The sequence below is a fragment of the Castanea sativa genome, chromosome 1 (genome assembly GCF_040712315.1).
Source record: "Castanea sativa cultivar Marrone di Chiusa Pesio chromosome 1, ASM4071231v1".
NCBI lineage: Eukaryota > Viridiplantae > Streptophyta > Magnoliopsida > Fagales > Fagaceae > Castanea > Castanea sativa.
The window spans coordinates 38,540,547-38,612,635 of NC_134013.1; the positions used below are offsets into that span (position 1 = coordinate 38,540,547).

Genomic DNA, 72,089 nt, shown 5'->3' on the forward strand with positions numbered 1-72,089 from the left:
ATAATGGTCACGATGATAAGTTGTTAATAATAAATATTAATGTGGTATCAATAAATGTTATAAAAAAAAATGGCGTCAAACGAGCCAAATTTTTTTTTTTTTAGTGTAACTTAATAATTGCAAGAAATGTTATGAAAAATTGTTGTGCTTGTAACCTTACTCTAAGATTGTTGAGAGAGAGAGAGAGAGAGAGAGAGAGAGAGAGAGAGAGAGAGAGATATCAGACAAAGAAGCAATCATGGCCATCTATCTGTTGTGTAAACATCATTTCCGAACCCTTCATAATTCTACTCTTGACTGCTCAAAAGAATGTTATAAACGTGAATGCTAACCATCATCTGATGAAGGTACTTTAAGGGCAGAAGATTTACCAGCTGGGCCCACATAGTGGTGGGTCTACAATATTATTCATTGCGTAAACATGAACCGTGTGAGTGGCACGCACCTTAGATTTTTCCCCCCTAGAATTAACATAAAAAGCCAAAAGGAGACAGGAAAATATATTCATACTATAGTACACACAGAATTAGCATTGTTTCTTATTGTTATTCTCATGGTAAAATGTTTGGTGCTTCAACCGGAAGTTTCGTAGAATTTTTTTTATTATATGATTTTATATAATTCTAATTAGAAGGGGTGGTGGTGGTCCATCAAGTATACTGCTCATTTGCCTTGCTTATCAAGCAACCTTCTAATATCTCTCTCTCTCTCTCTCTCTCTCTGCAACATTCATGGCAAAAGCATAATCATCAGCACTCCAGCTCAAAACCCATGTGAGTTCCTATCATCCTTTCTTTTTCTCTCCCATTTCTATTTTTCGCAACCTCTCTCTCATTTCCTATCCTTCTAACATCCCCATGAAGAAATTTTCTTTTTTTTGGCCTATATTGTACTCTTAAGTCCTAACTATAATCTGTTATGTAAAATTATGAAACTGAAAACCCTTGGTTTCGTGTTTATCACTCAAAAGTTTTACTGTCGGTGTGATGTAAATTACTAAGTCTTTTTTTTTTTTAACACAGATTAAGTTATATTAACTTTGTCGATTTCACCATTTTACCATGAAAATGGTAACCAATGCTTATCTATAATGTTTTTTTTTTCTTCTTTCTATACTATATATTATTATTATTATTATTATAATTTCAATAAATATATGTAAAAATTCAGATGGGTTGCTCTAGCTTTTGAATGGCTTAGAAAACAGCTGTGAAGGCCGTTTCTTGCCTTTTGCTTTTGTAGTCAAGGCTCAAACAAAGGTGAAGGAGAGTCCCCTTGAGCTTTAGAAAAACAAATACCAACCAGGTTTTCTTTCTATCCTGTTCTCTTCCTTTCTCTTTCTCTCTATTCTTTCTTTGTTTCTTTTTCTCTCTTCTCTTCTCTCTCTCTCTCTCTCTCATAAACCGCCTACATGCGCTTCTTAATTTGGCAAAGGCTTAAAGGTGGTATGTAGGTTTGAGGGTACCTTTTCCTTTTTTTCCTCTCTTACACAGAAATACACACAAAGACAGACACTTGCTTCAGTTAAAGTAGCCAGAGAGGGAATTCCGGTGTTTTTCATGGTTAAAGCAGGTTTATAGTTCAATCCCACTGTGACAGTTTCCTTTTTTCCTCTTCTTCTTCTTCTTCTTCTTCTCTTTACAAGTTTTTCCCTAGGAAATATTTGTATTTCCTATCCTGGGCATATATTTTCTCATCTGATTTCCTGAATTTTTTTATTTAGACTGAATTGGTTGATTGGCGTATTCTAAGAGCATGTAATCAATCAGTTTTTTTTTTAATTACTATTTATATCCAACACTTCTTTTTTCTTAATTGTTTTTTATTGAACCAGACTTTGGTTGAGCTTGTTCTTGTTTTTTTTATATATATATATATATACACCTTTTGAAAAAACAGTCCAAGTTCATATTTTACAAAACTGTTGTAGAAGTAGAATACCCAGAAATTTTATTTCCTTGTACTCTTAACCTTTACTTCTGAAGCATCAGATCTCAATCAAAGTTATGATTTCTATCAATATAGAGAGCAAAGCTGGGCTATGAGATTTCAAGTCAAGGGAAAAAAGATAGCTGCTATATATTCAGTACGTGAAAAGAGCAATGAATAAGAGTAGTTTGGGCTCCATCAGCAGCTCTGATCTCATCGATGCCAAGCTTGAAGAGCATCAAATGTGTGGATCCAAGCACTGTCCCGGTTGTGGACACAAGCTTGAGGGAAAGCCGGTACGGAAAATCTCATAATATTCTTGGCTTCAAACATAAAGTTTTTTTTATTTTTTTATTTTTTAACATATGAGAAATCACGAAAGAAAGAAATATGCTTGCTGTTTTAATCAAATCAAAATTTAATTAAAGGGACCCTCTTTTTCTTTTCTCTCTCTCTCTCTCTCTCTCTCTCTTTTGCTTTGATTTTTTACTTGAGTTTGAATTGAGTTTACAGGATTGGTTAGGTCTACCTGCAGGAGTGAAATTTGATCCCACAGACCAAGAATTGATCGAACACCTTGAAGCAAAGGTAGAGGCCAAAGACATGAAATCTCACCCTTTGATAGATGAGTTTATCCCTACTATTGAAGGAGAAGATGGGATTTGCTATACCCATCCAGAAAAACTTCCAGGTCAGAAACTGGAATATTATCTGTGTTTGTGCTGGATATGTTAACAGTAGCATTATTTAATATTGTTAGGTTTTACTAAAACATTAGGTCTCAAACCAAGTGAAACTTCATGCATTGGGTATGTTATAAGTACACCATGCTAGCTGTTCCTATATTTGTTACGACTTTGAAGAACCCCACTTGTCTGCAAGTTTGTTGCACCTAAGTCAACCTAACTTTGATTTTTGCTGATGCTGCATTCACATTAATTCCAGGAGTCACAAGAGATGGTTTGAGCAGGCATTTCTTCCATAGACCATCGAAAGCTTACACAACCGGGACAAGAAAGAGAAGAAAAATTCAAACCGAATGCGACTTGCAAGGTGGTGAAACAAGGTGGCACAAGACTGGCAAAACTAGGCCTGTAATGGTGAATGGCAAGCAAAAAGGGTGCAAGAAAATACTAGTCCTTTACACAAATTTTGGCAAAAACAGAAAACCCGAAAAGACCAACTGGGTCATGCATCAATACCACCTTGGTCAACATGAAGAAGAGAAAGAAGGGGAGCTTGTGGTTTCAAAAATATTCTATCAGACACAGCCAAGACAATGCAATTGGTCTGATAGGAGTGCAACCACTGGCGAAGGAAACAGCGACCTCAATAGCAGGAGAGATAGTGGTAGTGGAAGTTCTTCTTCCAAGGAAGTAGTTCCTCATAGAGATGAAATGTCTGCAGCTGGGGTTGCTCCAATATCAGGTTACAGTGCCATTGACATTCAACAGTTAAAATCTGACCATTTCAGCTTTGCCCCACTCAGGAAAAGCTTTGATGAGGTATATTTATTTGTTAATTAATTCATTCAATGTTTTTTTCCAACATCTGAAACTTCCATGCTTCTTCTTTATCAATCAAACACTAATCAATGATAAACATATATAATATATGGGTGTTTAAGTCAGGATATTGCTTGAAATTTTTGTCTTTTTCTGCTAAATAAAATTTAGATGAATTAAATCACATCACTATTAGCATGTTGAATTGTTGATCTTCAGTAATTAGATTTTGACATCAAACTAGTCATATACTTCTCAAATATTTTTATTTTTATTTTAAAAAAAAAAGAACTCAAAAAGTTTTAGGGTTGCTTTTCTTATACCCATTGCTTGCATATGCAGCATGAAAACTCTATGGACCTCTCTTGATTAGCATTGTCAGCTAACTAAAGCTTGTTTACCCACCAAAAGGGCTACATTAAATTGAAATAAATGTCCAAGCTGACAAATAGAAAAACAATAAAGAGAGAAAAGAGAACTAAAGCGAAATGAAGGGAAGCTGAAAATGGACTAGCTAGCAAACTGCTTCATAAGGGTGTTGTCTGTTGCAGGTAGGGATGGCAGAGGCTTCAACAGCAAGGGAAGCACCGGCATCAGGCACGTGCGAAGAGTTGCGAGATCATCAGAGGCCACATCCTATGGCCCATGAGCACCATCACCAACAGCAACAACATCACCATGCACACCATCAGCTCGCAACGACAGCCTTCCACATCAGCAGACCTTCACATCCCATTTCAACCATCATTTCACCACCTCCACTCCATCACACCTCCATTATTCTCGATCAAGACCCGTACAATGTACCCAGAATAATGCTCCAAAATGAGAATTTCCAGGTAATCAAGCTATGGTCTGAATTAAATTTTATTAATAAATAAATAAATATAAATCATATTCAGGTCACAAAGGTCCAACTTTTACTGGGAGATGTGTTTCCTAAATACGTACTTCATTAGTCGGTGTAGTTTTCTCCTTTGTTTTCTGATACTATTTTCTAGTACTAAAGTGAGGTATATAAGATAAAAGAAAATGTAAAAAAGTGAGGGAGCCGCAAGAGTCGAAAACTAAGACGGAGTTACACCGGTAAAGACTAATGATACAATTTATTTGAATGTACATAAACGAAAAGTTGCAATTTGGTAATATTTCTGAGTTTTTAACTGAAATCCAGTTGAGTCTGAGTCGTGGTTTTCATGTGGCAGACTCTGTGAGTCAAGCTGCTTTTGATGTTTGCTAAATTACAAACATGAAATTGTCTTTATACTTTTAAATCCTTGTTGAAGACATGATGATTAAGATGTGTTTTTCTTTTGTTCTTTGTCCTTGTCTTTTGAATGCATAAATACAGCAGCAACAACAACAGCAGCAGCAGCAACAGCATCATAAACTTGGAGGAAGGTCTGCATCAGGTTTAGAGGAACTCATAATGGGTTGCACATCAACTAATATCAAAGAAGTGAGTATGAGCTTTTTGACCCTGAAATCCATAAGCCCTTATTTTTTTCATAATTGCAACTAGGGAGAGAAGAAAGAAAAGGTAAACATGGATTAAAAAGGACAAAAAGAAAGATAAATAAATTCCTTTATTAATATAATTTAAATTAAAGAGAGAAACCAGAAGAACCTTTTTTTTTTCTTCCTTTACACTTTATCTCCTTTCTCCACCACCCCCCCCCCCCCCCCCCTCCCCAATGCAGATGCAAGCACCTAACCTAGCTTCTCAGGACTCTATAGACAATCTTTTCTACCTAAATGCATTGAAAGAGCTAGTTATGTTGAAGAATTTCATGGGAAAATTAAAAGCACGAACTGAAGCTACTTTTGTACATTCTTTTTGCTTCTTTTGTACTTATTTTATTTTTAACAGCTAGATATAACAGTTTTTTTTTTCTTTTTCAATTTCTGGGTTGATCTGTTTTTTATTAGATCAAAAAAATAGGAAACCTAAGCATATAGTAATAAGAAAATGTGAAACCAGAAGAGACTAAAGAACCTCTCCTTATTCTTCTTTTGAAAAACTTAAACTACAAACTACTTTTCCCAGGGCTTTTTCTTTTCAATAATTTGCCTGTTAACATGCTATTCAAATGACAATAAATAGCACTAAAAGGGTCATAATTAGGTATATAATTTAAGGAATTGTCTTTCTTTTTCCCACTTTTGAAAGGAGAGGAATGATAGTGACTTGTATCTTTTGTGATGTGTGGCCTTACAAGAAAGACACAACACCAGACATTTTGATTGCTAGGGAAAAGGATTAAAGAGGCAGCTTCTTATTGTTTCTTATGTAACTGTATATATATATTGTATTTTATTCAATCTCTAATGCTAATCTTCACATGCCTGGCTTGCATTTAATTTGTTGCAGGAATCATCCATCACAAATCCTCAAGAGGCAGAATGGTTGAAGTATTCTTCATTCTGGCCTGACCCTGACAACCCGGATCATCATGGGTAGGAGCAAAATATAATAGAGAATAAAAAAAAACCTTACAGACAACATCATTATCGTCATCATTAGTATTTGAAACCTTCCTCAAGTTCTTTTCAACATGAGTCCTTGAAACCATCTATAGTTGGCTCTTTTTCTTTTCTTTTTACTGGGGGAGCCTGGCTAAGCTTTGATGGCTCTCAACCGAACTAACTGTGCAACAGTCCATGTTGGAAAGAAAGAGAGAAAGAAGAAAAGGAAAAAGAAAGAAAGAAAAAACAAAGAAAAAGAAAAGAAACCAAGAAAGGCTGCAATCTATTCTGACAAATAGAAGAAGAACCAAAGACCCAAAGCAAAATCCATCCTGCATGAAAATCATCACCATTATGATTACAATATCATCTTTATGGTTATTCTTATTATTTTATTATTTTAAGATGTTTGTATAATTTCTCTTTCTTGTTCTTTACAGAGAAAATACCAAAGAGTTTGTGCAAATTGCAACAAATACTTTGTTAATTGTGCTGTGATTAATCACTTTGTTAGTAAAATATGAATATATAGGGCTTCATATGATTTCCCTTTATAGAAATGAAGATGCCCTAAGGAATTGTTTAATTTAATTCATTGATGCTTCACTTTTCCACATCTTTTCATAATTTGGGAAATTTTCAATGAGACGTATTGGTTCTTCTCACTCTTTTTAAATTATAGGTTTATATATGTGACATGGATTTTAGAAGTCCATAGCCTTTGTAAAATTCCAGGTATTATATAGCTGGTCTAATTAACAGATCAAATCAACTGGGTTGGTCATAGATTATTGAAATCTATCTCTTTTTCTTTCTTTTTTTCCTTATTAAAAATCACATACATAAAGATACTTATTTTAATTTCCTAAAGAAGAAGAGTTGGTTTTCCGGTGGAAAAGAATATATGCCTAATCATATGCCTTTATGTTGTTCTTATTGATGATATGGTAGTAGTGTCAAGTGTGCATTACTTGAATTTAAGTAGGGAAAAATCTTTCTAGAGTTCAATTAGGTCTTGTTACTGGATTCTAGGTTATGGTTTACCTGAATTTATACGTTTTCTTCCGGAAGATAGAGTAAAATTTAAAGTAAGTTTTTTATTGAAATTAACAAATATATATTGGAACTTGAGTTATTCTACTACATATAAATTGAAATGTTTCATCTCATCCACAAACTTGATTCACCTTTTGTAATGACGAATACACTCTGATGGTATATATGGCATAATTTTTATATTACCATGATACATTTTATGCATTATTCAGAGTACACATAGTGCTAAATACCAATTATCCTAGTGGAAACTGACTGAACTGCTTTCCTCTCCCAGATAAGACCTTCATGGGAGCTTTTATTGGTACCAGTGTCTGCTTAATAAAAAGTATGGTAAAAGGAAATTTTTAGGTCCTCTTGGTTTTTTAATATATATACCCTTATGTTTGATAACTTTGTCTAACCAGTGCCAATCCATTATTTAAAGTGAAAAATTGGTACGGTACTGCTACATAAATGGAATGAACTTCCTTAATTATTTTGATTAAACTATCATATCATGCTTGAATTTTTATTTTTTTTTAAGTGGCTGTCATTCTATTAAAAGGCGTATAATGAGTTCTTTGGGTCTACTATCAGAAAGGGGGGAACGAAGCTAAAATTTCTTATTGGAAGTATGGAATCTTTACATGGTAGCAACAGAATTCACATTTTAAGTCGGTCTTTGTTTTTTGTTATTTGAGTAATGACTTCTTTATTGCTTTATTCTATTCTAGATTCGAGCTTTTTTCCTGCAGTATTATAGAGTAGAGATGTGCTTATCCTATGAGGGAGAGAGAGAGAGAGAGAGTGCGTAACGTGCATGCTATCTTTTCTTTCATGGGACGTGCATGAAAAAAGTTAAAATCAACATTGGAGGCAAGGCAGCTTCATCGTAGTTTCTGAAAGGAATAAAGAATGAGAGGACAAGAATAAACTTTACGTTTTGAAATGACAATTAAGCATCTCCAGCCCTGATTGAAATTAAATTGTCCTATCATCAAAATATTTTTACTGACCATGACCATAAGCAGAGAACGTAAAGGGGGGGGGGGGGGGGGGGGGAAAATGAGTTATTTTATAAGGTGTGGGAGAATCCAAACACAGTGGTATACACTGATGCTTCATTTGGGATAATATTTTGGTAAATAAACAAGAAAAATAAAGGAAGATCCTATAAGGGATGGTGCAGGGAAAATAGGAGTGAGTGTGTCTGTGTCTCTTTCCACATGCAATAGAAAAATAAAGGAATGACATGTCTAGCTCAACATAAAAAAGGTGATATTCATTTCTCTCACTTTATGGAAGATTTTGAAAGGGGGAAGAGTACCCATTAATTAGACCATATAGGTAGAGTATAAGGTTTTTCTCCTGGTGTGCTGATTTTGGTCCCATAAAGAAGTTGCAGGAAGAATTGTTGTAGTGCAAGGAGGAATATCACAACATGGCCATACCCAACTTTTTGGGATTCTTCCACAAGCTTGCTTTTCAGATACAAAGCTCACACTGCACCTTTCACTGCTTGTTGCAAATTAGAAGCTTATATTTACATATAAATATATATGGGGGGGAGGTGTCTTGATCATGAAATGCTAGACTAGTGCACTTCATGACTCGTAAGTCGTAACTAGCTTCTTTGGGTATGTCTTAATCACCTACAGTAAGGAGTGGCTAGTTGTGTCTTTCTTGCAAAACTGTGGAAGAACTGAATTCATATTTTTAATATATATATTGTGGCATGGCCCATTAATTGTAATTAGTCAATTGTACAAATCACACGGTAGTTAGCGCCTAGCAGCAGAGGATGGTTTGTTGAGCATGCACATCCTTGAATAAGTGGTTGAAAGTTAGGATGGTTTGTTGAGCAGACTCTGCATGAGTAGAGATATCGGCAACTTGGATTTTATATTAGTGATATACGAATTAATTAATCACCACAGCAAAACGATTGGTTTATATTAAGGAATTATTCTACATGATCCGACTCTCTAATTCAACTAATATCACAAGGGAATTTTCTTTGAGAAAGCTACTGCAATATCAGAAGGAATTGGCGATTGTTCCCATTGAGCCGGAAGGAATATCATTTTATTTTTAACGTACGGAATAATGGGCCAATTGGTACCCCACATATGCGGTTAAAATTGCATGCTATGCAGATGTTGGAAACAAAGTTTTAATAATATATACTCTCCTTTCCTACCAAAAACAAAGTTTTAATATTACTTAAAACCAGTGAAGATAAGGTTGGATAAGAATGTGAGATATATTGTATAAAATATGCTACTGTGGGTATTCAAAAGATTTTATATAATTTACAAGCACAGGACAAGAATTCATACACACACACAAAAAAAGCTTTAAAATTTGTACACCAAAACCCTAAATGTAAATTTATATTGAGAAGAGTTTATCACAAGCTACTGAATTATGAAATTTTGATTAAAAAAAGAACAAATTAAAGTTCTAGCTACTCATACATGAATGCATTTTTTTTTTAAAGAAAATTTACTCACGAAAACATCTCAAACCCCATTTACCATCTCATATTTATGTATGTAGAAGTAATATATGGTCTATAGGAAAATAATTAGATACTCTTGAAACATTGTAACATAGTGTTTCTTTCTTTTATATTTATTTTAGACCTCATTATAAATTTAATTAGTAGAATTCATCATAAATATAAAAAGAAGAACACCATGTTACTGTATTCTAAGAGTATCTAATAATTAGTCATGGTCCATAAAATAACCCAATGAGAGCATTAGCAATGGACTGGCATTGGACTAATTCGGCTAAAATTAGGCTAACCCATAAGCAAAACAAAATATTAGCAATAGTGCATGGCCAAATATGAATAGTGCTGTAACTTAACAAAGTGAGTTATCTATCTTTTCTGAAGTTCTCTCCACCCTGCCATGATTGAAGCTCCCACCTCCATGCTTTCTCTCTTACCCAACAATGGTCAAAGCTCTTTGAACTCAGCTGTGGTCGAGCCTCCCTTCTCTTCTTACTCCTCTGCATTCTCTCTCTGTCATCTCTAGACCATGGAATTGTGAGCTTGGGCATATGGGGAATGTGATCCATAGATTGATTTGGTTGTGTCTAGGTCTTTGATGGCTTCATGATGGACTGGTTGTAGTTGTTCAGGTTTCAAGGTGAGGCATGGATTGGGTTTGTACGCTTGGTTAAGAGGGGTTTTGGGTGGGGGATGAATCAGGTTTATTGGGGATTCAGCCACTGTGTACGGTGGTCAAGGGTGGCAGTGGTGCCTTCGGATTTCAGGGTTTGCTTAGGTGGTGGCACTAACAGATGGTGTTGCCTTTAGGGTTGTATGATTGCTGCCAATGGCAGCATCGGTCAAAGAAGTAGAGCGGGAGAGGCAAGAAAAGTAAATATTAATAATAAAAATAACTTGTTTAATGAGAAATAGATTGAAAAAATGGAGTTTTGATGCAAAACCATGTGGCCATGTGAAAAATAAGCAAAGCTAAAATAATAAAATTAGCTTTTTTTATTAAGTTTGGATAAAATTTTGCAATGTCCATTGTGAACGTTCTAAGCTCCCACAATCCAATAAGGAAAACTTCAATAATTAGCCTTTGTACCAAATATCAATTGAAAACTGCATTTAGATCCTCTCCATTTCAAAGTAAATGGAGAGTGTCTAAGAGTAGGCTTCACACATGAAATTGGTCCAACGGCTCAGATAGGCTCTAGATAGATCATAGATGTCTCTCTCTCTCTGAATAAGAGATCTCATTTTCATAATTTCATCTATGTGAGAAGCTTTACTCTTCACAAAATGCTCTCTACGTGTTTGAAAATTGTACTGAAAGTCCTTCGTAAACTGTAAAAGATCCCTTCTTTTTTCTTTGCGAGTACCATGCAACTGGTCCCAGGGCATAGAAAAACATGTAGTCACCAAACTCCAAAGGCGCCCGAATTAGCAGGGCTGAAAATTAGGTACTAGTCTACAGGTACTAATACCGATGATGGTCCCAAGAGACTTTATAGGAGTTTCTGTCCGCAACGACCTGCAGTTATTTACTCAAATCAAAATGGGAAAAATAAGTTTCAACCTTTAATTACCAAATTCAAGCATTAACAAGTAAAGACAATATTGTGAAATTGTCCCTAGACTTCTCTTACTTAACTACCTTGCTAAATTGAAGGCCGAGTTTCGTGTGGAGATGATAGACGGTATCTACCTCCCATCAACAAGAGTTCTAGTTCTAGCTTAGCCTGTGATATTAACAAGTAAAGAAGACTAACCTGCTCAATCTTTGCAGCCTTTCCGTTGTCAACATGAGCTGTGAAAAAAACTCCTTTTGACCACACCATCAATTCAAATCTCGTTATCTTTCTGAGGCAATGAATCATTTATTCCATTGGCACAAACCAGGACGTACATAAGCAAAATGATTATGGAAATGAGAAAAATTGATCCAACAGTTTATGTACAAGTGAAACTGCGAGTCACGCCTCAACATGAATACAGTGTTACACACAATCTTGAAATCTGCCGTACTCTCTCTCTCTCTCTCTCTCTCTCTCTCTCTCTTAAAGACAAAGCTACCTCAACATGAATACAGTGTTACACACAATCTTGAAATCTGCCGTACTCTCTCTCTCTCTCTCTCTTAAAGACAAAGCTACCGCAAACCTGGGAAATCAATAAAATTTCTATACTTATTTCCATAATGCTCCGGTACAAGTAACTAGCCCCTTACATATTTGTGATGTACAAGGGCTTAGCAAGCACGTGCCTCTGCAACCGGCAGCCGCCTAGAGACTGGTAAACAACCACCAGAAACTTTCAAGGATGCAAAAAGACAAGATAGCCTTGCTATCATTGGCCGAGCCTTTGCTGCTTTGGGGACCATGGCCAGCTGCTTACCAGTATCACCATCATAATTGCCGTGATACCCTTCAAGATCAGCTTTTGTTATCAGAACTGCATCCCCTGAAGGAGAGCATGCAATTGTAGATGATTCGCGCTTGCTGTACTCTTGAACAGCCTGCTTATGATAATGATTAACATAGAAACAAGAAGCAAAATGTTATTTTGTATCAAAAAAAAAATATAGATATATATATATACACACACAAATTTGTACAGACTGGACAAGAAGAACACATCTCAACCCCACAATGCAAGGCAACATAAAAGAGGCGACAACAACATTCTCCATATTCCAGTGCCATCAAACTAATTTTTCCCTAAAGAAGAAAAGGGAAGGGGAATGGGGCCTGAAATTTTTCAGAACTTATGGACATTCTCCATCACATTGAAATTTTTAGGCCACCTTATTACTTACCTTCCACTGTGAGGGCGCTAGCAGCACCCGAGGTCTTCTAGACCGCACATATTCCAGGGCATCAATAGGTGTCATGTGCTTGTACCTCACCTGCAAAAAGTAAATAAATCAACTCTATAACATTCACATTATCCAACATTAAGGGGTAGCAATTGATTGAGAACCACGCTACATGAAGTAGAGCTCACTAGTTTGAATCTCCCTTTCCCTCACCCCTTTGGGATAAAACTTTAAAATATATATATATATATATATATATATATATATATATATATATATATATATATATATATGACGTCCAAAAGGAGCACTTAAAAAAAATTAAAAAAAAAACAATGGTCCAAAAGGCATATGTAGATATAGATATTCAGATCCCAATATGCACATTTTCAAAACCAAATCAACATGCAGCCTATGCAGGGGAATAAAATATTACCAAATAGCAAAGAACAATGGTTGTACTCCTTCCTCGCCCAGCTTTACAGTGAACATATGTAGTTCGACCAGAAGATGCATTCTCTGCATCCATAAAGCAAACAGAAAATAAAATTAACTTTCATCAACACACCACAGAGCCAAGGAATTATGACAAAAGCAGAGAGATAAATTCACTCACGGTGAATGAAGTCCACAGCTTGGCTAATATCCACAAATGAAGGAGCAAAGAGATAATCTCTTGTGGGAATTACTAGGTGGTCAATCTCATGAGCCTGAGAACCATTAATCAATTAGGAAGAACAAGTGTATGTGTATCTCCAGCAGTGAAATAGAAATTCTGGTTATTTAAAATGCTAAGTAATCAACATTCTGTTATTCACATAGATGCCTACAATTCAATAAATTCATAAAATGTTCCATGAAACCAGAACGGGAAATAAAATTATACTTTTAAGCCATAAACCAAGAATGTACAATTTTTTTTATAAAAAAAAAAGGGGGGAAATTTCTTACATCTAATCATAAAATCATATGACAATAGTGATTTTATTAGTTCATAAGATCCAAATAAAAGTGAATAAAGAAACAAATGGAAGAGAGTAGAGAGAGTATACAAGATACAAGGATGTGGGAACCAAAGTTTCATAAGGTTCATTCAAAGTAATGACACCACCCACACCAAGCTGCTTCAACCGTGGAACATCTTTGGGAAATGGAACCGCACCCAGCAGCAAGAACTGAAAAAAACCACAACAAATGAGATTAGCGAATTAAACAAATTTTCAACTCAATGCATACCATCTTCTACAAACAAAACACACTAATCACCTAAGCCCACAAGCAGCCACAATTATTTGGCTATTGATAAAAACTAAAAAAAGAAAGAAAAAGAAAAGAAGAAGCATAAACCCTTGTTTGGTCGGTGAGAAATCAGAGCAACAATTTAATTCAAATTCAAATTCAAATTTAAAGTCAACTAATTCCCAATGCAAAACCTTAATTTCTTTTCTTTTCTTTTATTTTGGGGGTAAAATCGATCAATCAAATAAATAAATAAATAAAATTGGGAAACATTTGAGAGCAAGAGGCAGAGGCAAAGGCAGCGATGAATGACCTGGTCAACTTGGTCCCACCATCGGAACTCGGACTCGATCTTGTTGCGAAGCACATTATACAAAAGGGTAGGGTAAAAGAGGATCCGAGCACCGGCTCCGACGATGGCTCTCTTGGCGTCAACGCTCCTCACAATATCAATCTGCCTCCCCGAAACGCCGTCGTCTGCTCCATTTTCACACTCGTCTAATTCCTCGATCTTCATCAGATAAACCCACCACTGCCACTTTCTTGCGCTACTACTAATAATAATTTTTCTTTTTTGTTGCTTATCCGTCGGAATTTGGAGACAAAGAGGAGTCGGAGGGATTTTGTTTTTTTGAATTTTGTAAATAATGCAAACTTGGGGGACTGCTTTCTAATTTTGAAGAGTAGAGAGAGATGTGAATTGTGATGTGTACGTGAGAGCCCGAGAGAGGGAATCGGATATTGTAGGGAACCGAATATATGTGGAAACTCAAGAAATACTCAAAACTGGCCTGCTTGTTGAATAATATGTGAGTGTCACTGTCTCTCACGTGTCACCTTCCACACAATGCTAAATTCTTTACTTAGCCATTAAGCTTATTATTATTATTATTATTATTATATAAAGATTTGAGCAATCGTACCGACATAAAATAAATAAATAAATAACAATTTCAAATTTTTAACTAATTTTTATTAATTCTTATTTAGATTCAATATTATTAATATTATTTTTTTATTTACTATTAACCATTTACCACATTACTAGTTATCAAATTATTTTTGTCTTTAACTTTCTCCTAAAGTTTGGTTCAATAACAGGGGCAGATTCACGGCCAAAATTAGAAATTAATATCGTTTTTCAAACAATATAATTAGTAGGCACTGTTTTCAACTATATTTTTTTACTAGCATCTCGAGTTTAAAAGACTCAATTTTTGGCCTATAAATCGAGTTTGTAAGACTCGATTTTCATGGTCTGATCACGTCTGATGTGGCATTTTTTCCACGTGGTGACCACTTGAAAATCAAGTCTCTAAGACTCGATTTATAAGCCCACCCTTTAACCCTACGTATTCAGCCTCCTTACACTACAAACCATTTACCCCACCCCACCTTCTCATCAGACTAGAAACCAAAGAACCCACAGCCGCCCGATCCAGCCAGACCACGCCACCACCGCACCACCACGCTAGACCCAAGCCGCCCAACGACCCAGGCCGCACAACCCAAGCCACGCGACCCAGGCATCAACCCGGCGAGGTGAGGTGAGCTCTCTCTCCTTAGATTCTTTCTCTCTCTGATCTGATTTGGGTTTTCAAGTTCAGTTTTTAGTCAAAATAGAAAAACCAAGAAAAATTGTTTCATTGTTGAATAAATAGCGAATGTGTTTCATTGTGCTGGGATTGTTGTGTTTTTTGGATTTCTTAAATTTTTTTTTGGTATTTCTGGGAATGGCTTGTACATGAGAGACTTGAGACTTAAAAATTTTTTGGTTTATAAATCAAATCTTAGAAACTCACTTTCTAGGTGGATGCCACGTAGACAAAACGCCACATCAGATGTGATCAAACCATGGAAACCGAGTCTTTGAGACTCGATTTATAGGCCAAAATCGAGTCTTTGAGACTCGAGATGTTAGTAAAATATATACTTTTGAAACCATGCCTACTAACTATATAGTTGGGAAAATGGGCTTAATTCCCAATTTTGGCCGCAGAATTCACATTGAAAGTAGGGCAGTCACAGGACCACCCTAACCTAAAAGAAATATTATTATTACTATTATTATTATTATTATTATTATTATTATTATTATACCCTTAAAAAAATTATGACTACTCTAAATTTTTTTTAGGCCCAACACAATTAAACTATGAACAAAATTTGGTAACAAACTTTTTTTTTTTAGAGGGGGGGGGGGTAACAAACTTAGTTGGAGACTAAAGTTACAACTCCATTTAATATTTGTTTGGCTAAAATGCAAAAACTGACCCTCTAACTTTCTTTAAATTTTATTTCAATCATCTAACTTTACTTTCGTTCATTTCAGTCCTCTAAGTTTCAGAATTATTCAATTAAGGCATTTCCATTAACTTTTGTTAAAATTTTTTGAAAAAAAAATCTGGAAAATATTTTTCAACCATTAATTGAATTTTTTTAATGTAAAAAATTTATAAAATTGAAAAATTAACCAAAACATATAACAAAAGTTGATAGAAAATCCTTAATTGAATAAACTTGAAAGTTAAAAAATTGAAATGAACAAAAGCAAAATTAGAGGACTGAAATGAAATTTGAAGAAACTTAGAGGGTCAGTTTTTTATTTTATCCTATTTGTTTTTATTGGATATGAATTTTTTAACAAATTCGCCATTAGATTACATAATCTTTTTATATCCTCCATACTTGCAAACTTTGAATAAAATCAAAGATCAATAACTATGTCATCAATAAAATATTTAAATTTTGAGTTTTTGTAGTCTAAAATTATATTAAAAAACTTGGGATAATTACAATAAACCCACCTGTGATTTGGCTTGAAATCACTTTACTTACCCGTAGTTTGAAAAATATCATTTTACCCACCGGTGGTAAACTCCATTTGTTTTCCGTAACCCAGCTCTGTTAAAAACAGGGGGTAAACATGTATTTTACTTTTCTTTTATGTCTCTCTCCTCCCAACACATAAAAAATAAAAGAAAAGAATCTCTAAAAGGATTTTGTAGAATTTAAGAACAAATTCTCCATTAGATTACATAATATTTTTATATCCTCCATACTTGCAAATTTTGAATAAAATCAAAGATCAATAGCTATGTCATCAATAAAATATTTAAATTTTGAGTTTTTGTAATCTAAAATTATATTAAAAAACTTGGGGTAATTACAGTAAACCCACCTGTGATTTGGCCTGAAATCACTTTACTTACCCGTAGTTTGAAAAATATCATTTTACCCACCGGTGGTAAACTCCATTTGTTTTCCTTAACCCAGCTCTGTTAAAAATAGGGGGTAAACATGTATTTTACTTTTCTTTTATGTCTCTCTCCTCCCAACACATAAAAAATAAAAGAAAAGAATCTCTAAAAGGATTTTGTAGAATTTAAGAACAAATTCGCCATTAGATTACATAATATTTTTATATCCTCCATACTTGCAAACTTTGAATAAAATCAAAGATCAATAGCTATGTCATCAATAAAATATTTAAATTTTGAGTTTTTGTAATCTAAAATTATATTAAAAAACTTGGGGTAATTACAGTAAACACACCTGTGATTTGGCCTGAAATCACTTTACTTACCCGTAGTTTGAAAAATATCATTTTACCCACCGGTGGTAAACTCCATTTGTTTTCCGTAACCCAGCTCTGTTAAAAACAGGGGGTAAACATGTATTTTACTTTTCTTTTATGTCTCTCTCCTCCCAACACATAAAAAATAAAAGAAAAGAATCTCTAAAAGGATTTTGTAGAATTTAAGAACAAACATAATTTTGCTCAAGAACCCTAAATGTCTATGTAACGCTAAGAAGAAAATATCATTAAAGGTAACAATCACTTACTACTCTTTCCATTACTTCTTATTTGATTTTATTTCTTTCTCACACACACACACACACACACTGTGTGTGTGTGTGTGTGTGTGTTCAGTCTATGTCTCTCTCTCATCTCCCAAACTCTGGTTTAGATAGGCGGTAGCTTTGGGTCACGATTGCGACAATGGAGGAGCCGAGGGTGGCTATATGGGTTTGGGTTTTGATTTGTGAAGGAGGAGCATGACTGATTTAGGTCTGGGTTTTGAGGAGCATGATGTGTAGTTTGCAATTTGGGTTTTGGAGGTGGTCGATCTGAGATTTTGGGTTGTTACGATGGACGTGGCTTGGTTGCGGTGTCATCATGGGTGTGGTAGATCATCAGTGTTGCTAGTCGTGTCTCCATTCCTTTACTCAAACCCAAATCCATGATAAGCATATCATTTTCTTAGGAATGAAGTGAGCATCACCCATAAACCCATTCAACAGATCAACCATTGAAGATCATGTCTTCTTACATCCAGTTTTCACGTTGCTAGGAACAAAATTTGATGTCATTGGCCATCATTTAGGGTTTGTCTGTATGTATTAAATATCAATGAGTCAATGATAGTAAAAGTTTCTATGTGTCTAGAAGTTGGATTTTCTCTCTAATTTCTCCTACACAGTAGAATTAGGTTGTTGGGTTATTTTTTTGGGGTTTGGGAAACAGGTTGAGCGAGCGTGAGGATGGAGGATTTGGCTCAATCGTGGACTCGGCTTACTCTTTCAGATAGAAAGGGGCCAGGTTGTTGTCTGCTTGATGAAGATAGAATCAAGGACTTCTCCATAGCCGCGAAGTTTTTTACTAAGCGAGTCATCAATATAGAGGTCATTGCCAAGACCTACCTTTACCACGTTATGGAGAACCAGAAACGGTTTCAAGATTCAACATTTCGGAGACCATAAAATCCTTTTCACCTTTGACAATAGTGAGGATGTGGATAGGATTTTAAAAGGCGAACCATGAAGTTTTGACAAACACCTGGTGGTAATGAGTCGATATGAGAATGAGTCCTCACTCCAAGATATAAAATTTGATAAGACAAAGCTATGGGTTCAGGTTCATGGAATTTCGATTAAATATATGACAATTTAGGCGGCGAAGAAAATTTGTAATGTATTGGGGGAGGTCTTCATGCTGACGGATCCAAAACTATATGATAGGGGTCACTTCATACGAGTTCAGGTATCCATCGACCTGTCCTTGCCTCTATGCCGTGGAAGACTAATATCAGTGGGTGAAGGAAAGCAGGTGTGGATTTCCTTTAAGTACGAGAGATTGTCTAATCTGTGCTACTGGTGTGGGCAATTTACTCACGATGACAGAGGCTGTAAGCTGTGGATTGATAGTGAAGGCACACTCACACTAGAACAGCGTGAGTTTGGACCAAATCTTAGAGCACCTCCTTTTGTTGCTGCAAGAAAGAGTGTAATCTAGGTCCTTGGATTCTATGCCGCAAAAAAAGAAGATGAGCTCAAGTACACCGGTTCATCGTGAGCCATGTCGGAAAGCTGTTTCTGGAAAAGGAAAAGCACCGGAGCAATCTCAAAGTGTAACGGCTAGCAGTGATTATAGCATTGAAGTTGGAAATTTTTCCTCATCAATGCGTACTGATGTGGGCACAGTTATTAGGGAGGATTCAGTTTTCCAAAACCAAACTGATGGGATAATCATTGAGGAAATAAAGACTCCTACTAAAATTGAAACAGGTTTGAAAGTAAATAATGAGGAGATAAGCTTGGCTGAGGAGTTTGGTGCAGCTAGGTTATTGGGTTCGAGTAAGAGTACTCTCAAAAACACTAGAGCACGTGACTGCTTAAGTGACAAACCACAACTTAATAAGTCACGCGCTCTTCATGAAGCTAGTGTTCACAGACAACAAACTACTTGTGCAGCTACAAACTAGACCCATAGAGAGTGAAATAAGTCTAGGGACAAAACAATAGCAAGTTCTCAAACTTCAGGAAAAAAAAATTGTAGGTGTAAAGGCAGACCATAGCGAAGTATCGGCAAAACAGTTTTAGGCCTCCCTCAGTGAAGGGAAAAACCTTTTATTATGGCGGGAGCTGGTGTTCAGCCCCGTCAATAGCAATGAGTTGTTTAGCATGGAACTGTCATAAGCTTGGGAACCTAAGTACAAGTAGAGAGCTTGTAGATATCATACGGGCAAAAGATTCTACTGTGGTGTTTTTAGCCGAGACACTTACAAATGATGCAAGGCAAGATTTTGTTCAAAGGAGTATTAGTTTCAATCATCGTTGGGTTGTGCCAAGAGTGGGAAGGAGTGGTGGATTAGTTCTCTATTGGAGAGCGTCCATAAATATAACTGTGGAAGGTTCCGAAAAAATTAACAAAGCATACAAAGCCGAAGGAATAGAAGCTTTGGCAGCACTGAAAGTTCTACCATTTGTGCATGAACTTGGTTTTCAAAGCATTATTCTCAAAGGTGACTCTCTTGGTCTGAATCAAGTTTTGAAGTTAGAGGAGCATTCTCTATCCCGAGTGGGGCTGCTGGTAGAGGATGTGAAGGTGTTTGCAAAAAAATTTGTAAGATTGTTGTATTCTCATATTAGGAGAAACGGCAATGGTGTAGCTCATAGTCTGGCGAAACATGCTATACGCACACCAGATTTTCAAGTATGGATGAAAGATGTCTCATCACATATTGTTTCTATTTTACAATTGGATGTAGTTGACTTAAGTTAATAAAATCATACAGATTCCTTCTCAAAAAAAAAAAAAAAAAAAAGAGTCAATGATAGTGGAAGTCTTGGATTGGGTCACGGATGATTGAATTTCTTGGTTTGAGTTTTGCATTTGATTCAAGCCTATTTTTATGGGAATTTGAAAGTTGGAATGAAGGGTGGAATCACCGTGGTGCTTGGATATTTTGTGGGTTTTTTATTTACCTTTGAAATCTGAATTTTCTTTTTACATATTTTATAGGTATAAAGATTTGATTCTATTGCTAAATCCTGAGATTTTACATAGGTTTTTGTTTGATTTTACAAAACCATCCCTTTTTAATCTTTTTTATCTTGTCTTTTTATGTCTTTTTCTGTTTTGGGAGGAGAGAGACATAAAATAAGAGCAAAAATACATGTTTATCCCTGTTTTTAAGTAAGGTGGGTTGTGGAAGACAAACTGAACATAACTCAATGAAAAAGCTCAAGAAAAGTTTTATTGAACTAAAATTTTGAAAGAAATGTAACTTGCAGCATTGATAATGAGACTATCATACAACAATTTCAAAATAAGAAAACTCATAAAATGAAATTGTAAAACTTTAGGTATTTGAGTTTTTTCTGTCAATATATGTTCTCATTTTATTAGATTTTTTATAATTTAAGTTTCTTAAAAACCATTCTGGAAAAATTTCCTAAAGCTGCCAGAGTTCAGTAAGGTTGATGAAAAACTAATAAAAATAATGTCACATACTCTGTACATTTCACAATTTTTATTTATAATCGATTGAAATAATTAATTGTAATTAATGTAACATTACTTCATTAAAACTACTAATTCTATCATTTTTTTATACATCTATAATAACCTTCCACTTCTAAAGTTGTGAACATTGTGATGAAAGAACACAACTTTGGTCCAGTGTGCAACACTGGACCAAGCCTTGCCCATTATGAAAATTTTTATGTTACAGAGTTATTGAAAGAGTAAAACGCTAGATAGATAAGATTTGGGTAAATTCCACTAACTTCCCTTAGGTTTTTTAAAATGACACTCCTCAAACGCTTAATGAAATACCACTCCTTCATTGTGATTTGCGTCAATATAGTAGTTAATGCCTCTTGGTATTTCTAATTGAAAACTTCAAGCTCAAATCCCCCCTCCTTCAACCATATTTTATTCCAATATAAAAATATGGTTGCACTCTAAATTTTATCTATTATACAATGCGTCCCATAACTACATATTATTGCATTTAACACCCCACCCCCACCTTGAAATATTACATAGTGAAAGAAAAACATTAGGTTTATGTCACTTTATTAACACTACATCTTAAATCCTAAAGTCCCCAATTTAATCTTTTGATTATTTTTATATTCTTATAGAATATAATTCAATTGAATATAAATATTTTAGTAACTCTTTACTAAAATAGCTAGGTCTAATATTCTTGATGTAGGACACAATTTACTGTTTAATTATTGTAATTTATTATTTTTGGTATTTTTATGTAAAAACGTTATTTTAGGTTTATGTGATTTATTTCCTTATTTTTAGGTACATTTAATGTTTTTTAGGTCAAATTTGATTCCTGATATGGCTAGGTATCAATTAGGAGTTATTTTAGAATATATTTTTTTGTCTATCAAGTTTTATGGAGCCCTTAAATAGGCTCTTAAATCTGTAAACGTTTTTAATAGATTATTGAATAAAAATCAGAAAATGTGAGGCTTTGCTCTCTTTTGGTTCTTCAAGAACTGTGAACTTATCAGGGATTCTTCCTTGTGGCGTTCAAACTTTATACCTTCGGTTCGTGATTCTTTATAATCATTGGGTCAAGGTCAACTTATACCTTTGGTTCGCATTTCGATTATAAATGTTGGGTCAGTGTTTCTATCAAAAATCTGAATTTTAGCTTTCTTGGGCAAGTATTCCAATATTTTTGTTAGGTCTCAAAGCGTGTCGATTGAGGTTCGCATCATTTGGTATTAAATATTCCAATATTTTTGTTGGGTCTCAAAACGTGTCGATTGAGGTTCACATCATTTGGTATCAGAGCACAGGTTCTAAAATCAGTTTTTTATCATTTTATCTTTTGTTTCCTGTTATCATCCAAAAAAAAAAAGTAAAAAAAAAAGAGATGGTAATTATTGAGAACATTGTGGAAGATTCAATTGAGGTCAAATATGAGGATGAGTCCACAACTCACAATCCTCAAGTCTCAGTTGATTTGTTAAAGATGACTATACAATATGTTGATTTTCTTGGAGTAGAAAATTTTAATTTTATTATCAACCCTTTGTTGATTGATGTTGCGAATAAATTGAAAGTAGATGAGAAGAAATTTTCTATTACACTTTTTGAAGGATTCAAGTTTCACAACTGGATCAAGTCATTAAAGCATTCAAAGTATTTGTTTATTTGGAGCGGAAGATTTCAGATTTCAAAGATGAACTCGAGGACGAGTTTGTTCCAAGTGGAGGGGTCTGATGTAGGACATAATTTACTGATTAATTATTGTAATTTATTAGTTTTGGTTTTTTTATGTAAAAACGTTATTTTAGGTTTAGGTGATTTATTTCCTTGTTTTTAAGTGCATTTAATGCTTTTTAGGTCAAATTTGATTCCTGATATGGTTAGGTATCAATTAGGAGTTATTTTAGGATATATTTTCTTGTCTATCAAGTTTTATAGAGCCCTTAAATAGGCTCTTAAGTCTGTAAACGTTTTTAATAGATTATTGAATAAAAATCAGAAAATGTGAGGCTTTGCTCTCTTTTGGTTCTTCAAGAACTATGAACTTATCAGGGATTCTTCCTTGTGGCATTCAAACTTTATACCTTCGGTTCGTAATTCTTTATAATCATTGGGTCAAGGTCAACTTATACATTTGGTTCGCGTTTCGATTATAAACGTTGGGTTAGGATTTCTATCAAAAATCTGAATTTTAGCTTTCTTGGGCAAGTATTCCAATATTTTTGTTGGGTCTCAAAGCGTGTCGATTGAGGTTCGCATCATTTGGTATTAAATATTCCAATATTTTTGTTGGGTCTCAAAGCGTGTCGATTGAGGTTCGCATCAATTCTAAACAATCAATTCTCATTACATCTGTTTCAATGAGATGTTTCATCTTTGTTATTGAGATTATGGGTTCCATGTTAAGGTATAATTTTCCCAACACACTACATGTGATTACCCAATGTACTTAGATATTGACCATTCACTCTAGCATGCATCAAAGTTACCTACATTTCACTTTTGAGTTCACATTTCTCTCAAGATTGAGAGTTAATGCATTTAGCAATCATGAGGTTGTTTGTTCAGGTCTTAGTAGTTTATCACAGTGGTCCTTTAAATGTATTCCAAATATATCTACATATCCATAAGAAGTATTCACTTCCATGATTAAGACAAATCATCATAATTTATATGTTATAGTATTATCAAATGAAATACCTAATTTCATCAATAACTACGTACCAAGATTTATGAGTTTGTAAGAAATTTGTGATTTAGATCTTTTGTATATGAATCTCATTCACACGCAATGCATCACGTGGATTACATGTAACGTCCAAAGAGTTCATGCTCAAATAGTCTTAGAAAATAAAATAAATAAAAATTTCTTGATCAAAGAATGTCATACAAATTGGATTTTAGGGCACTACTCCTAACATAACTCATCTATAAACTATTTGATGTGAAAGTTTTTTGTATTTTAACATTATACACCAAATATAAGTTTATGGATCTAATAATACATAACATTTAATTAATATGAAATTTGGCATGTCTATTAAATAGAACGAGAATATTTAATTAATGGTGGAATTTTTAAAAATATTAATCCAATAAAAATTTATTGAGTTATGACATTAACAAAGAGTTAAATTTGGTGTAATTGAACTCAATCCAAATATAAATACACACACACATATATCGAAAAATTCACCCCAAGAGCTACACCAGGCATGCATATTTTAACAATGTTTCAGCAATAAATTTTTTATTTAATGAGTATTTTGTAAAATTCACTGCAAAGAGTTACATTAGGCATGTATATTTTTGCAATATTACACTACTAAATAATTTTATTTATTAAACTTGTATTTCAAAAAATCTGTCATTGGACTATATTTTGTTTTTATACCTTCCATACTTGTGAAATTTCAAGATGATCAAAACTCAGTATCTTTTTATTAACAAAATGTTTACATTTTAAGTCATTTGTATTTTTTTTATTGTACATGAAATATGAATTTATGGATTAAATAGTAAATAATTACACCTATCAATATGGAATTCAAACAAGGGAATCATAAAAAATCATTCCAATAAAAAATTATTAAGTTAAGTTGGCAAAGAATTACACAATACATAACTTGGACTTAATCATATATTTCGAACAGCAAATAAAGAAGAAGAAAAAAAAAATTGTGTTGGCAGAGAAAATGGAAAAGGGTGTTGGCAAAGAATAAATATAAATTTGTACCGCAATAAAAAAAAATGATAGGCATGTGTTATATATTCTATTTGGAACTCAAAGCTTGTGTATTAAATTTTAATTAAATCTATTTTTTTTTTCTTTTAAAAAATAATTATTCTTTTTTTTTTTTTGCACAAAAAATTTTCAATTTATTATGACACTGTTATAAATATATTAAAAATTTTCAATCATATTCTAGGTAGATTTTTTTTTTCTAATAAACTTTAATTTGTCAAATGCCAAATAATTTAAAAATAAAAGAAGAATGTCAAAGAAATAAAAATTGATCAAACAGGGAGTGATATTTATATATTTCTTAACCTCGTTCTTTGTTTTTCACTATCTTTATAGACATCTTTGGGAAATGAGGTTTGAAAGGCCAATGGAAATTCACATCAATTCCCTTTTCCTTCATTTTTCTTAATTTCCCTTTCATTTTTCATGAAAAGTGTCTGTTTTATGGATTGTGATGATGCCGAAAAATCACCAGTAAGTCGCAAGCACTCCTCTCGCCAAAGCAACACCTGCAAAAGATGAAAAAAGAGGACCTAAAAGAGAGCACCGGTGTGGTGCCGGCCAAAAACCCTCCGAAGGTCAAGTTAGAGCTTTATTCTTCAACCCTAGAATGCCAGAGTTGAGATAATCGTGCGTACCTTGATACTAGGGTTTCTGGGGTATTTATATTGGCGTAGAATTTCCTTTCCCTTTAGGATTCTACTTCCTTCTTGAGCCCTTTTCCATATAGGAGTCTTCTTATTATGGTCGAACGTGTAACACAAGAATTCCAGGCGTACACGCTTGTGTGGAGATAAAGCAAAGTCAAGTCAAACACGTCGTGTGGCAAACAGCTAAGGATTTACAATTAATTAAATAACAGACGGGTACTCAATGATCGGAACCGTCGTATACGTATAGCCACGGTATTAATCCGTCTACACCAATTCCGTTCATCTAGGACGGAGGAAAGATCCGTCTTATATTTTTCATCCTCTTCAGTTGCCCCCTTCACTCCTTGGATCCGTCTTTCTAAACTAGACGGATTCAGGGAGTGACAAGCAGATTTGTTAAGATATGACGGATCCGGAATATGAAGGACACGTGGCTTGTAATTATGACGAGGGACACGTGGCCCCTAGTGATTAGCTGTTCCCCTAAAACAAGGCGTCCCCTCGTATTCTGCGCCCTTCACTCTATAAAAACCTGCCTTTTCTTCCTTCATTTTTCTCTTCCTACAGAAAACTTGCAACCAGAGCGCCACCGTCATCCATATCGTGCATTCGTGTCGTCCTTCTACTTTGTCCGTCATTTCGGTTTTGCTCAACTCAATCCGGTATGTACTCCTAACCTTTCTTCCGTCCATTTCTTTATTATTATTTTTATTTTATATATATGCAACTTCTCTAGATTCGTCAGTCTTAGGTCATACCGTCATAAATGTAGGTTATGTCTAGTGCGTCAAGTAACCAATCGTTTGTCCGCGACGGGGCGGGCTACAATGAGAGATTCCCATCAGGTCCAAACGATCCTGACACTTCAAGTGAAGAGAGGAATCCGTCCAGTACCTCTTCTTCCTTAGATGATGAAGGTCTGGAGGCGGAGAGTTCAGAGTCGTCGAGTAGTAGCTTACACGGCGTGGATCCCCCAGTTCAATCGGTGATTGGTCCGGACGGTCTTAGAGAATTCGTCATGTTACCCCTCTGGACGGTGAATGACTTTAGGTAGTCAATCATTGAGTCTCACCTCAAAACACTTAGAACCAACTACCAAATACCAGATAACGTCCGTCTACGTCTCCCCCACAAGTCTGAGAAGTGTTACTACAGGGGGGTCGACGGTGCTGGAATCTACGAGCAAGCCATGAAGGCAGGGCTCAGATTCCCTTTGAGTTCTCTCCACCGTCGCCTGCTTCAATACCTTGGCCTATCCGTCACTCAGATCTCCCCAAATGCCTGGAGAGTATGCATAGGCGTAGAGGTTTTATATGGAGCCATGTCTGACGGCGCCAGAAGATTGACGGTGGAAGAATTCTTCCACTGTTACCGTCCGACGGAGATCGTCAAATCAAAAGGAATGTACAGTTTCCTAGACAGGAGTCGGTTATTGGGGCTAGTCAGTGATACGCCGAACTCCAATAGGGATTGGAAAAGTAGATACTTCTTTTTGGAGGGGGATGAATGGATGTGTCGTCCAGGAGATGACACGTACATACCCGTCGACACCACATGGGGCATAATGCCTCCGTCGGGTATGCTATTGCTTCGGTTTCCGTCTAATTGAACCTTGGAAGTTATATCATTCATTTTAACTTCATTCATTTTTTTTTTAAGTCTAACCGTCTTTTTTGTAGCTCGGGACCGTCCACAAGTTACCTTAGAGCAGTGGAGCTTCTTGGAGAGAATCTTCAACAAGACGAAGCTTCAAGAAAGGACGTGGGCACAACTCGTCACTCCCGATACCCTGCATTGGTATTGTGACGGTCCTGAACCTTCAGCCGCCGCCCGTCGTTACGATAGTAGAGTACGTAAACGTAAGTCCGTGGTAAATATGTCCGTCTTTTTGTATTGTTTCTGTTTACTACTCTTGCCTTTCCTAACATCCGTCTTTGATTTGCAGAGATGGACGCTGCCAAGAGAAGAGCCTTCATCAAACAACAAGCAGCGAAGAAAAAACAGGAGGCTGGGTCTTCAGCTAAGGCGACGGTTCCCTCTCTTCCGTTAAAACGGAATCAACAAGAGAAGGTGGACCGTCTGCCTAAGAAGCAGAAGACAGAGCCCGTCGTAGCTTTGGAAGCCGAGAAGCCACCCGTCAGGCATGGCAAGGGTAAGGGCTTGATGAAGGGCCCAATTCCTACCGGGGAGAAACCACCCGTTCTCTTCCGAGAAGATTCAAGCTACGCCCTGGAAAAACTTTCCTCCATCCTGACGGCCGACGATTATGAGGACCTCGGCAACCATGCGACGGAGGCGATGGGAGAGACGGGCCTCTTTAACATTGCGCAGGTACTTTCGAGCCCGTCCTTTAACTTTGCAAACTTTTAATATCATCCGTCATTTACGCAGTATTCTATTTTGTTTTCAGGCCATGCTGATGATGAAAGGGCTAATGGGCCGTTGTCTCAATCACGAGATGGTTATGGACCATCTTAGGAAGATAAATAAGACGATGGAGGATGAGTTTCACGACCTGAAGACCTATAAGATCAACACGGACAGAAAGCTCAAGTGCTCGGAGCAAGTTAGGGGTGAGCTGGAGAAGGAAAATGAGCAACTGCGCTAAATCCTAAAGGACAAGGAAAAGGAGCTGACGGATACAAAGATCCAACTCCGTGACGCAAAAGAGGTTGCCGTCCAGGAGTATCGCGACTCCAACCTTCTCCTTGCAGAGCTTGGGAGTTCATTCGCTGACGGATTTGACGATGCCATCTGTCAGGTCAAGTCGTCGTATCCGGACTTGGACGTCTCCCATGTCTCCATTGATGCTCAAGGGCAAACACTCGCACAGTCTGTCCGTTCAGATAGTTCAGACGATGTGCTTGTCGTCCCTGCTCCAGCTGACGAAGGTCAAGCTCTCCCTCCAGTTCAACCAGATGACGATCAGAAGAATGAACCTACATCCCCCAAGCATCAGTAGTAGCCCCTTTATCCGTTGTAAATTTTTTTTATCACGGTCAAAACTTGTACCGTTGTAATCTATTTATTTGAACCGTCATACTTTAATTGTAAACATTTCATTTTATGAAATTTTACTTCGCTTATTTTTGTGAACTTTGTTCCGTCGTATATTATGTGAATATGATAATAATTCTTGTAGGTTGATCCGTCCATTATATGGACTTAGTAGAGGTCCGTCCACTATGTGGACTTAGCCAATGTCCGTCCACTTTGTGGACTTTCAAGGTCTTCACCCTTTTGGATGATCCGTCCATTTTATGGACTTGCTAGGATCTCCATCCTTTTGGATGATCCGTCCACTTTGTGGACTTGTAGGTCTTCATCCTTCTGGATGATCCGTCCATTTTATGGACTTGCTAGGGTCTCCATCCTTTTGGATGATCCGTTCACTTTGTGGACTTGCTAGGGTCTCCATCCTTTTGGATGATCCGTCCACTTTGTGGACTTGCTAGGGTCTCCATCCTTTTGGATGATCTGTCCATTTTGGGGACTTAGGTCGCCATCCTTTTGGATGATTCGTCCACTTTGTGGATTTTGTCGTCATCCTTTTGGATGATCCGTCCACTTTGTGGACTTTTGGTCGTCATCCTTTTGGATGATTCGTCTACTTTGTGGATTTTGTCGTTATCCTTTTGGATGATCCGTCTACTTTGTGGATTTGGTCGTCATCCTTTTGGATGATCCGTCCACTTTGTGGACATTTGGTCGTCATCCTTTTGGATGATTCGTCCACTTTGTGGACTTGGTGGACTTGGTAAATTTTTAGCATCATACACTTTATATGTTCTGAATAAAAACTCTTTTTAGATCAATAGACCATATATTGTTCATGGAAAGGAAAACTTAAGTTCTGATAATTAAAAACAACAACTGTTTAACAATAAAAGGAAATATGGAAAATAAGGAGGTGGGTGTTGTCTCCTACTGCACTACTAGTAGTACTTCTTCAGATGCTCCGTGTTCCACGGATGGCTTAGTTTCCTACCGTCCAACGTCTCCAAATAGTACGTTCCTTTCCTACGCCACGAGATGATTCTGCACGGCCCTTCCCAATTAGGACCCAGTTTTCCTTGGGAGGCATCCTTGGTAGCTTCGAGTACTTTTCGTAACACCAGATCTCCTACCTGGAAGTCCCTGTGGTTGACCTTGGAGTTGTAATGCTTTGCCATCATGTCCTGGTATCAGGCCTTTCTTTGTGCAGCTGTTGCCCTAACCTCGTCTATAAGGTCAAGTTCCAAACGCAATGCTTCGTTATTCTTGCTCTCATCGTAGTTTTCCACATGGTAGCTCGCTAACCCAACCTCTGCCGGTATGAGGGCCTCAGTACCATACGCCAATCGAAACGGTGTCTCTCCCATTGGTGTTCTCGCCGTTGTCCTGTATGCCCATAAAACACTTGGTAGTTCGTCCGGCCAGATCCCCTTTGCCCCCTCGAGCCGGGTCTTGATAATCTTCAACAATGACCGGTTCGTGACTTCAACTTGTCCGTTGGCCTGTGGGTGGGCAGGCGACGAGTAGTGATTTTTGATTCCCAGCTGAGAACAAAAATCCCTAAATGCGTCGTTGTCGAATTGCTTCCCGTTGTCTGAAACTAGCACCTTTGGAATTCCGTATCTGCAAATAATATTTCTCCACACAAAACTACGGACGTTTTTCTCCGTGATAGTAGCTAGAGCTTCCGCTTCCACCCATTTGGTGAAGTAGTCAATACCAACCACCAAGAACTTCAGTTGCCTTACCGCTGTAGGGAAAGGGCCCATGATATCCAATCCCCATTGCGCGAATGGCCATGGAGCTGTAATAGGGGTGAGTTCTTCCGTTGGCTGCCTAATGAAATTTCCAAATCGTTGACACTTGTCGCAAGCTCTAACGTATGTATAGGCGTCCTTTTGCATTGTTGGCCAGTAGTATCTGGCCCGGAGTAGCTTGTGCACTAGAGACCTTGTCCCAGAATTGTTTTCGCAAACCCCTTCATGGATCTCTCTCATCACGTAGTCTGCTTCTTCACGACCGAGACATCTTAGATATGGTCGGGAGAATCCTCGTTTGTAGAGGACGTTTTTGATTAAGACAAATCGGGCTGCTGTAACCTTCAACTTCCTCGCGTTCTCTTTGTCATCAGGCAGCTTGCCCTCCTTGAGATACGCCATGATTGGGGCCGTCCAGCACTCTTCATCGCTTACAGCCTGCATGCTGATATCATCTAGTAACGATGAAATTTGGACAAAGGACAGTACCTGTTCCGGGACGGTCATTGGTTCGGCCGAAGCTGCTTTTGCTAGCCGGTCAGCTTCCTGGTTCTCCTCTCTTGGGATTTGAATCATCGTGAATTGGAGGTCACTCGTTCGACCCTTTACTTCCCCAAGGTACCTTCTCATCCTCTCATTCTTGCAATCATAATTCCCATTCACTTGACTAGTCACGATTTGTGAATCCGAGTAGACGACCGCCTTCCTTGCTCCTGCTGCTATTGCGAGTTCCAGTCCCGCAACAAGGGCCTCGTATTCTGCTTCATTGTTAGTAGTAGGAAAGTCCAGACGGATCATGCATTCAATCTTGTCTCCTTCCGGGGTGTAGAGTACGACTCCCACACCCCCATCGTGCTTATTGGAAGATCCGTCCGTGTGAATTCTCCAAATGGGCGTCTTTTCTGCCCTCTGCTCCTCTGCGGTAGTGAATTCAGCAACGAAGTCCGCCAATATCTATCCTTTTACTACCATCCGTGGTTGATAATGGATATCGAACTCACTCAGTTCTATCGCCCACAGGGCCATCCGTCCAGCCGATTCGGGATTGCTCATTGCTCTCCATAGGGGTTTATCTGTCAGGACGTTTATGGTGTGCGCTTGAAAGTATGGCTTGAGTTTTCGGGCCGCAGTCACTAGAGCAAATGCGAGTTTTTCCATTGGCGGATATCTTTCTTCCGCTCCTCTTAATGCCCGGCTTATGAAGTACACGGGCTTCTGCACCTTTCCTTCTTCTCTGATCAGAGTTGCACTAACCGCTTCCGTGGAGACAGTGAGGTACAGGAACAACTCTTCCCCTGGCACTGATGGCCTAAGCAATGGCGGAGCAGAGAGATATGTCTTTAAATTTTCGAATGCCTTTTGACACTCGTCCGTCCACTCAAAAGATTTCTTTAGCGTTCGGAAGAATGGGAGGCATTTGTCCGTCGCTCTTGACACGAACCTGTTTAAGGCCGCTATCTTTCCTGTTAAGCATTGCACTTCTTTCGCCGTCTTTGGAGGAGATAATTCTATAATCGCCTTTACCTTCTCCGGGTTGACTTCGATGCCCCTCTGGGACACTATAAATCCCAAAAATTTTCCCGCAGTTACTCCGAACGCGCATTTGCTTGGATTCAGCTTCATTTTGTACGTCCGAAGAGTATCAAAAGTCTCTTGGAGGTCTTTTAGATGATTAGTCATCTTGGCGCTTTTTACCAACATATCGTCCATGTAAACCTGCACATTTCTGCCAATTTGGTGCGCGAACATTTTGTTCATCAGCCTCTGATACGTGGCTCCTGCGTTCTTAAGCCCGAAAGGCATTACCTTGTAGCAAAAAAGTCCCTGGCTCGTCACAAATGAGGTTTTTTCCTGATCAGACTCATCCAATTTGATCTGATTGTAACCGGAGAAAGCATCCATGAAGCTCAAAAGTTCATGTCTTGCGGTGGAGTCTACAAGGATGTCAATGCGTGGGAGTGGGTAGTTGTCTTTGGGGCAGGCTCTATTCAGATCCGTGAAGTCAACGCACATCCTCCACTTCCCATTGGACTTCTTGACCATTACTACATTCGCCAACCAATCAGGGTAGTATACCTCGCGTATAAATTCCCTTCTTGTAGCTTCCGCACCTCCTCTGCTATGGCTCGATCTCGTTCTGGGGCAAACACACGTTTTTCTGTTGGATCGGAGAGAAGGAAGGTGATACGTTCAACCTATGAACTATAACTGCTGGATCTATTCCCGGCATGTCCTCGGGACTCCACGCGAAAACATCTTGATTTCTTCTGAGGAATAATACGAGCGCTTGTTGAATTGTCTGGTCGGCGAGGGTGCCAATTCTGGTTGTTCGGCCGGGCCTAGAATCATCCAGTTGAACTTCTTACAACTCTTCTACTGGTTCCGCTGTTGCTCTTTGTTCTTCGATGTTCATTGCTTGTAGGTGGTCGTCCATTCCATCGTTGCGACATAACATTCCCGTGCAGCCACCTAATTTCCCCGCAGTTCTCCAACTCCATATTCGGTAGGAAATTTGATCATTAGATGGTAGGTAGAGGTTACGGCCTTCCATGCATTGAGAGTGGGCCGTCCAAGGATGGCGTTATACGCTGAAGAGCAATCAACCACGAGAAAGGAAACATCCTTGGTTATCTGCTGCGGGTAATCTCCAACCGTCACAGACAATGTAACGACGCCTAAAGGATAAACCCTTGTCCCTCCGAAGCCAACAAGAGGTGCGTTTGTTGGGACCAGTCGTTCTTTGTCAATCCCCATCTGCTGAAACGCGGGGTAATAGAGGATATCTACCGAGCTTCCATTGTCCACCAAAACTCGATGCATGTTATAGTCCCCTGCTTGTATGCTAACCACAAGAGCGTCGTCATGTGGGTGGTGAAGGCGTCGCGCATCTTCTTCCGTAAACTCGATGCTAGGACTTTCTTGTCGTGTCGCTATTGGTGAAGCACCTGTCGACTGGATGCTTTGAACCGTCCGTAAGTAAGTTTTTCGGGCCTTTTTGGATGACCCTGCAGAAGTATTGCCCCTACAATCATCCGTATATCTCCTACGGGTGGCCTGGGACGCTCATTTTCCCGTCTAGGATTCTGCTCCTGGGGTTGATCTGTTCTCTCCTTCCTTTCGAACCTCTGCAACCTTCCTTGCCTAATAAGGGCCTCGATCTGTTGCTTCAAGTCATAACAGTCCGTCTTATCGTGGCCATGATCGTGATGAAAACGGCAGTATCTATCTCTTGGCCTCTTGTTCGGATCTCCCTTCAACTTGCCCGGGAACGTCAAGGTTCCTTCATCTTTGATTTGCATTAACACTTGGTCAATTGGAGCTGTGAGGGGGGTGAAGCTTGTAAATCTTCCCAAAGGTGGTTTGGATCTCCGGTCTTCTCGTCGGTCTCTAGTTCTTGCCATCTTTCGTCCGTTGTCCAGTTTCGTATCTTCCTGTCTTTCCCTTTTTTTTTTGGCTTATAGTCCTCTCGGGCCAGCAAGGCATCCTCGGCGTTCATGTACTTTTTCGCCCTGTAAAACACGTCGGACATAGTTTTCGGGTCATTTTTGCATAGAGAGAACAAGAACTTACCCTTTCGCAGCCCGTTCGTGAATGCTGCCACAAGTATCTTGTCATCCGCCTCGTCTATCGAGAGGGCTTCCTTGTTAAAGCGGGCTATGTATGATCTTAAAGTCTCGTCTTCTCGTTGCTTAATACTCAATATACACGCAGTAGACCTCTTATGTTGATGACTTTCGATGAAGTGTGATACGAACTGTGCGCCCAATTCCTTAAAAGTGCCAATGGAATTGGGTGTTAGTCTACTGTACCAATCTCTCGCAGGCCTTTTCAAGGTGGTGAGGAAAGCCCTGCACATGATTTCATCTGGCACACCCTGAAGATGCATTAATGTTCTGAAAGATTCCAAATGATCCAATAGGTCTTTAGATCCGTCGTAGTTCTCCACATGAGGCATGCGAAACTTTGGAGGAAGAGGGCATGAATTCACTAGCGCTGTGAAAGGCGAATCCGTTCTATGGACTAGGTCATCCAGGTCACTGGATACCCGTCCTCTAAAGGCGTTCATCATCACATCCATACGTTCCCTCATCTCCTGCATTTCGGCAGCTATGTGAGTCGGCAAAGTGTCTGAGACGGATGGTCGATTGGTTTCTTGCCGCTCGGGTCTAGTTGGAGCGTTGCTGCCCCCAGGTCCTTCTGCGTTTCTTCCTTCCAGACTAGCACCCTCCTGGTCTTCCTCTGGTGCACTTGGGTGCGCGGTCTTTTGTCGCAACTGTTCTTCCAAATCATGATTCTGCTTGGTGAGGCGCTCAACCGCCGCTGCAAGCGTTTGGACCTGCCTCTCTAGAGCTGTGGCGTGCGGTTCGTCGCCTTGATTGTTGTTTGTTGCCATCGATCGAGTGAGTACCATACAACTTGTCATCTCAGGAATAGAGCGAGGCTGAAATAATCAAAAGATCTTCCCACAGACGGCGCCAACTGATGATGCCGAAAAATCACCAGTAAGTCGCAAGCACTCCTCTCGCCAAAGCAACACCTGCAAAAGATGAAAAAAGAGGACCTAAAAGAGAGCATCGGTGTGGTGCCGGCCAAAAACCCTCCGAAGGTCAAGTTAGAGCTTTATTCTTCAACCCTAGAATGCCAGAGTTGAGATAATCGTGCGTACCTTGATACTAGGGTTTCTGGGGTATTTATTTTGGCGTAGAATTTCCTTTCCCTTTAGGATTCTACTTCCTTCTTGAGCCCTTTTCCATATAGGAGTCTTCTTATTATGATCGAACGTGTAATGCAAGAATTCCAGGCGTACACGCTTGTGTGGAGATAAAGCAAAGTTAAGTCAAACACGTCGTGTGGCAAACATCTAAGAATTTACAATTAATTAAATAACAGACGGATACTCAATGATCGGAATCGTCGTATACGTATAGCCACGGTATTAATCCGTCTACACCAATTCCGTCCATCTAGGACGGAGGAAAGATCCGTCTTATATTTTTCATCCTCTTCAGATTGAATCAATCACACCTAGCTATAAATTTAACTGAATAAGAAACTCGTTCCATGAAGCAGACACAAATACCAAACATTAGAAGATCATCATCTTTAATTTGACTCATTTCCTTATTCCTATATATTATCTTTCCTACGTACCAAACAATAACATTGCCTATAGTTAAATGTATAAATTTTTTACTACTGCTTCAGAAGCAAAAATACATCCTTCAAATGAACGCCATTACAAGTTATAATTGTAGCATTCAATGTATGAGGAAGGACATGGGACTGTGGTGGATTGATGAAGTACTAAATTAATAATAATTACTGGTTTATGGGAGGTAGGACGTGGACATGAGACTAAAAGGTGGATTGATGTTCGAGAAATTTCAATTTACAATTGGACAAATGTCACTTGTGGATTATTGGCTGAAAAGTTTGGTACAAGTAAAAAAGAATGAATGAATTCTACTTCTTGTGCATTGCTCAATCACTCAATCTATGGTGAAAAATGAAGAATTATGGATTAATTATATATGAACTAATGTGTCAAATCTCTCAAATAAAGAATTATGGATTAATTATATATGAACTAATATGTCGATTCTCTAATTAAAATAATCACATCATCTAGTGATTATTTTTACTTCTAATAAGTAGGAAGTAGGAATTTAAATTTAAACTCTCTTTCATGGAAGAATATATCAGTGTTATTGAGCCACAAGGCCTAAAGAAAGATCAAAACTCATTTTGCATTATGGATTGGAATCGGTGTTGGATTCCAATATACCTTCATATTACAAAATGCTTATCTTACACTCTTTCCTCTTCTTCATTCTCTTTTACATTTTTGTGATTTTTATTTTTATTTTTATGGGAATGGGTATTGGGGGGCGTGTTTGGGGGATCTAAAGCATGAATTTACTAGCGAAGTCTATGTTAACTGATAATATAAAATTCTGTTTTTTTTTTCCTCACTTTTTTTTTGGATAGGATTATTTTTATCCTTGAATTGCTTTTTTTTTTTTTTTTGAGGGGGCTTGAATTGCTTTTCTGTGCTTAGAATCTGATGTTAACTATTAATTGTGGAAAATACAAGATTGGTTGTTGTTGTCTATGTCTATGAGGATGACAAACATAGTTTCCATAATTAAAATTAAAATTAAAAAAAGAAAAAGAAAAGAAAAGAAGATGACAAACCTAGTTGTTGGTGATGCTTACTTTTGATTTGCCACCCTTGACAATAACCCTTTTGGATTCAATTGGGTAGATGAATTTTTTAGTTGTTTAGCTTAACTTGTTCCCCATCTCCGTACTAAGCTAAACTGCCAGTGTTGTGATTGGACTGGCCGGTGCTGAAATAGTAGATGGATCAATTTTATTAAGGGTTCGGTTCATTTGTGCCCTAAGAGCACGTATTAAACCATCTATTTTTGAAAACATTTTATGGGAAATTGAAAAGCTGTAAAACTTTTTCTAAAAATGGTATACTATTGTGTGCCTTAGGGCACACATTAGTAAAATCCTTTTATTAATCAACCTCTCTCTTTCTTTCATCTTATCTACTCATTCCCTCATTCCTTATCTCATTTATCTTTTATCTATATTATCTCAAATAAAAAAAAAAACCTCTCTCTCTCTCTCTCTCTCTCTCTCTCTCTCTCTCTCTCTCTCTCTCTCTCTCTCTCTCTCTCTCTCTCTCTCTCTCTCTCTCTCTCTCTCTCTCTCTCTAGAAATAGACCGTAAAAGAGAGGATTCAAACCACAAACATCCACTTGACTATTACTTGAACCTAAATCTCTCTTAGCGTGTTTAATTTATTTACAATAATCTAAAAGTAAGAACATTAGTATTAGATGTGTTAAATGCTAAATTTTTAGTATTTAACATATCAAACATAATAAATAAATAAAACATTCCTACATCAAATGTGTCAAATGCCCAAAAAAAAAAAAATATATATATATATATATATATATAGTATTTGGGATTGTATGCTTTTTACTAAGAGCATCAGCATCTGTTGTATTAAAAAAATGTCATTTTAACATATAACAAAAATTTTCTTTATCTATTTTGACACACTATTTCACAATTCACCTAAATCAGATATTCTATTCTTCCACTCATTACATTAAAATAATATATACTACACATTAAATAACATAAAAATATAAAAAACTACAACAATATAAATAAATACAAAACATACAGTCCACTACCACTTCTCACAACCCACCACCACCACCAGTCCACCACTACTCCTACCGCCACCGCAACTACCAAAATCAGCCCACAACCACACAAAAAAACCCATGGACACATAATATATATATATATATATATATATATATGTGTGTGTGTGTGTGTGTGTGTGTGTGTGTGTGTGTGTGTGTGTGTGTGTGTAAACCACCACCACAAGCCAAGAAAATCAACCCATAACCACTAAGGAAATACCCACTGGCAACAACAACAAAAAAAGCACCACTAGAAAACAGTAGAATCCTGGACAATTGAGAGAGATTTGAAGGTGCAAGATTGTCGAAGTGGTGTGGTGGATGGCATGGCGTGGTGGACTGGTATGGCGAGGCGTAGTGTTCAATGTGGTGAGATCGGCGTGGCTGAGAGAGAGGGCTAGACAAAACTAGAGAGAGATATGTTGAGAATGAGAGAGAAAAAATGTAAATAAAATAAAAATAATTTTTTAGCATTTGTTGTTCGTATTGTTCTAATAGTAGAACTGTACTATAGCAAATGCTAAATCTATTTTGGTAATGGTGCTAATACTCTTAGAGCTTCAGCATTGGTGGAGTTAAAATTTTTAGCTTTTAGCAACTCAAAAAGCTACTTTATCTATTTTAACATCTCACTTTACAATACACCTAACATCAAAGATTCTATTTTTTTACTACTTCATTTAAATATTATCGCTTTATTCATTTTTTATTATTCTTCTATGCCTCTATGTGTGTGTGTGTGTGTGTCTCTCTCTCTCTCTCTCTCTCTCTCTCATATCTAAAGATTCTGAACCCAAACTCCAACCACTTTGAAACCATAGCCAACCAAAAAACACATCAAATATCAAGAAAACATAAACTGACTTGGAATTATTTAGTTTTTCCCACACAGATTCTAATTGATATAAAAGGATACACCTTCTCTCTATCCTCATTTCTCCTTCCTTCTCTCTTCATCTTCTACAACGAAAACATATGACCAAAACCTCCGTGCTTCATTTCAGCTCATACCAACCCAACTCTGGATTCGGCTTCTAGGGATAATTTGAAACACTAACCACCAAAAAGATTCATTGGTCTCTAAACCATTTCGAGCCAGACAAGGTAAACATGAATTCCCCTTTTCTTCGCTCTTTGCTTGTATTCTTACTAAAACTTCATCACCCAATTTCATTTCTCCTTAGGGAAGGGTTTGGAGCAAGATATACTCACTTGATCATCCCATACATTCCCATTTCATGTCCACCAAGGTTAGTGTTGATATCCATTTCTTATCTAGCTACTCCTTGATGAATTGATCTTATCTTTATCTGATGTGTTTGTTTGTATCAAAAAATTTTGTAGATAACTTTACTTCAATAGATCTAACCCAGCCACAAACCCACTAACCAAACCCAATGCCGCCAACATTACACAGAGTTGACCTAACCGCAAACTCATTTCATCTTCGCCCTTTGTCTAAGGGAGAGAAGAGAGAAGAAAATCCATTGATTCAAAGAGAGGAGATGAGCGAAAGAGGAAAGAGAGAACAAAGTGAGAGAGACAAAGATAGTGTGAGAGTTAGAAGAGATAAGAAAGGGGAGGGAAGAGAGAAGAAATCCATAGATTCAAAGAGAGGATGAGAGAGATAGAGAGAGAGAGATGTAAAATTCTAGAACCCTCTCTCTAAATAGAACCTCTAATCTTATTGATTGTGAAAAATGAATTACAAGAATGAATTGGTAATACATAACTATACCTATATATACACTCTGTTCAACTAAAGGAAGTAACTAACTCTGAAAATAAAGGAAAAATAGCTACAATCAATTCTGACTTCTTGTCCACGTGTACATTGATACAAATCTGGTAACTGCTTCTATCCACATGGCATAGCTTCATCTGTGGCATGGATGAAATACTCATGGTAAAGGACAGCTTCAATCATGTCAAGCAATTCTGCACTAGCCCAGTTACCTTGTGTGCTATCTGTTTGATTGACTTGATCAGTGTTCATCCCTTCAACTTTGTAGGCATGCTTAATTTGAACCTGAGTACACTTCTTCTTGCTTTCAACACTCTCCCTCAAGAGCAAAGCTCTTGCTTCTTGATGTTGTGACAAGTACTCAGGAAAGTGAATATTTTGTGCAAAGATATTGATGACTCCTAACCGCTTCAGTGACCTTAAGAAGCTATCCAATCCAAGTGCTTTTTTAAATATATCTGCCAATTAATTTCTGGAAGACACATGAAAGGTCTTGATGGCTCCATCCAAAACTTTATTCCTCACAATGTGGCAATCTGCCTCAATGTGTTTGGATCTTTCATGAAAGGCTGGATTGGCAGAGATGTGGAGAGCAGTCTGGTTGTCATAGTACATGAAGACTGGTTTGTCATATGAGACATGAAGGTCCTTTAGCAAGTACAACAGTCAGGTCACCTCACATGTCGTTGAAGCCATGGACCTATATTCAGCTTCTACTGATGATCTAGACACCACACTTTGTTTCTTTGATCTTTAAGAAACTAAGGCATTCCCTAAGAAAACACAATAACTAGTAAGGGACTTTCTTGTATCAAGGCAACCTGCCCAATCCGCATCACAAAAGGGTTTAAGCTACAAGTCTGAATCCACAGGAAAAAACACTCCTTTTCCAGGTGTCCCTTTGATATATTGTAGAATCTTAGTAGCTGCTCTCATGTGTGGAACTCTAGGCTGTGATAAAAATTGACTAAGCCTATGAACAGAGTAGGTGATATCTGGTCTACTAAGGGTAAGATACATCAATTTCCCTATCAACGTTCTAAATTGGCTTGAATCCTTAAGCAATTCACCATCACTCTTGGACAATTTGAGTTGTTGTTCCATAGGTGATTTGGCAGGTTTGCAACCTGTCATACCTGCCTCTTTTAGCACCTCAAGTGCATATTTCCTTTGGTTCAAGCTAATTCCCTTATCACTCCTAGCAATTTCTAGGCCAAGGAAATACTTAAGGCAGCCAAGATCCTTAATACCAAATTTCTGATCCAAGACAGACTTGACAAGAGCAACACAACCTGGAATATTGCCTGTAATGACCATGTCATCTATATACACTAGCAATGCAGTAAACAATTCACCATCTGAATGAACAAACAAAGAGTGATTAGCTTGTGACTGAGAAAATCCAAGGTCTAAAATTGTAGAAGACAGCTTGGCATTCCATTGCCTTGAAGCCTGTTTAAGTCCATAAAGTGACTTAACAAGTTTACAAACCAAAGGCTTAGAAGAGACAGAATCTAACTTAGAAGCTGAATTTGACTTAGAAGTTGTTGACTTTGAAGCTGAATCTGACTTAGAAGCTGCTGACTTAGCTGAAAAATCCCCCTTACTGTGAAAAGCAGGTGGTAATGTCATGTAAACCTCCTCATCAAGGTCTCCATAAAGGAAAGCATTGCTAATATCAAGTTGGTGGAGAGGCTAGCCTTTGGCAGAAGCAAGTGCAAGCAACACTCTAACAGAAACTGTTTTGGCAACAGGGGAAAAAGTCTCTAGGAAGTCAAGACCGTCCCTTTGAGTGTATCCCTTAGCCACAAGTCTTGCTTTATACCTCTCAAAACTACCATCAAGATTTAACTTCACTTTGTACACCCACTTGCAACCAATGGGCCTTTTACCATCTGGAAGAGCTGTAAGAATCCAAGTACCAGTCTTCTCCAAAGCATGTATCTCCTTATCCATGGCCTCTCTCCAAAGAGGGTTTTGGACTGCTTGGGAGAAAGAAGTTGGTTCTTGAGGGCAAGCACTCACAGTCATCAGATAAGACTGATTGGAGGATGCAAATGAGAATATGTCAAGTAGTCTGACAAGGCATATGGTGAACCTAGAGTGCAAGTGGATGCAACTGAATTGCAAGCATAGTCTTTCAGATAGGCAGGTGTTTTGTGAACCATGGTGGATTTCTTGGTGCTAGATGGGTCAAATGGATTAGAGGGTGATGTATCAACTTCATGAGACACAGAATTAGATATGTCAGTATTCAAATCATGAGAATGTAAATTAGTAGGAAAAGAAACTAGAACATGTGAAGTATGTGAAGGTGTGTGAGATTCTGGAATGCTAATATGAGTAACAAATGATTCTGCAATGCTGGTACTAGGAGAATGAGCATCAACCTCAAAGATAGGACTAAAAGGACTAGTAAAATCATATGCATCTTTAACATAAGGAAAGGTATGTTCATGAAAAACAACATCTCTAGAATTGAAGACAACATTGGTGGACAAATCAAGTACTTTATACCCTTTAACCCCAAAAGGGTAACCAAGAAAAACACATTTCTTTGCTCTTGGATCAAATTTAGTTCTATTATGAGAAAGGATAGAGGCAAAACAATGGCACCCAAAGACCCTTAAGTGAGAATAAGATGGAAGATGACCAAATAGAACTTCATAAGGGGTTTTATGATTCAAAACTGAACTAGGAATTCTATTTATCAAGTAAACAACAGTAAGGACACAATAACCCTAGAGATGCAAGGGTAAATTAGATTGAAACTTAAGTGCCCTTGCAACATTTAGGATGTGTTGGTGTTTTCTTTCCACAACAACATTTTGTTGTGGAGTTTCAACACAACTTAATTGATGTAAAATGCCCTTTTGTTCAAAGAAACCTTTCATTATAAACTCGGTACCATTATTTGTCCTAATGCATTTAACTTTCCTTGCAAATTGAGTTTCAACCATTGTACAAAATTGTTCTAAGTAGAATTTTGTCTGGGACTTATGCTTTAACAAATATACCCAGGTACATATTGAACAATCATCTACAATAGTTAAGAAAAACTTGCATCCATCAATGGTAGAAACAGAAAAGGGTCCCCACAAGTCACACTGAATCAAATCAAGGCAATCTTTTCTGTTTTGCAATAGGACATATATCACAATGAAATGTTTCATTAGAATTGACAAAAGATACATTGTTGTTATTCAGCAAAGCTAATTTTGTATTAGACAAATGTCCTAACCTAACATGTCATATGTAAGGCTGAATCTTATTAACGGAAGCTGAAACAGTCTTATTAACAGAAGCTGAAATAGAAGCAAACAAACAATTTGAGGTTGAAGTTGATTCTCTCTTTTACAGCAAGTAAAGACCATTGATCTCCTTACCCAGACCAATCGTGCTCCAATGAGCAAGGTCCTGGATAAAGCATAGATTGCCAAAGAATATGAGACAACAAAGGATGGAATTTGCCAATTAACTGACAGAAATAAGGTTAAAAGTGAATGAAGGCACACATAGAACATTTTGAAGCAAAACACTATCTGAAATCCTAACAGTGCCTATGTGTGTGACAAGATCAACTTCACCATTAGGCAGATTAACATGTGTATTGAGAGTGGCAGTAATTGAAGTGAAACTAGAAACAGATTATACCATATGGTCTGTAGCTCCTGTATCAATGACCCAATCTGATTTACTTAACACATTCTTATTGACAATTTTGGCAGAGAATATAGAATGTGATAAGTTTGGAGTGTAAGGTATGTGAGAAGTAATACCTGAACTGAAATTGGAACAAAAGGCAAGATTGTTCTGTGGCTGTAAGATATTCACTTCAAGAGCACCACTGAAATTGCAATCCCCACCAGCCACACTAGAAGCCCTCACAATAGCTGCATGATGTGCATCTCCAACTCTAGAACCTGTAGTAAGGGATGCCAATAGCTGCTCACATTGGGCTTGGATATAGGGCACAAATTGCTTCTAGATGAGGAATTGTCTGCTCCATTGCTTAGATTAGAAGAAACTTGATTTGCAGTAGCATTCCCCTTTCCTTTAGGCTTGTATCCTGGTGGATAACCATGAAACTTATAACATTTCTCAATTGTATGTCCAGGGATGTTGCAGTGTGTGCAAAAGGGCCTTTCCTTCATTCCATTCCCTTTGTTCCAAGTAGTGTTTTCAGAATTGCTCTTTGAATTGGCATACATTGCTACTACATCATTCTGACTTGCACTGGAACCTCCATGACCAATGGTTTTGTGTGATTCTTCTTGTAGAACTAGAGAATACACTTTACTCATTGAAGGAAAAGGATCATATGTGAGAATTTAACTGCGTAAAGTCTCAAAATTCTCATTGAGTCCCATTAGAAACCTCATGGCATAGGTCTTGTTGTGTGAAGCATTCAGCAACTTCATAGCACCACAAGAACATTGTGGAAGTGGTTCATAGTTGAGTAATTGATCCTATAACCTTTTGAATTTGGTGTAGTACTCTGTCATTGTCATTTGATTTTGAGTGATATGAGAAATCTCTCTCTGCAAGTTGTAAATCTTGGGACCATTGCCTTGTGAGAAGACATTCTGCAATTCGATCCACATCTCCCTAGTTGTTTCACAATACATGATGCTACTAGACACATCCACATGCATGGAATTGATTATCCAAGAAAGCACCATGGTATTACAGCTCTCCCAATCTTTATATAAAGGCGAATCCAAATATGGTTTGGTGATTTTGCCATTAACAAAACCAATCTTCTTCTTCGCAGTGAGAGCAAGGATCATTGCTCTGGATCATGACTGATAGTTCTTCATCCTAGGGAGTGGTTGTGTAACCAATATGATTTTCACTTGAACTAAGAAAATAAGGATTGGGAGGAGTAGGAGTAGCTGAATCATTGCTGGAATTCAAAACAAAGTGTGAAGCTTGAGCGTAAACTAGATCAGATGGATCACTTGACTCAGTGGACGCCATTGTTGTGCTTCTTTGAGCTCTAATACGATGTAAAATTCTAGAACCCTCTCTCTAAATAGAACCTCTTCTCTAAATAGAACCTCTGATCTTATTGATTGTGAAAAATGAATTACAAGAATGAATTGGTAATACATAATTATACCTATATATACCCTTTGTTCAACTAAAGGAAGTAACTAACTCCGAAAATAAAGGAAAAATAGTTACAATCAATTCGGACTTCTTGTCCACGTATACATTGATACAAATCTGGTAACTGCTTCTATCCACATGGCATAGCTTCATCAGTGGCATGGATGAAATACTGATGGTAAGGGACAACTTCAATCACATCAAGCAATTCTGCACTAGCCTAGTTACCCTGTGTGCTATCTGTTTGATTGACTTGATCAGTGTTCATCCCTTCAACTTTGTAGGCATGCTTAGTTTGAACCTGAGTACACTTCTTCTTGCTTTCAACAGAGAGAGACAAAGAGAGAGAGTGAGAGAGAGAGAGAGAGAGAGAGAGAGAGAGGTGAGACAAAGAGAGAGAGAGAGAGAGAGAGAGAGAGAGAGAGAGAGAGAGAGAGGTGAGACAAAGAGAGAGAGAGAGAGAGAGTTAGAAGAGAAAGGATTACAAAAAAAAAAAAAATTTATAACTTTGTAGCTACAACAATTTGTCATCTTTGACAGTTTACTGTAGCTTAAATGCCAAAATTTTTAACTTTAGCATCACCATTGCAGCTTTTTTTTATTTTATATTTTGGTGCTAAAAAGAGAAATATAGCTTCTCTCTCTCTCTCTCTCTCTCTCTCTCTCTCTCTCTCTCTCTCTCTCCGGTTGCTAGGTTGATTTTGTAGGTTTGGTTGTTGGATTTTGTAAAATTCCAATAGTTGCCCTTGATGCCGAGTTCAAGGTGGTTGGATTGAATCTTACAATAGAAATACTTCGAATGAACATTTAGTGGAAGATTAATGTACATGTTCACTTCCTCCAAAGTCTGGTCCCATTCTAACATCTTCTCACTTGCACTAACAAAATCAAACCGGAAGTGAAAATTCGAAACATGGTTTCAGTTGCCGAAATCAAAATCCAAGCAAAGCCACAATAAATTGATGAGATAGAGAGAAGCTATGGCGCTTCTTTGGTGCCAATTTCTCTACCATTTTTTTGGGGTTTTAATTCTTCAGCTTTTTTTAACCCCTTTGTTTCACATCATTTCACCAATCTCATTATTCTAATCAGGGACGGACCCAGGTGGGGGCCTAAGCGCCAAAAAAAAAAAATTAGCAGGTAAAATTTTCAAAAAAAAAAAAATTTAGCATGTAAATTTTCAAAAAAAAAAAAAAAAAAAAAAGGCTTGGGCCCCCCTTGGTTTGTAGCTTAAGCCCCCCTCAACCATTCCTATCCCAGCCGGCCAGCCCAAGAGGCAAGAGCCCATCAGCCCATGTAAACCTTAAAAAAAAATGTAAAAAAGAGAGAGAGAAAAAAAAAAAAAAAAAAAGAGGAAGAAAAGTAGAAAACCCAACAGTCCAAGACTCCAAAACCAAACAAAAAAGCAAAAAAATGAAGGAAAAAAAAAGAAAAAAGAAAAGAAAAGAAAGTGAGAACTGAGAGGCGAGAGTCGAGACAGAGGAAGTGAGACGCCGCCCACGTCGTGACACCGCTGCCTATGCCCACGCGAGATGAGAGAGACCCATCTCCTTCTACCCAATAGATGTGAGACTCGTCCCTGACTCCCTATCGTTGCGTCGCATACGGCATACCCAAACCGGAGACCCATCTTGCCGTCGCCGCTGGTTGCTCAATCTGCCCAACCCAGCTTTGTTACTCCACTACTCCAGCCTTCGCAGTTCACAGGTATTTAATCTATCCTTTTCTTCAAAAGAATCAAAACCTAATATAATGTTTGTGAATTTCAGAATCTAACAATCTATGCTTCTGTGACTTTGTGTTTGTGTTTTTTTGGCTTTGTGACTAAATGTGACTCTGTGTCTGTGTTTGTGACTCTCTCTTATATTATAGTGTATAGTTTGTTTGTTTGTTCTTTGTTGACTGGCACAAACTTTACCCTTTTTTTTCTGTGATAGAAAAAAAAAAGTAAAGTTAAGAAAAGTTTTTGTTAGTAGTGTAGAATAAATTTATAGTGTTGGTAGTGGGATTGGGTTAATGTCTGAAATATGGAGACAAGACAAAGACAAAGAAATAAATAAAGGCAAAGACCAAAGACAAAAGAAAAAAACAAATCATATAATATATAAAATTATCACACAAATTTAAGAAAATAACGGTGATTCTTATTTTATTTGTAGATCATGAAAAAAGCAACTACAATGTTTGATTTTTTCAAAAGAAAATATTCAAATTCTTCAGAAGTCAATGTGGGATTGCCAACAACTAATGTTACTATTCCAATTCCAGAAAATGTGGATGTTTCAATTCTAGAAAATATTCATTCCCTAATTCCGGAAAATGTCGATGTTCCAATTCCAAGAAATATTCGTTCTCCACTTCCAAAAAATGTCGATATCCCAATTTCGTGTCTTTTGTTTTTGTTGGTAGATGATTGTATCTTAATATATTTAGAAACAATGATTTTTGAACATTTGTCTTGGTTGATAGTTTATTAATACTATATAGATGCGTATTTGAAATTTTTTTTTTCGCTTATCTCCGCCCCTCAGCTTGAAGGTGAGTGGTGTGCGTTTTTTTGGGTGGTTTTGGGTTGATTTTAGTATTAGCTTGGTTGCTGGGTTGATTTTGTGGTTGCTGGATTTTGTAGTTAATGTGGTTTTTGGGTTGATTTTGTGGGTTTCTTTGCTAGATTTTGTCAAATGCCAATAGTTGCTGAGAGGCAGAGAGGAAGAAAGAAAAAGAGAGAAATGGGAGAGAAAGCGGAGAGGAAGAGGGGGAAGAGAAAGAGAGATGAAAGGTATAAGGTGTAGTATTAAATGCTATATCAAAGTTTAAAAAAAAACAAAAAAAAACAAAAAAAACAAAAAAAAAAACAAAAAAACAAAAAAACAAAAAAAAAAAAAACAAAAACAAAAAAAAGAAAAGAAAAAAGAGAGTAGATTCTTGTGTGTTAAAATAGCATTTGGATAAAAACATTTGTTGCTAGCTCTCTAAAGCTCATTTTCCATATCTTTTGTCTGTACATGTGGTCCAATGATTTTATAATTTATTTCACAAGGGCTCAAACATACATTTGTAACTTTTGTATGATAAAAGTGGTGTAATGTTAAGTCAATGTCAAAATGAAGTTGCATCACAACTTATCCTCTTACCAAGTTGTGAAAAATGGGCAAAATTTGAGTTCAATGATCTTATACACTCAACCCGTTAAAATGTGAGCATATGACAAATATTTGACATATGTCCACGTCGGTTTGGCCATTTGGTGCCCACGTTCCTAGAGTTGCACTTATTTCATACTTTTTGATAAAATGCCAATTTTGTTTGCTTCACACGTGATCAAATTCACGTGCAACAGCTATAATTTCCTTTGTTTCTTCGTCAAACAATGAGTCCAAGTTGTTTTCATCCCAATATCTGTCATTTTGTTTAATTAGAGACAGAGAGGCCACTACTATAGGATTTCTAGACATACTAGCATTCTTGAAGTGACGATTTAAAACCATCTAGATGCCAAATTTGTTTGGTTTACACGTGATCAACTTCACGTGCAACTTTCTCCACACAAAAAATAAAAAATAAAACTTCACATGCTATAGTTATCATTTCAGTAGCTGAATTGGTGAAAATAGTGAATATTTCATTATTTAATTATGTCCTTAATAGAGAAAAAAAACTGATCAATCGATCACAAATTGAACACCAATGACATGTTTCACAAAGGCAAATTAACTTAACTGAAGTACCGTAGGTCCGTAACAGATTTTACTTCTTCTTTTTTATAATATATATGCAGTCTTGTAAGTTATTACAATTTTCTATATATTGTAAATTAAAGGGATTCGACTACTGTGGGTCCGTTTGGATAGAACTTATTGCTGAAAACTGAAAATTGAAAATTGAAAACATTGTAGCAAAATAATTTTAAAATGTGTGAATAGTACCGTGGGACCCATTTTTAATGAAAAAGTTGCTGAAAAGTGAAATTTGTGGGTCCATAAACAGTGCACGAATGCACTGTTCACAGAAGATTGGGTCAACACTTGCGGCTGGAGGAAAAAAAAAAAAAAAAAAACAAAACGCGGACGCAGGAAACACGCTATCCAAACTCCACCTGTATTCAAAGGATGTGAAATGTTACTACGTCATAGTACATAATAAAAATGATGCAAACTATAGTCTAATGTAAAAGTAATGTTGTTTTTCGGTCATTTTCTCATTTCACTTAACTTGGTGAAATGTAAAAAAAAATAATAATAATAATAATAATAAAAAAGTATTATTAATATTGCTTTTCCTAATTACAAAAGCCACGTCCTTTGTGCAGTATATGTATATTAGACTGGCCAGTGCTGCTAAGCCAATATCACTCCAGTTCAGGTGTTGGCCCCATCCTTTTTTTTTTTTTTTTGAGGAACGGCCCCGTCCTAATTTCCCAATTGGTTTGCCAACTATTACTTACTTATTATAGAAAAAGGGCACAATGTGAAACCATAGATTTGGGTTTCGTGAGACCTAATTTTAATTAGGTTAGAATATTCATGTATTGATAGTATAGTTGGTTAAGTAGTAAAATTTCAGGTTAGATACTAAAAAAATATAAAAAGAATAGTCTCATAAAAAATAAAAAGAATAGTCAACAAAATTAGTCTCATCGCAAGCACTAAGACTCTTTTTGGGGGGAAGGGGGAGGGGGGTTTACATGTATTCTTAAAAATACTAAGTATTGAAACATGTCAAATGATGTAAACTAGCATGCAAAAATTGCTACATAATGGGTTATGTGGCAGTAATAGAAAAGTAACATGCATGTATTCAAGGGACATGTACAATGCACATGATCAAGTTGGCCCTTGGACATATGTTGCTTTCTTTTTGTTACTACATAACTCATTTTTGCTACCACATAACTCATTATGCAGCAATTATTACATACTAGCATGTAGCAAAACCTTTCCCTATAACAAATCCCATCTAATATAGTAAAAGGCTTCATTGATTGTACTATTAAGGTCAATCGATTGTCTATATATATATATATATATATATATATATATTTAGAATACTAAGTATTTTTAAAACACAACGGAGAGGGGAGAATGTCTTAAAGAAACTGATAGTGGTGTATGTTTAAAATAGACTAACTCTTGGATACACAACACAAGTTTTAAACTGTTAGTAGTGTAACTTGGGTTAAGTGGCTCTATTATTAAAATTGTTATTTAAATAAAACTCTATTACTAAAATAATAAATGCCTTGTTAATGGTTAAGATTGATTACTCTAAGTAAAACTCTATTATTTAAGTTTCAAGAAATTTAAAATTTTACTCTAACTAGAATTTTGTTACCAAGGGCTTCAAAATATTTAAAAACAATTTTTTTATTTATTATAATTATTTTGATTGTCTATCATAAGTTTGTGTTTTAATATAATAAAATTTACTTCTACATGAGGTTGTCAAAATCGGGATCCTACGTAGAATCATGGGAGATAGGCAGAATCGTGGATTGTAGGATTGGATCGTGGATCATAAAATCCTACATTATTTGAGAAAATAAAAAACTGGTATGTTAAATAATCACATAAATTATATATTCATTTATAAATTTGCATCCATTTGATGTAATTACCATACATCACTATATCGATTTGTAAGCATCATTTAAAGAGACCAAAAATATCAAAACGTGACACTCTATTGGGATGCTATTTTTCATTAGGGTCCAACAGACACTTTATCTCTCTACATTAGAATATCAAAACTTGGTCTATTGGGATGTGATTTTTCATTTTGGTCCAATTGAGCCTTCTATCAAGTTAAAGAAACTAAGATCATTTAGAATCAGCAGAATCATACGATCCTACTAATCCTGAATGATCGCAAAGATTCGAATCGTTTTGAACAAATGGGATCCTAAAATCGTAGGATCATAGGATCCAAATTGAGATTTTGACAATCATGCTCCTACATATTGTGTTTATGTCAAAGTGACTTAATATATGTATACTTGCTTTAAAAAAAAAAAAAAAACATATGTATTGATGTTATAAAATTAATGTGCTTTGTAGTTTGTACCATGTGCTAATTAGTATGGTTAATTTATATCTTTTTACATATGTATTGATGTTATAAAATTAATGTGCTTTGTAGTTTGTACCATGTGCTAATTAGTATGGTTAATTTATATCATGCGAAACCCTAGTTAAGATTCAAGTAACAACTAATTGCTAAGATAGTTTCAATTATATTAGAAAAATATTTTCTTTAATTTACATCTAATTTTTAACTAATCCATACATTGCACATGCATACAACCTTCTTATTTTTTTTAAAAAAAATTTAAAAGAACGAACAAGATGATTTCCTCACAAGGTTTTTTTCAAAGTTCACAAAAAGTTTAAAAATGTATATGATAGTATCGAAATTCGGTATGTGTAAGTGCACAATTTGTACCCGGACCCAAACGAGTGATAGGATCAGGCCCAAAGAGCCTTATACAATGAAATTTGTAGAGTATGGGTTTATAACCTAGGTTAGGGATATTGGGGAACTGATAACCAGGTTAGAAGGCCACAATCTACGCAAATAATAGATGAATATGATAAAAAACTCTCATCGGACGTAAGCCGAGGACCACTTATATAATCTTTCTTTCTCTAAGCAAAAGATTACAATTTTTAGTTTCCAAAAAAGATCCCCCCCCTTCTTTCCTCTCTCGTCTTCTTATAATCTTCTTCTTTTTCACTGTTTCATCCACGTGTAACACAGATTTTCCTCTTAGATACTTGTCTCATTCACCACCTTCTTAAAGTCTTCAAATAATAGCTGGAAGGCTGAATATTACTGTTCAGAGATCATTTCTCTATTAATGTGGCCAGGGAGGTAGATGCAGGGCCTTTAATGCGGTGATAGCAGCTTTTTCCTCAGATATTTCGCACACGTTCCTCCTTCTAATGAGTGCTTGAACCATGCCTTTACCCAACAGATCCTCCAGAATTCTGTCTCTAAACCTTTTAGCACGTCCCATGGCCTTTACTGGGCCCGTCCGAGGAGATGCTCCTCCTCGGACAACTCCTCCTCGGACAACTCTGCTGCCCCTTGTAGCGCGAACTGACCTGTGGGCCTCGAAGACTTTGATTTGAACAGACTTATACCAACTAACCAGGCCCAAGGCCCAAACGTGTATTTAAGCATTTTTACCCCCCACAATAGCCCCTCAAAACTTCATTTTTCCCCCCATCCGAGGAGAGAAATAGAGTTTTGAACCAACAGCGCACCCTCCACACACTTTGCAAACCGCTACATGTGTAGGAGTCCTTTCGTTCCTTCAAAACCGCCTCTGACGCTTCGAAACCCGGAACACTCGCATTAATGACTGCAAGTTACGTCTTGTTCCCCACGTTCAACGATGAGATACGCATCTAACGGTCCAGGTTCGTTCTAAAAAATTAGGCGGGATAATTCTGATTCAAGGCCGCCTCCCACACGCCAAAACGCCTAGGAAACCATATCTCCATCCATCCTTTCAGAAATCAATCAAATCTAAGAGTTAATCACTATCTTTCCTCTCAAGAAGCTCGTGAAGAATCGCCTAATTATTTCCCGTAAGTTCTTAACTCCCTTTACTCATTTCTCCTCGGCTTCTGTCCTCGGCCACCATCTAGACGCCTCCCCTTCTCTAAACTTTCATTCTCACTCCCACCAAATGGGTAGATTTAAGTGTTTAGTAGATACTGACGCCGGTATGGAGGGTTTTCGGGCCAAATATCAAATTCCCCAAGACGTAGGCTTAAGATATTGCCCAGTAAAAGCCATAGGTAACGCTAGGAGAAAGGGAGAAGTTAGCATCCCCATCATCGCCTTCCTAAAAGGTGGGATGACCCTCCCCATGAAAAACGTAACCAGCGAATACCTACGCAACCATAGGTTATGCCCAGATCAGTGCATGCCAAATGTATTTAGAGTCTTAGGTTGTGTCGATACTTTGAACAAGCAAATGGGTCTGAACCTCACATGGCACGACGTCGTTTACATGTACGAGTGTCATAAGCTTAAAAGCGTAGGATACTACCTCAAATCCAGATCTAGCATTGTTAGGCTCATATCCTACCTTCCCAAATCCAACAAAGGCATGAAAGATGACTACCTTATCGCCTCGGGAAACTAGTTTGACGGCCCTCACTGCCCTGTCAAATGGGGAGACCCAGGTGTGACTCCATAGGAGTTAGATTCCCTAACCCGTGACTTAGTCCCATTATCTTTCCCTTTTTTTGGTTACATTGCATATTTTTACACCTTTCTTTGATATTTATTGCTAATTTAACCATGTTCGTCTCCTCGGATGTTTTTCACAGATAAACAACACGTACGGCTGCACTTAAGTCTCTGCAGCGTCGCAAACCTCAATCGCGTTCTCCGATCCGAAGTCTTTGTTAGCGAAGACCTACAAGTGAGAGCAGCTCACCTGATATTAGGATACGATCACCGCAGGAGACAAATGACGCAGAAGGATAGACGTTTCACGACGAGGCTTCCTTTCTGACCATGAACTCCCAGACGACCCCTCCATCATTGTATACTCTCACCCCATCGCAACAATTCCTCTCTCGGCACATTCCCAAACAACAGCCGTCCGAGAAGAACCTGCGTCCTCGCAACAATCGTTGGACAAGGAGATTGACCAGTTTCGCCTTGAAGAAGCTGAGAGACCTCGAGAGGATTAACTCGTCATCCTCTCGGACGAAGAGCGTGTGCCGGCAGAAACTTCTGGCATAAAAGGTTTAATAATAGCACAACCTGACTCAAGCTCCGAAGAAGACGACATGTCCACTCTTAGGAAGCTGATGTCTAAGAGGGGCACGAAAGCCTCAAAAAAGGACGCGAGTGAGTCACAGATCCCTCCCCCTCTACCACCGCCCCCTCCTCCCTCCGATCCTAAGGTTCCTATTCCAGAGCCTAAGAAGAAGAGAAAGAACGAGGCCAAGGAGGCAGAAATGGAGAGGCAAAAGAAACTAAAACAACAACAACAACCAAAAGTAAGCAAGAGTAAGGGACGTGCCTCTTCGGTAGAGAGTGGGGAGAACCGTGACTTGGCCGAGGTGCGCCGTACACCAGCCAACTGGACTCCCAAACTGAAGCTAGATGGGGCCCCCATCTCCTACCAATCCATCATCAGGGCATTTCAGCAAGGACACGCTCATCACCTGGCTGAGGCTTTGGAACGGCCCCTTCTCCTACCAAAGGACACGGACGCCCTAGATAAGATGACCCAACCGCATCTTTTTCTTTCTCTCAAAAGGGACTTGGCTTTGGTGAGTGTCTCGTGTTTACCCCCACCTTACTGCTTTCACTACACTTTAACAAAAAAATAGTTCTCATGTACTTTGAATTTTGCTTTAACAATAATGCATCTATTTTAATACTTTAACGCAGGCCATTCAAGAAGTCTTTGCTACCGAAAAGTGGGTGGAAGACTCCCGGAAGAAAGCTGCAGCTGAACTTGAGGTTAGACAGGAAACCAAGAAGTCCTTAGGCCAAGCCCTTGCGGAGAATGATAACCTGACCAAGCAGCTAGCAGAGGAGAAGAGGGAGAGAGATGGTGCCGAGGCCAGCCTGAAAATGATGAGAACTCAGGTGGAGGGGCAACGCAAACTTCTGCGTCAGAAGGACAAGGACTTGTCCAAAGCCCAACAAGAGAACTCCGACCTAAAGAAGGAGCTTGCTCGAATGAGGGAAGAGGCTCGTACCCTCAAGGAAAGCATGGAGGCTGCGAAGAAGGCTGCCTATAAAGAAGGGGTTACGACAGAAAATCAGCTGACAGAGGAGTTTGCCGAGCTATGCCAGGAGTACTGCCAACGAGTGTGGGCGGAAGCTCTGAATGTGGCAGGGATTCCCACAACTTCCAAGTTGAGAAAGCCTGAGAACATTTGGCTTCCGCAGGACATCCAAGTGCTCGAAGAGCTTCCTCCTGTCGCACCTACCCCCGAGACGGCGCCTTCAACGCATCCATCCATGATTCCACTGCCCATTCCAACTTCTAAAGAACCTGTTGGTTCTAATAAAGAGAAGGAACAAGGTGACGAAGCCAAGAAGCCTCCGAGCAGGAATGCCGAGTCCAATGCTCCTCCACCAGAGGCTAAAGACAAAGGGAAACAAGTCCAGACCTCATTCGAAGCAGCTCTAAAACAAGCAGAGGAGGACAGCAAAGCCAAAGGGGCTGCGAGCACATCCAAGAAGGATCCCCCCACCAAGGTGTAGGACCTAGGCTAGTTAGAACTCCTTCCCCTTTTCTTATGTAATAATTTTTGTATTAGGGCTTTCATTTCCAGTGGATATTTTGACAAAAATTAATGAGAAATTTGAAAGGTTTGATCTTCAAATGACTTCCAACCTTCAATACAAAAATACATGAATGGAACAATTAACTCCACCTCCTAATACATAGTAAGGTCTTTACAACATTTCGATTAGCAGTAACTTCAAATAACAGTACATACACTTAGCGTATATATGTAAATTATGCCTTAAAATCATAATACATGTAATACAACAATACACAATCTAAAATTGAACTTAGCATTTAGTTTGGGGCATAAAGCAATCCATCGAACTTACCGTGGCTTATCAATACATCAATTTCCACGAGATATGTGGTCCGAGGACCATGCATAACCAAGTTTCTGTTTGATATTTAGAAATAGTGAGTTGAAATGTTAATTTCCCCAAAGTAGAAGGTCCGAGGACTCGACATAACTAAGGTTCTATTTAACAATCAATAGGATATCAATTTCCACGAGGTATGTGGTCCGAGGACCATGCATGACCACGTTTCTGTTTTATATTTAGAAATAGTGAGTTGAAATGTTAATTTTCCCAAAGTAAAAGGTTCGAGAACCCGACATAACTAAGGTTTTGTTTAACAATCAATAGGATATCAATTTCCACGAGGTATGTGGTCCGAGGACCATGCATGACCAAGTTTCTGTTTAATATTTAGAAATAGTGAGTTGAAATGTTAATTTCTCCAAAGTAGAAGGTCCGAGGACCCGACATAACTAAGGTTCTGTTTAACAATCAATAGGATATCAATTTTCACGAGGTATGTGATCCAAGGACCATGCATGACCAAGTTTCTGTTTGATATTTAGAAATAAGTAAATCGAACTGCATAATGATAATTTGAACAACGAACGACAAAAGTGCTTTTTATTAATAATAATAATACCTTCGTAGGTTATTTACATTCCAAGGGCGTTGTACAATTTTTTCATCTAAATCAGCTAAGCAATAAGACCATATGCCCGCTACAGAGATGATCCGATATGGTCCTTCCCAATTTGGTGCTAGTTTTCCCCACGCTGGATTTTTGGAAGTACCTATGACTTTCCTCAACACCAAATCCCCAGGCGCTAGTGGCCTTAGCTTCACATGAGCATCATATCCTCGTTTGGGTTTCTGCTGATAATAAGCCATTTGGACCATAGTGGCCTCTCGCCGTTCCTCGACTAGATCCAGGATTTTTTCCAGGAGGTCATCGTTATTTCTCGGGCTAAAAGAACTTGTCCTTAATGTGGGGAACCCAAATTCCAAAGGTATCACCGCCTCAGCCCCGTAAGTCATGGAGAAGGGTGTTTCTCCAGTGGATCTTCGCGGCGTAGTCCGATATGTCCACAAAACATGTGGCAATTCCTCTACCCATCTACCCTTTGCGTCATCCAGCCTCTTCTTAAGTCCACTAACTATAACTTTGTTAACGGCCTTGACCTACCCATTTCCCCAAGGATAAGCTGGAGTGGAGTATCTATTTGTGATGCCCAAGTCATTACAGTATTTCCTGAAAGCTTTACTATCAAATTGCACTCCATTGTCTGAAATAAGTGTGTGAAGTACCCCAAATCTAGTGATAATGTTCTTCCAGATAAATTTCTTGGAGTCCACATCCCTAATATTTGATAAAGGTTCAGCTTCGACCCACTTGGTGAAGTAATCAGTTCCCACGAATAGCCACCTTTCGTTTCCCACAGCCCTTGGAAAAGGCCCAACTATATCCAGTCCCCATTAAGCAAATGACCAAGGACTTGACAAAGGATTAAGGACACCACCAGGCTGATGAATATTGGGAGCAAACCTTTGGCATTGGTCACATTTTCTTGCGTCGTCCTGAGCCTCTCTCTACATATTGGGCCACCAATATCCTTGAGTCAGAGCTCTATGGGCTAAGGATCTCCCCCTAATATGGCTTCCACAAATTCCCTCGTGCAGTTCTTCCAAAAGTGCCTCCGTCACTTCAGGATGTACACATAGCAGGTATTGTCCAGAAAAAGAGTGTTTATACAACTTCTGATCCTCGGACAACCAGAATCAAGGCGCCTTTCGACGAATTTTATCTGCTTCAGACTTCTCCTCGAGCAGAACATCGCTTTTTAGAAAAGAAACCACAGGGTCCATCTAGCTAGGTCTGGGCCTTATCAGATGGATATGGACGACACTTGTGGTGGTTAAAGTCAGTTTCAACAAGTCTTTGACAAGGATAATCCTAGGCAAACACTCAGCCAAGGATGTCGTCAAAGTGGCCAACGAGTCCGCATGCATGTTTCCACTTCTAGAAACATGCGAAAGGATGAAAGAATCAAACTCGGATTGTAAACATTTGACCTGGGTCAGGTACTCTTGCATTCTTGGATCCCTAGCCTCCATGGTCCCCGTCACTTGGCCCACAACTAATTGAGGATCCGAGGACATATGGACTGCCTTTCCCCCTATTCTCCGTACCATATCCATACCGACTAAGACAGTTTCGTACTCAGCTTCGTTATTAGTGGCCAAGAACACTAATCTCAATGATTTCTTAAAGGTAATTCCCTCAGGGGATACCAAAACAAGTCCAACGCCTGATCCCTTTTGGTTTGCTGCCCCATCAACATACGCTTTCCAAACTGGAGGCGCTTTGCATGTGATCATGCCAACTGATTTTTCACCCATGTGCAATTCCTTCGCAATTTCTTCTAACGATGGTTCGGCGAATTCTGCCACCAAATCAGCGAGAACCTGGCCCTTCACCGAGGTGCGCAGCATATATTTGATATCGAAAGCTCCTAGAATAGTTCCCCACTTGGCTACCCTCCCCGAGTAGTTAGCACTTCGCAATACTGACTTGAGAGGCAGTTGAGTCAAAACCACGACGGTGTGGGATTGGAAGTAGTGAGGAAGCTTTCGTATAGCATGGACTACTGCTAGAATTGCCTTCTCCAAAGGAAAATAACGCACCTCAGCTTCATTCAAAGATTTGCTGACATAATAAACCGGTCTTTGTACCCCACCGTCGTCCCTTATCAGAACCAGGTTGACTGCATGGATAGCTACAGCTAAGTATGCAAACAGAATTTCATCGACCTCCGGCCGAGACATGATGGGTGGCCGGGAAAGATATTCTTTAAGTTGCTGAAAAGCTAAAGTTCACTCCTCGGACCATTGGAATCCTTTTCATTTATTTAATAATTGGAAAAAAGGTCTACACCTATCAGCGGACCGAGAGATAAATCTGCTGAGAGCAGCAGTCATCCCGGTCAATTTCTTAACTTCCTTCGAATTCCGAGGTGGTTGCAAGCCCTGAATGGCTCTAATCTGTGCCGAATTTACCTCTATTCCTCTATGAGTCACCATGTAGCCTAGAAACTTTCCGGAGCCCACCCGAAAAGAACATTTTAAGGCGTTAAGGCGCAGCTTGTACTTCTTAAGTGTTTGAAAGGTGTCATCCAAATCTTTCACATGCATAGGTATTGTCTTACTCTTCACTACCATATCATCCACATATACCTTAATGGTCTTCCCAAGCTGAGATTCAAGCATCCTGCACATCATCCATTGGTAAGTAGCCCCTACATTTTTCAAACCAAATTGCATCACTTTATAGTGATAATTCCTCGTAGGAGTAATGAAGGAAGTCTTCTCCTGATCACCCAATGCCAAAGGTATTTGGTGATAACCTTGGAAGGCATCTAAAAAACTCATCCGAGGATGCCCAACTGTAGCATCCACTAGTTGATCGATGCGAGGCATCGGGAACAAGTCTTTTGGGCAGGCTTTGTTCAGGTCTGTGAAGTCCACACATACTCTCCACTTTCCGCTCTTCTTTTTTACTACGACAGTGTGCGCCAACCATTCTGGATAGAAAACTTCTTTAATAGCCCCAGCCCTTTTAAGCTTGAGCATTTCTTCCTTGACGGCCTTGGCATGTTCTTTCAAAGAACGCTGAGGTGGTTGCCTCCAGGGAATAACGGCAGGGTTGACGTTCAAATGATGGTAAATGAAACTTGAGTCAACCCCTAGAGCCTCATAGGGATCCCAGGCAAAAACATCGATATTGTTTTTCAAAAACATCACCAATTCCATCTTCTCTTGGTGTGGTAACCGTATCCCAACTTGAAAGAACCTTTTGGGGTCATCATTTATGAGAAATCTTTCCAAATCTTCACACATGGCCTCCTCTGCTGTCACCGCACCGAGCGCATCCAGAGTTGTTAGTTGCTATAAGTCTTCTACAGCCGAGGTCGAGGATTCTGATTTGGCTTGATGCAGCACCGCGGCTGATATACATTGCCTTGCTACTGATTAGCTACCAAGAATATCTTCAATCAATCCACTTGAGGGAAATTTCACTTTAACATGTAAAGTCGAGGAGACAGCACCCAAAGCATGCAGCCAAGGCCTGGCGACGATGGCCGTGTATGGAGAATATGCGTCAACCATAATGAAATCTACATCGACCGTTTCCGAACCCGACTGTACGGGCAATCGAATCTGTCCCTTTGATATAACAGTCTTCCCTTCAAAGCTTATCAACGGCGAGTCATAGGGAGTGAGATCCTCCAGCCCTAACTTAAGCCCCTTGAATAAGTCAGGGTACATAATATCCGCACCGCTACCTTGATTGACCATCACCCTCTTGACGTCATAATTCCCTATCCTCAATGTGACCACCAGGGCATCGTCATGTGGTTGAATAGTCCCAACCTTATCTTCATCAGAGAATCCCAAAATAGGCGTACTCCCTTTGATCCTCTTCGGCCTCGAGCCAGACTCCTCGGCCTGGGAATGTGACACCACCATCACCCTTGTGGGACAGGAACCGATCCTGCCAGGTGCAACGAAGATGACATTAATCGTTCCCAAGGGCGGCCGAGATGAGTTGTTCTTCTGATTATTTGAACCTGAATGATTTCCTTGTCCGTTGGGTTGATACAGGTGCTGCTTCAATTTTCCCCCGCTAACAAGCTGCTCTAAATGGTTCCAAAGGGTCCGACAATTCTCGATAGTATGACCCACATCCTGATGATACTGGCAAAAGAGGTTCTGATTCCAATTCGTAGGGTCCCCCGCCATCTTAATGGGCCACTTGAAGTAGGGTTCCTTACGGACTTTCTCCAGCAATTGGTGCACTGGTTCTCGGAATACGGTATTAACTACTTGAGGAGTGGCTAAACCAGATTGCCCAAAGAAATCTCTCCTCGGCTTATTGTTATGGTACCTGTCCGACCTGAAATCCCTTCTCTCCTGGGGGATAACCTTCGCCTTACCCTTACCTTGTTATTGATCTTCCTCAACCCTTTTGTACACGTCGATGCAATCCATGAGGCGACGTACACTTCGCACGAGCTTTTTGGTCAGAGATTTCCTTAAATCGTGATCAGTTGGAAGGCCCACGTTGAAAGTGTTAATCGCCACTTTGTCAAAATCACCGTCGATTTCATTAAACATTTTCCAGTATCTGTCAGAATACGCTTTCAAAGTTTCACCCTCCCTCATGGCCATGGATAACAATGAGTCCAAAGGCCAAAGGACTCTACTGAATGTAATGAATCGAGACGCGAATGCCCTAGTGAGTTCCATGAAAGAATCGACAGACCCCAACTTTAGTCCGTTAAACCATCTTATAGTAATAGGTCCCAGGCTAGAAGGAAAGACTTTGCACATCAAGGTTTCGTTCTGAGAATGTACTGCCACTCTCTTATTAAAATGGCTCACGTGTTCGACTGGGTTTGTCCTGCCATTATAGATGGTAAAGGTGGGCTAAGTGAACTGTCGTGGGAGCCTTCCCTTCTCGATCTTGCTTGAGAAGGGTGACTTGGAGAGTTGGTACAACGCTCGGCTCATAGCATCGTTCCCCAAGCCCCTGGAGGGAAACTTCTTATGCTTACGACTTGGAAGCTCATCCTTTTCGTAAGAGAAGGTTTCGCTAGGGGGAGTCCTGGACCTTGGACTGTAACTGCTTCCCCGGGACCCCCTAGAGGAAGGATTGGATGGAGGGGAAGCCCGCCTTCGTCTGACACGGCGTAACTTTTTCTTAAGGTGATCAATCTCCCTTTGCATGGCCTTGGCATCATCCTCATGGGTGGCCCTGCTTCCACCACGCGAATGGCTTGCATCAGGGTGTACTGCACACTTCCCTCTTGATCCCTCCAACGCTCAAGACGCTTAAAATGATCTTCGCGCTGGGACCCCTGAGACTCTGCATAATGCAAATCTAAGCCTGCCATGATGTTCCAATTCCTTCAACACTAGATCCCCACAGACGGCGCCAATTGTAAGTGCACAATTTGTACCCGAACCTAAACGAGTGATGGGCTCAGGCTCAAAGAGCCTTATACAATGAAATTTGTAGAGTATGAGTTTGAAACCTAGGTTAGGGATATTGGGGAACTGATAAACAGGCTAGAAGGCCGCAATCTACGCAAATAATAGATGAATATGATAAAAAAACTCTCCTCGGACGTAAGCCGAGGACCACTTGTATAATCTTTATTTCTCTAAGCAAAAGATTACAATTTTTAGTTTCCAAAAAAGATCCCCCCTTCTTTCCTCTCTCGTCTTCTTATAATCTTCTTCTTTTTCCCTGTTTCATCCACGTGTAACACAGATTTTCCTTTTAGATACTTGTCCCATCCACCACCTTCTTAAAGTCTTCAAATAATAGCTGGAAGGCTGAATATTACTGTTCAGAGGTCATTTCTCCATTAATGCGGCCAGGGAGGTAGATGCAGGGCCTTTAATGTGATGATAGCAGCTTTTTCCTCAGATATTTCGCACACGTTCCTCCTTCTAATGAGTGCTTGAACTACGCCTTTACCCAACAGATCCTCTAGAATTCTGTCTCTAAACCCTTTAGCACGTCCCATGGCCTTTACTAGGCTCGTCCGAGGAGATGCTCCTCCTCGAACAACTCCTCCTCAGACAACTCTGCTGCCCCTTGTAGCGCGGACTGACCTGTGGGCCTCGAAAACTCTAATTTGAACAGATTTATACCAACTAACCAGACCCAAGGCCCAAACGTGTATTTAAACATTTTTACCCCCCACGGTATGAATGTTTAATATAATCCAATAGAGTTATTTTTAGCAAACATCAGTTTTGTTCCTATAATTTTGGTCCATTTTTCAAATCAATCCCTAAATTTTCAAAAGTAGCAATAAAATCTTTGAAGTTTGTAAAATAATCCAAAATTTTCCCTTACAGTTAACGCCATTTTCCAATTTAGTCTTTTGAGTTTCAAAAGTTTGTAGAATAAATATCCTTTTTTCTTCATATTTACACCCTTGTATTTTTTTTTTTTTTTTGAATATTTTCTTATGAGCCAAACATGGAATAAAGAATTATCCAAAAAATGAAAAAAAAAAAATTTAATGTCAAATTTACGGGATAAATAATAAGCCATCTAGAACTTTTAAACCACCTGGACCGCAAGCATAAATTATTAGACCATATAAACCTATTTTTATTATTATTATATATGTACCAACCACATATGACATTTGTGTCTAGATTAGCATGTAGACCAAATTAGATCACTGCCCAAACATTTTTTTTTTTTTTTTTTTGAGAAGAAATCATTGCCCAAGCATTAAATAAGGAATTGCTACTTTTAAAACTCCAGAAATTACGTTGAAAAATGAGACAAAAATTTTTTTTATATAAATTTTGAAGCAAAAAATGAGACAAAATTTAAGTACTAAAATTAATATTTTTCCCATTCTCAAAAAAAAAAAAAATTGATATTTTTCCCTTACCTTTAAATTAGCTATGAGGTATAAAATTTAAAGCCTCCCGAATTTACGGCCCATCATTTAAATCTAGTGAGTCCAGCAGGCAAATATCCTGAACGCTTCATGTGTTAGATAATAGAATTTAATAACTGTGAAAATTTGAGGTCCAGTCCAACCCACACAATAGTAGATGGTATTGCTTGGGCCACAGTCTGAGCCAACGTAGCCCTATAAACTTCGTCCCAGTCACATATTTTGCAAATAATCAAAGCCCACGATTTTCCTAATACTGCCACCCAGTAATCCTATATGTGTATCCAGCAAACGTCGAAAACAAACAGTGACTCGACAATAAAATTCTCTATCAAAAAACAAATTCTCGAAGGTTATATGTGAATTTTTCTCACACTTTTCTCAATGACTCAATCTTTAAATGTAGATGCATAATTCTTTTAGAGAAAAAAAAATTCTGTCCAATACTTTTTAAATTTTAAATATTTCCTTGAACGGCTCTATATCATATTAGAAGAAGCTACTCGAAATTATTTAATTATCCCTATTTCATTTCGAAGACAAATATCTCACTCATTTTTTGAGGATGATATATTTTTATTCACTAAAGCAACTCATTCTTGTTGTTTTCATCTCAAAGACATTCTAGATAAATTTTGTAGTTGTTCTGACCAATTGATTAGTACACCTAAATCCAAATTATTGTCTTCATCTAATCTTAGGTGCCAGGATAAAGATCGTATATAGTCTTTTAAGTGTATCTACTACAAATCAAATAGGAACTTACTTAGGTACCCCCATTTTTACATCTAAAAGAAAAGCGAGTTCATACTAATTTATTATTGACAAAATTAGAAATAAGATTAAAGGTTGGCAAACTAGATACTTATCGGTAGCTGGGAGATTAAAGGTTGGCAAATTAGAAATAAGCCTAACATTTATGGACAAATCCAGACTCTCTATGGGCCAAACTCCTTAAAACCAAGTCTTTTCCTAATAACAGCCTAGTGGATACCCACTCTAGAAATTCATCTCATGTTTGGAAAGCTTTTGAGATAGGTGTTAAATGGCTATTTAGAGGTATGAGATGGTTAGTAAGAGATGGACGCCTTATAAATGTATGGCATGATAATTGGATACCAGGAGGACCTTTCAGGTATCGTATTGAAGGCCCATTATCTATGGAAGAAGACGAAATTAAAGTTGAATTTATACATCAAGTAGGTGCATGGAATCTAGAATCTTTAACCATTCCACTACCTGACGAAATCAAGGAACTTATTAGAGGTATTTCATTGGCACAATTCCATATCCAACCAGACAAACTAATTTGGCCAAATAGTAACAGCCAGTGCACTGTGAAAGAAGCATCCAAATTCATATACACCCATGAAGGGATTCAATTTGATACAAGTAGATGGAATTGTTGGAAAACCCCATGTCCACAAAAAATTCAAATTTTTATATGTAAATGCACCCATAATAGATACCGACACATTCCTTTATTGCTCACCACCAACTTGTTATTGGCCCTAAGAGTCTTCAATCTCTAAATCTTGAAAGTACTTTACATGTCATTCGAGACTGCTCTTGGGCAAATGAATTTTGGATTGCTTTTCTTGGACAACAAGAAATATCTTTTTTCCATAAATCGTTGGTAGAATGGTTACATGACAATTTGACTAATATATCTCTCAACTCTTTTCAAATAATGTATTGGAATATATTACTTGCTTATGGAATTTGGCAACTTTGGCTTTCTAGAAATAATAGGATATTCAATCCTCCTTCTAAAACACTTAACTAGCTTATGCTCAAAACTTTGCATTTAGCTATAGAATTTTATCATGTTGCATATCATAGAAAAATAAAAGGTACAAAAGTCACTAAAATAATATATTGGTATCCTCCACAACCCCCTTTTGTTACTTTAAATATAGATGGTAATTCTAAATACAATCCTAGTAAAGCAGATGGTGGCAGTGTAGTAAGAGATAGTAAGGGAAAATAGATAAAATGTTTCTCAATTCACATTAGTATTGTCTCAAATAATATTGCAGAAATATGGGTTGTTAGATATGGTTTAAAAATGGCCTGGGAATTAGGGTATAAACATATAAATCTAGAAATTGATTCTCAAATTCTCCTTAATTGACTAACAACATATAATGTTCTGACAACGATGTTTTGATTTTGGATTGCAAGATGCTGCTTGGCCAAGAATGTACTGTCTTTCCATGTCATGTCTTTCGTGATGCAAATGGCGTGGCAGATGAACTAGCAAAGAGAGGACAGGAGCACCAATGCAGTGTTAGAGAATATAATGAATGTCCAAAATTTGTTTATGTAAAATATGTGTGTGATATTTTGCAACTAGGAACTCCAATGGAAAATACTTGTAATAGTGCTCCTTAGTTAATAAATAAATCGTTTGTTTTATTAAAAAAAATTAAATATCTACGTTGAGTAATTCTCTATCTATTAAAAGTATTATAATTGTAAATGTATAATAATATTGTGTTTAGAGTTGACCGATGAATTAACAATTTAACATAGATCCTTTACATTTCAACTCTCTACTTATAGATCTTAAAAATCATATTAATTCAAAACAAAATCACTTTAAATAGACAACCGAATACAAAGTTATAACCTACATGGTCATTTTACCCCAATAGAGGCCTCCGCCAAGGGGACTCCCTATCCCCTTAAATATATTTCTATTGTGTGTAGAAGGCTTTCACTCTCTTATCCAGCAAGCTGAAGTCTCCTGGTCACTCCAAGGCATCTCTCTATGTAGGGCTAGCCCTAAGGTGACTCACCAGTTTTTTGCTGATGACAGTTTGCTTTTCTGTAGAGCAAAGCAACAAGACTGTAACACAAACCTGGATATTTTACATCTTTATGAGAAAGCCTCGGCCTCGGGTCAACAAATAAACAGAGACAAAAATCAATTGTTCTTTAGTTCCAATACAGATCAAGCAATGAAAGATCACATCAAAGCTTCACTAGGTGTTTCGGCGAAAAACCACATTGAATCTTACCTTGGCGTACCATCCTTTGTTGGAAGAGAAAAAAAAAAAGAGTTTAAATTATATCAGAGAGAGGATTTGGCACAAGATACAAGGCTAGAAGGAGAAATTGTTAAGATTAGTGCCCTTAAATCCTATTGTATGATGTTATGTATGACTTAATGTTATGATTAATAAAGTTGTTTTATTATTATCTAAAATAATGGTAACATGAATATGGGACATTATCATATAGTCCATGAGATGCATAGTATGTGATTTATGTGAAAAGTCACAGAAAATATAAATCACAAGTTCTTTGTAAACTCAGAATTTATAGTTCGTAGTCGGTGATAAAATTGGGCATTTCATCTGTGAAGACTATAACGTATCAACTAAGATGATTTGTCTTAATCATGAAAGTGGAGACTTCTAGTTGATATGTTTTAAGAGTTAAGACATATTGAACTGGACCGCTATAAGATTTATTATTCTCCTAACGACTGTCAAATGAATAATAAATCTCACGACTTCTATTTGCATGAACTCTTAATCCTGAGAGAATAATGGACCTGATCATGAGGTATAAGTTGCTTTGATATATCAGGAGTGAGATCTAAAGTAACGGTCAAAACCTCGATATGTTAGGCAACCACATTTAGTGTTGATGGAACATATATTCTCAAGATGGAATTCATAATCTCTTAACGGAGATACAAAATATTCCCTTGAGATAAGTTTAATGGGTTTGTTATTCATAGAGTTAGACATAACCACTTTGGTAAGAAGTTATTAAAGTATATATTTATGAAATTGGATTTTATAAATATATGACGAATAACTTTAAAAGATTAAACAGGGTACTCAAGAATAAGATGTAGTAATTTACAAAGTGGCAGTCAACATTCATGACTTTGTGTTACTATGAATATTTTATGAAGAGGTTGCATATATAATAAAGTCTTGGGATATAATTTATTAATAAGGCCTAGAGTGCAATTATATTTATATAGTGGTATTAAATATAATTAATGGTAACTTTGGACTTATCAAGAGTTGACGGAAAAGCCAAAGGCCCATTGGAGTTAGTGTCTTATTGGTCCCTTTTGGTCCCACTCCAAGCCACACACTAAAACCCAATTGGAAAGGCCCAATAGACCAGCCCAATTAGATAATTAGTTAGTTAAAAATGGAGAAACATACAGAATTTTTTATAAAAGAAAAAGAATTAAAGAGAGACATCATTGTGGAATGGTGTATATGTGAGAGTGAGGCACACTTTCATTCTCCATTTGAAAACTGATTGAGAGACCACACATCTTGGGTGTAAAGTGGAATTGGAGTGAAGATTAAAAGTGTTCCCAAGTACTTCAATCTTTGGTTTTGAATGTCACCGCACCAAGGTACGCTATCTTGTTCTTAAATTCTGAAATTTACATAGTGCATGTTATCAATTATGAATGAAATAGATCCTTATTTGTTGTTTCCGTTGTGCATTTTGTATGAGATACAAAACCAGATTTTCCAACAGAAATTACTTTCACAAGGGGGTAAGGAAATTCTAATAAAATCGGTTCTTCAAGCCATGCCAACTTACACCATAGGCTATTTTAAGTTACCAAGTCTTTATGTCAGGATATTGAGTCCTTAATCCGAAAGTTCTAATGGGGTATAAGGGGGAATCAAAAAAGATTCATTGGGTAGGATGGGAAAAGCTTTGCTTGCCAAAATGCCAAGGGGGATTGGGTTTTAAGGACATTGAAAATTTCAATTTAGCTTTGTTGGATAAACAGGTGTGGAGGCTCCTTCATAACACTGATTCACTCTTTTACAAAGTGTTCAAATCCAAATACTTCCCCAATTGCTTGGTCTTGGATGATGAAATGAAGCTAAGAGGGTTGTTTGCTTGGCAAAGCATTTTGAAAGCTAGGCAAGCTGTGATTTTGGGTTCAAGGTGGAGAATTGGTAATAGTATATCAGTGATTATTTGGAAGGACAAATGGTTTCCAAATCAACACACTAGTTGCATCATTTCACCTTAAAAAAATTTGCTAAACAACACACGGGTTTGTGCTCTTCTTGATGAAGAAGATTCATGTTGGCTAGAGGATCATATACATGATGAATTTCTCCCTCATGAAGAGAGTTCAATCCTCGGTTTGCCCTCAATCATTGCAGAACTACTGACAAACTGATCTAGTCAACCAATAAAAATGGCTTTTATTCAACCAAAATAGCATATCAGCTCCTCAGTAATGTGGCAAAAAATGCTAAATCGGGGTTCCTCAAATTCAAATTCTCACAGGTCTTTTTAGCAGCAAATTTGGTCACTCAATGTCCCAAGCAAAATTTGACATTTCATTTGGAGGGCTTGCATCGGTTCTCTTCCGATGTAATAGAATCTTTTCAAGTGAATATCTATCCCTAGTGCTCTATGTGATCGCTGCTACAATGAGGTGGAGAACATAGTGCATGCATTATGGGGCTGCCAATTTCTAAAGGAAATATCGTGGGAGGTCGAGACGTGTTGAAGTTTTTTGTCGAAGAGATTTGCAAATTTCAAGAATTTCTTCCACAAAATTTTGCTACTCAATGGGAACAACCTTGCTAAATCAATGGCCTACATTGCGTGGAGCATTTGGTTCAATCGAAACGCCATGAGAACGGGCAAACCATCACTGCCGATAACTCAATTTCATTGTGATGTAGTAGAGCGACTCACCAAGTTTTAGAATGTCTCCAAATGTTACGCACCAGCTGTCCTACTAGATTGGTTCTAGCTTTTGAATTTGCTTAGGAGTTTATCTTTATCTTAGCTATTGATTGTTATCTAATATTTCAAATTTTTGTTATTTAATGGGATAACAATGGCCTTTATCCTTATCAGATTAGTAGGCTAGATTGTAGGAATTGTTTCTATCGTTTAGGAATTGGATTTGTTTTTTTACGTTTAGTTGTAAGCCTATATAAGGCCTATTATGATTAATAAAGAGGTAGGAGAATATTTTAGTAAAAATCAAGCTTTGCTTGTTAAGGAGGTCTTGGTTATCCCTTGAAGTATAACCATAAATTTCCTCTTGTCTATTGTTTTATTTTTGAAAACCCTTAGATCTAACCATAGCCCCTCGAGGGAAAAGAGGATATGCACGCGGCCGTGGAGAGGGTTGTATCAAATTGGTATTAGAGCCAGGTTATGGCTAAGGATCGTGTGGAAAAATTGGAAGGTGAGGTTAACAACCTGACTTCCATGGTTTCGGAACAACAGAAGATGATGAAGGAGATACAGGGAATGCTTGCTGCAGTGCATACTCGGTTCAACAACCTTTCGAGTAATCATAGTAGTGACAGTTCTCACAAGCGCGGTGAGGGGGAAAGGTCTTCAGGTAGATTCAACTCTGGACCATCCGGCTCATATAGTGTTGTAATTCCAAGGGTGACAAAACTAGATTTCCCATGCTTCAACGGAAATGAAGATCCAACTAGTTGGATTTGCCGTGCAGACCAATTTTTTGAATTCCAAAATATTGCTGAGGAAGAAAAATTTCATTGGCTGCCTACCATTTGGAGGGGGAAGCACAATTATGGTATCAATTACTAAAGGAAGAAGAGAGGGTGATCACTTGGCCTCTCTTCAAAGAAGGCTTGTACACTCGTTATGGCTCAACAGAGTTTGATGACTTCTTTGGTGATCTAACAAAGCTTAAGCAAATGGGATCTCTGAGAGAGTATCAAAGCCAATTTGAAAGATTGCTTAGAAGAGTAAGAAAATTACCACCGGCACAACAAGTGGGTTGCTTCATTAGTGGCCTTAAAGAACATCTATAAATTGATGTTCAAGCCCTCAAACCAGCTTCCTTATCTGCTACAGTGGGCTTAGCTCACCTCTACGGAGCTAAGTCCTAATTTCAACATCAACAACCTCCACCTGAAGAAAATGAAGAGCCTTTGCCTCCATCTCTTAGCAAAGTGAGTCCTACTACTAAGACTATCAAGAAACTTACACCTATTGAACTTAAAGAGAGGCGGGACAAGGGTTTGTGCTTTGATTGTGATGAGAAATTTGCACCAGGACATCAATGTAAGAAGCTCTTTTTTATTGAGGTGGGTTGGCCGGATGAGCATGGAGAAGGATCCCTTGAAGACAAGGGATGATTTTAAGGAGAAGGGAGTGTTACGTACCAGCTGTCGTACCAGATTGGTTCTAGCTTTTGAATTTGCTTAGGAGTTTATCTTTATCTTAGCTATTGATTGTTATCTAATATTTCAAATATTTTTATTTAAAGGGATAACAATTGCCTTTATCCTTATTAGATTAGTAGGCTAGATTGTAGGAATTGTTTCTATCATTTAGGTGTTGGATTTGTTTTTTATGTTCAGTTGTAAGCCTATATAAGGCCTATTATGATTAATAAAGAGGTAGGAGAATATTTTAGTAAAAATCAAGCTTTGCTTGTTAAGGAGGTCTTGGTTATCCCTCAAAGTATAACCATAAATTTCCTCTTGTCAACTGTTTTATTTCTGAAAATCCTTAGATCTAATCATAGCCCCTCGAAGGAAAAAAGGATCTGTACGTGGCCATGGAGGGGGTCGTATCACCGAACCTTGATTGATGTTGCCTATTTTTGTAGAATCTCACCCAACGCATTGGCTTCTACGTTCGCCACTTCAGTTTGAGTCAAACTGTGATGGAGCAATCTTTTTTGACACAAACTATTCAGGTTTGGGAGTGGTAATCCGAAACTCGAAAGGCTTGGTCATTGTTGCACTAGCAGAACGGGTCCCTCTACCTCTATCAGTGAATGATTTAGAGGCTATGGCTTGGAGAAGATCAGTAAGATTTGCCATTGAAATTGGACTTCAGGATGTCATGTTTGAGAGAGATTCAGAAGTAGTGTTCAAGCACCTCATTGTTGCCTTGACGAGCTTCGCTCCATTTGGCCACATAAAAGACAAGACCAAAGCTTTAGCTTCGAATTTGCGTGTTACCTCTTTCTCCCATGTCAAACGTAGTGGCAATGCTGTAGCTGACAAGCTTACCAAATTAGCCAAGAATTTTTTGGATCCGCATGTTTGCATCGAAGACATCCATAGCTATGTAAACAATCTTGTAATACTTGACAAAAGGTTTCTGTCCATTGGCCCATCCATTAACTTGTGAAAGAAAGGTCAGTTTCTTAGATTGCACATTCAACGTGAGTACTGTATTCAATTACCCAAAGAACAGACACCTTGTTGCTCTCATTAGGAAAGGTATCTTTACCAGACAAGTTGGTAACTTACCAAGGTAACCAGCGTAAAATAAGAATAATAATAATAATAAAAAAGGTTATGTTAACCGGTACACTCAGGACAATCATTAATAATCTATGTTATGAAAGTTTTAAGATCATTTTTTGAGAAATATAAAAAATTATCAACAAAATTAATTTTTTACTTTTTTTTTATAAAATATTTCTAAAAATAGTTTTTAAACTAATAACGTTCAGATATTTGTTAACATTTCCGTGATAATAAAACAAAGAAAAAGAAGAAGAGAAAGAAGAGTGGGGATAACTATGATGTAAAAAGTAAAATGCTAGTGTGCTTTTTCTTTGAGTTGTAACAGATCTCTGTTCAAGGTTAGTACTCCCAAAATCTCTGTTCAAGGTGTAAAATGCCACGAATCATACCAGCTTCTCTGATCGAGCAACACTCATTTGTGAGTTTCCATTAGTCTTTTTTTTTTTTTCTTTTTTCTTTTTTTTACAACACTGTGTAAGCCAAGTACAGCCAATAAGATGCTTCATATTAATAAAAACATATTATTTAATAAAACAATATGATAAAAGCTAATCTTTCTTTAATATACCACATCAATTTGTGCTGTGAAAATAGCTAATAATTTTGTAACTGGGAAAGGATGTCCATTCTAGTCAATTTTGTTGTTTAGTCAATTCAAAATTTCAAATGGTAAAAATATTTACTTGAAAATATTGGAAATGTCAACTATTTGAATTACAAAACTCGTAATTTGAAGTTTAAGTCATGTTCATAATAAAAACAAAGCTACCCTTAGTGGAAAATTGAAGATAGCATTGGTCAAATTGGCTAGAGGATAATAATCCAATTTAAACAATAAAAAAAATTAATTATTTTTTTTCCCTTTTAAATTACATATATAATGGGAAAGAGGGAAAAAAAAAGTGCGTAGGAGTGAGAGTGGGAGTGGGAGACAACAACATCCGTACCCACAATCTAGTGGTGGATCAATGGTGGTACTACTCATCATGTTACAAGTTACAACTGGGTTAGAAGTTGACTACACTACACACCTAACTAACTGGGCATGTTACAAGTTACAACTAGGTTAGAAGTTGACTACACTACACACCTAACTAACTGGGTTAGAAAAAACAAGCATGCTTCAACTTTTATGCCCACAAGAGAAAGACAACAGCACCTTGGGGTTGGGGGGGCTTCTACAACCATAAAATTGAGGAACAAAACAATTGTATAATACTTTTAAAGTACTGTAACACTAACATGTTGCTTTTCCTATGATGTCATGATTAAAGTAATTCATGATATCAACACAAAAACAAATGATAACCTTTAATATCAGTGACTGCAGTACTGTGCATTTTAATTGTGTCCAGTTGCCATACTCATCATCACTTGCAATTTGTAAACTACTCCATGGACCATAGTCACCATACTACTCATTCTAGGCTCCTGAATTAATTTAACTTTATCTTTAACAAAGGATACTAATAATTTTCCATTGATGACAAATTTTCTATGTTTTTATAGTTAGAATTTCTATATTTTTGTCCATCTCTGTGTGCATTTGCTTTGCTAAATACACGTTATATGAATATCCCCTCACGCCGCGAAGTATATTGAATACTAGTTCTAGACCACCAAACGGTCCAAATCACGCGCATATCAACTACATTCTTAATATTTCATAATAACTAATATAAATATATAAATAAAATCTTATTTATTAATATTAACAAACAAATG

At 37.7% G+C, this 72,089-nt stretch overlaps 3 protein-coding genes across 9 annotated transcripts; 1 reads left to right on the top strand and 2 right to left on the bottom strand.

The window, feature by feature from the left end:
* Window positions 1-649: 649 nt before the first annotated feature.
* LOC142638682 (NAC domain-containing protein 75-like) lies at window positions 650-6,444 on the top strand. 7 transcript variants are annotated; one of them, XM_075812748.1, is made up of 8 exons: window positions 1,085-1,305; window positions 1,494-1,572; window positions 2,026-2,225; window positions 2,443-2,620; window positions 2,875-3,434; window positions 3,986-4,273; window positions 4,786-4,893; window positions 5,806-6,444. In XM_075812748.1, exons 3-8 carry the CDS (start codon window positions 2,103-2,105, stop codon window positions 5,893-5,895), a joined length of 1,347 nt encoding a protein of 448 aa, XP_075668863.1. In that variant the 5' UTR covers window positions 1,085-1,305; window positions 1,494-1,572; window positions 2,026-2,102; the 3' UTR covers window positions 5,896-6,444. The 7 variants fall into 7 exon arrangements, with proteins under 7 accessions (XP_075668892.1, XP_075668879.1, XP_075668884.1 ...); XM_075812777.1 differs by lacking the exons at window positions 1,085-1,305; window positions 1,494-1,572 and adding an exon at window positions 650-773 and having other exon boundaries at window positions 4,789-4,893; XM_075812764.1 differs by lacking the exons at window positions 1,085-1,305; window positions 1,494-1,572 and adding an exon at window positions 652-773.
* A 4,905-nt stretch (window positions 6,445-11,349) lies between these two features.
* LOC142621742 (phosphatidylglycerophosphate phosphatase PTPMT2) lies at window positions 11,350-14,274 on the bottom strand. The gene is made up of 7 exons (XM_075795094.1): window positions 13,812-14,274; window positions 13,312-13,434; window positions 12,876-12,969; window positions 12,696-12,778; window positions 12,260-12,349; window positions 11,598-11,959; window positions 11,350-11,517 (listed from the first exon to the last, which is right to left on the bottom strand). Exons 1-6 carry the CDS (start codon window positions 14,013-14,015, stop codon window positions 11,693-11,695), a joined length of 861 nt encoding a protein of 286 aa, XP_075651209.1. The 5' UTR covers window positions 14,016-14,274; the 3' UTR covers window positions 11,350-11,517; window positions 11,598-11,692.
* Window positions 14,275-29,753: 15,479 nt separating this feature from the next.
* Window positions 29,754-31,630, bottom strand: LOC142626433 (uncharacterized). The gene is made up of 4 exons (XM_075800256.1): window positions 30,952-31,630; window positions 30,144-30,867; window positions 29,942-30,029; window positions 29,754-29,816 (listed from the first exon to the last, which is right to left on the bottom strand). Exons 1-4 carry the CDS (start codon window positions 31,628-31,630, stop codon window positions 29,754-29,756), a joined length of 1,554 nt encoding a protein of 517 aa, XP_075656371.1.
* Between the last annotated feature and the right edge of the window lie 40,459 nt (window positions 31,631-72,089).

Excerpts from the sequence above, each read along its gene's own strand:
- LOC142638682 (XM_075812764.1), top strand. The coding sequence starts at position 2,103 with ATGAATAAGAGTAGTTTGGGCTCCATCAGCAGCTCTGATCTCATCGAT. Across the intron at positions 3,435-3,985 it reads TCAGGAAAAGCTTTGATGAG|GTAGGGATGGCAGAGGCTTC; the intron begins GTATATTTATTT and ends TGTCTGTTGCAG. Across the intron at positions 4,894-5,805 it reads CATCAACTAATATCAAAGAA|GAATCATCCATCACAAATCC; the intron begins GTGAGTATGAGC and ends AATTTGTTGCAG.
- LOC142626433 (XM_075800256.1), bottom strand. The coding sequence starts at position 31,630 with ATGACTAATCATCTAAAAGACCTCCAAGAGACTTTTGATACTCTTCGG. Across the intron at positions 30,030-30,143 it reads GAAAACAATTCTGGGACAAG|GCAGCCAACGGAAGAACTCA; the intron begins GTCTCTAGTGCA and ends AAATTTCATTAG. Across the intron at positions 29,817-29,941 it reads TGGGCCCTTTCCCTACAGCG|ATACGGAATTCCAAAGGTGC; the intron begins GTAAGGCAACTG and ends TATTATTTGCAG.
- LOC142621742 (XM_075795094.1), bottom strand. The coding sequence starts at position 14,015 with ATGAAGATCGAGGAATTAGACGAGTGTGAAAATGGAGCAGACGACGGC. Across the intron at positions 12,779-12,875 it reads AGCTGTGGACTTCATTCACC|AGAATGCATCTTCTGGTCGA; the intron begins GTGAGTGAATTT and ends TTATGGATGCAG. Across the intron at positions 12,350-12,695 it reads CCATTGTTCTTTGCTATTTG|GTGAGGTACAAGCACATGAC; the intron begins GTAATATTTTAT and ends TACTTTTTGCAG.